General features: G+C 36.9%; 4 protein-coding genes and 1 long non-coding RNA gene across 8 annotated transcripts; 4 read left to right on the forward strand and 1 right to left on the reverse strand.

Annotated features, from left to right (window-relative positions):
* Window positions 1–14,416: 14,416 nt before the first annotated feature.
* On the forward strand, window positions 14,417–21,812 carry LOC145219796 (uncharacterized). Its single transcript, XM_080087138.1, has 8 exons — window positions 14,417–14,507; window positions 14,883–15,026; window positions 17,283–17,426; window positions 17,669–17,800; window positions 17,953–19,243; window positions 19,430–19,532; window positions 19,741–19,933; window positions 20,371–21,812. Exons 1-8 carry the CDS (start codon window positions 14,417–14,419, stop codon window positions 21,810–21,812), a joined length of 3,540 nt encoding a protein of 1,179 aa, XP_079943264.1.
* A 10,349-nt stretch (window positions 21,813–32,161) lies between these two features.
* On the reverse strand, window positions 32,162–43,975 carry LOC145209184 (kelch-like protein 12). Of its 4 annotated transcripts, none has more exons than XM_080079449.1 (15): window positions 43,852–43,975; window positions 38,295–38,383; window positions 37,810–37,930; window positions 37,423–37,576; window positions 36,297–36,514; window positions 35,950–36,099; window positions 35,720–35,831; window positions 35,444–35,523; window positions 34,704–34,899; window positions 34,428–34,568; window positions 34,205–34,258; window positions 33,833–33,958; window positions 33,503–33,659; window positions 33,364–33,437; window positions 32,162–33,098 (listed from the first exon to the last, which is right to left on the reverse strand). In XM_080079449.1, the coding sequence occupies exons 2-15, from the start codon at window positions 38,357–38,359 to the stop codon at window positions 33,040–33,042; spliced, it is 1,707 nt and encodes a 568-aa protein (XP_079935575.1). In that variant the 5' UTR covers window positions 38,360–38,383; window positions 43,852–43,975; the 3' UTR covers window positions 32,162–33,039. The 4 variants fall into 4 exon arrangements, with proteins under 4 accessions (XP_079935575.1, XP_079935574.1, XP_079935576.1 ...); XM_080079448.1 differs by lacking the exon at window positions 43,852–43,975 and adding an exon at window positions 38,840–38,906; XM_080079450.1 differs by lacking the exon at window positions 38,295–38,383.
* LOC145209187 (uncharacterized) lies at window positions 38,894–40,629 on the forward strand. The gene is made up of 4 exons (XR_013855023.1): window positions 38,894–38,966; window positions 39,541–39,605; window positions 39,686–39,752; window positions 40,520–40,629. It is a non-coding gene; the product is annotated as an uncharacterized LOC145209187 (long non-coding RNA).
* Window positions 43,976–51,462: 7,487 nt separating the features above from the next.
* Window positions 51,463–56,457, forward strand: LOC145219903 (adhesion G protein-coupled receptor L4-like). The gene is made up of 6 exons (XM_080087235.1): window positions 51,463–51,653; window positions 52,240–52,403; window positions 52,836–53,548; window positions 53,699–53,930; window positions 54,304–54,786; window positions 56,065–56,457. Exons 1-6 carry the CDS (start codon window positions 51,463–51,465, stop codon window positions 56,403–56,405), a joined length of 2,124 nt encoding a protein of 707 aa, XP_079943361.1. The 3' UTR covers window positions 56,406–56,457.
* Window positions 56,458–63,212: 6,755 nt separating this feature from the next.
* Window positions 63,213–67,621, forward strand: LOC145204641 (adhesion G protein-coupled receptor L4-like). Its single transcript, XM_080077234.1, has 6 exons — window positions 63,213–63,387; window positions 63,986–64,189; window positions 64,817–65,529; window positions 65,681–65,912; window positions 66,282–66,764; window positions 67,090–67,621. The coding sequence occupies exons 1-6, from the start codon at window positions 63,213–63,215 to the stop codon at window positions 67,428–67,430; spliced, it is 2,148 nt and encodes a 715-aa protein (XP_079933360.1). The 3' UTR covers window positions 67,431–67,621.
* Window positions 67,622–72,089: the final 4,468 nt, after the last annotated feature.

The following is a 72,089-nucleotide window of genomic DNA, read 5'->3' on the forward strand; positions in this document are numbered from 1 at the left end:
CAAGGTCGAGAGGAGGGATGGACCTTTCCAACGGTACCCCGATTGTCGCTCTGTGCGCTCTAATATTTGCGTAGTGCGATCGCGAATTCTGGTCAAGAAAGTACACTTGGTGCAAGCATAGGCCTTTTACGTTGTTAAAGTCTGGGATTACGTCACTTCGAGGTGCCCCCCTTGGGGCAGCTCTCAACGACAGACCCTTTGAGGTATCAATTCGAAATTTTGTACAAACTATCAAGAAGTATTACTCTTTCCATCGAACGCGGTCCCATAATCCGTTGTGACATCACAATAAGACGAAAACCTCCTTTGTTTAGACAATCGCTGGGTGGCGCACGTCCTTGGGAGGGCAAAGTGAGGGGGTGCAAGGTCGAGAGGAGGGGTGGGCCTTTCCATCGATTTCGGGATTGTCGCTTTGTAAAGAATTGCCTTTTCCATCGAACCTGATCCAATGTTTTGCAATATTCTTTTTGGGCGCAATTCACATCTCCACATATTATTGTTCATTTGATTTTCGGCTGTTGGTGACTTGTAATTGGGTCAGTATGATCACGCGCGGGTGAAACCATATGAACACGCATTTCCATGCACGGTTTCTTGCTTTGGATGCAATCATTCATCATCGCCATTTTGAATATTATTTCGGGAGTGTACCTAACTCCTGTTTTACGGCAGAGACGCGACTGTTGTGATTGCGTTGGTCGCGTCACAGGGTTAACTTAGTTTAAGATGTAAAAAAGTTGTGTTAATGACGAGCGATTGACGTCATTTTTTACATGACGTCATCAGAAGGTGTGATGACGTCATGTACAAAGTTTGGGCTCGCTACGATGAGTATTTCACAAAATGGCGTTTTTTAGAAGTCCTGTAAAATTTTATGATGACGTCATAGTGACGTCATTATGTGTGTGACGTATCCGGGTTATGACGTAGTTCATTATATATCAATATTGTTAGGTTACGTCATAGGGTTCGGAAGTTATTGCGTTTGGTCAAGAAAGTACACCAGACCCGATAATTTAAAGTTATTGATACTACTAATATGTATCCAAAGGCATTCATAGCAAAAAAAAAACAATAAAACATTGCCAATAATTGAAAGATTTCGTACCATTTAGTCCAAAGACAAACAAAATAATACTTGCCTGTTTAATTTGTCAAGACATTGTCCTGAATATTTTTCGATAGATACCAGCTTTCTGCGGTTCATATTTGTGTCCTAATTTACATTGAAAATCAGTCACAGCAATTTCTATTGTAATGATATTTTCTGGAAAAAATGCGGATCCAACTTAAGTGTTAGTAATAAACTACCATATGATTCAGACACATGTATGACAACAACCAATTTTCTTGTGTGATGTTTTATAAACGCACGACCTTCAACTCAGAAGAATCAGAGCTGTTTGCTGAGCAGTTTTAACAAAACTTTTACAGCATTTTTTCGAGTACGCAGCGCTTTGTTGGCAAAAAAACTGTAAAAAGCCTATTGATACTAGCACAACTAAAATTTTCCTATTTGCGAAGAAATTATTATCAACGTAACTAAGGTAAATTCCAACCAAAACTATTCCATCAAATTTTGCGACTTCGTTGTTTACTTTGTTTGTGGGAAATTCCCTACCCCGAAACAATGATTTTATCACAGACACAAAAGTTTTCAAATCTTTACGAAAATCTTTATTATTCTCGTTGGTTGGTCAATTTCCCCTTTTATTTCACGCAATTTTCAAGCAGCGCCTAGGTGAGGGCGTCACCGCAAATATGGAAAAGTACTGATTTAAAGCGCTCGTAATTGATACCAGCCCAAACACAAAAAAGGGACCTGCACAGTCTTTGCTTTTTGTGGTCGGCACGAGAAATATGATACGTATCAGCTCACGAGAAATATGATATGTGTACAGCTCTGGTTCCAGAATGTCTGGTTTTTATGGGTCTGGGAAATTAATATAATTTTGGTTAAACTGACCTAAATGTGTCGTCAAAACGCCCAAACTATAACATATTGCCAAATGATCTACATTCAAGTTCACATCTAAAAGCAATGGTCAAGGCATTATTAGACTTGCTGGTTAAAAAAAACAGTTTATCGGGGGTGATGGCGTAGTTAGGTTATACGTGATTGATTCAACAGAGTTGCGGGTCGGGCTTGTGGGATCGGGTTCGGACTTTGGTTTTAATGTAACATTTTGCCAAAATTTCACAGACAATGTTTCCCCCAGTTCGGGCCTTGTTTTTTTAATGCGTGTTTGGAAATCAATATAGCTTGTATTATGTTGAATTGTATTGTGAATTATGAAAATGGCCTATAGGCTACCCAGCTTACAAATTAATTATCGCAACGTAACAAATGAAATGCACATTGTATTGTTAAAAAGTCTGGTGCAACAATTAAGTGCATGCGTTACACGTAACAAAGTACCCAATGTTGCTCCACGATTGCGAAAACAGATTTACAGTAACCAACCTTGGGCAACCCATGCAGCACAATAGGGAAATTTGCGTTACAAATGTTTTTTTATTAAAACTATTTGCATTGCCCGCGTTTTGATCAAACTCCCACATCGGTAAGTGATGATATTGTGGCGACCTCTCTTGCATGTGTACAATCGTGTTTATCGAAGCGTGCGTTTTGCCTTTTTCTCGCATTGTCGTTGTTGCCTTATAAGCGCGTTTTTGTTGTTGCGCGTTCTTCTATCATCGAACTGCATTGAAATAAAGCATCCGCTTTACTGGTGACCCCGACGTGATCAAGCTACAGCAGCTCGCTTAATTGACCTGCTTGAACGCCAACCGGCAGAAGGTAAATATACAGCAATTAAGGAAAGACTGCTTCAATCGTTTGCCCTTTCCAGACAGGAACGTGCAGCGCGTCTTTTGAACATGCCTCCTTTGGGCGACAAAAAACCATCGGCCTTAATGGATGAGATGCTTTCTCTTCTTGGAAATCACAATTCGTGTTTACTTTTTGAACACTTGTTTCTCCAGCACATGCCCGAGGATATCCGATTGGTATTGGCGCATGAAGACACACAAGATCTGCGCCAATTAGCCCAGAAGGCCGACGTATTATGGCTTTCTCGCGATCGCAACGCGGAGTTTGCTCTAAGCAAAGCACGTCAAGGTAAACCCACCCGCAGTGACAACAAGAAGCCTTCCGGCATGTGCTACTTCCACTGGCGTTTTGGATCTGATGCAAACCAATGCCGTCCACCTTGTTCTTTCCAGGGAAACAGCAAGGCCGGTTGCCTTTAATGGCTGGGGCAACCGGCAATTCTTTCAGCCTTTTCTTTCTCTGGGACAAAGTCTCTGGGCGCAATTTCTTGGTTGACACGGGTGCTGAGGTTAGTGTAATTCCACCCACTGGTGCTGAACGACGTGCCAACCATAAGGGTTTCTTTCTTAAGGCCGCTAATGGAAGTTCCATAGCTACTTACGGCTACAAATCTGTTACACTTCATTTTTCAGCTGGAGTTTTCAAATGGAGGTTTGTGTTGGCTGATGTATCGCGTCCACTGCTTGGTGCAGATTTTCTTCGTGCTAATCGTTTGTTGGTCGACATTGACAAAAAACGTCTTGTGCACTCCGAAGCGTTCACAAGTTTTCCCATGAAAAGGTCTCTTTGTCAACCGCCACAGCTTAGCACTCTTCATTCTTTGCTTTCTCCATACGACAAGCTATTGCAGATGTTTCCCCAGGTAAAAATCCCCCGGTTTTCTGATACCTTGCCCAAACACGGTGTGCAACATCACATTGTGACCACAGGGCAACCTGTGCATTGCCGCGTCAGGCGCCTCTCGCCTGAGAAGTTGTTGTTGGCAAAGGCAGAATTTCAGAAGATGCTCGATTTGGGTATAGTTCGTCGGTCATCAAGCCCATGGTCTTCCCCTCTTCACATGGTAGAAAAATCTGCCGGTGGTTGGCGCCCATGTGGCGATTACCGTCGTCTCAATGAGGCCACGCAGGCTGATCGTTATTCTATACCGCATATCCACGACTTTACCGCCCGCCTTGCTGGCTGTACTGTCTTTTCAAAGATAGATTTAATACGCGGCTATCACCAGATTCCGGTAGCAGAGGCAGACATTGCAAAGACTGCTGTCATCACGCCGTTTGGTCTCTTTGAATTTCTTCGAACCCCGTTTGGGTTGAAGAATGCCGCACAAACATTTCAAAGACTAATGGATTCCATTTTTCAAGGTTTGCAGTTTCTATATGTATATCTTGATGACATTCTGGTTGCAAGTCCAGACCAGACAGCTCACATGGAACACTTAAAGCAAGTTTTTCAATGCCTTTCCAATCACGGACTTGTTGTTAATCCCCAGAAGTGTGAGTTTGGCAAAAGCAGCATACAGTTTCTCGGCCACTTGGTCGACCAACATGGCATTAAACCTCTTCCTGCAAAAATTGATGTTGATGCTTCTCAAACAGCTGTTGGCGCAGTACTCGAACAATTTACAGAAGGTCATTGGGCCCCTCTTGCGTTTTTCAGCCGTCAGCTGCGAAAACCTGAAACCAAGTACAGCGCCTTTGATCGCGAACTTTTAGCACTTCACCTGGCCATTAGGCACTTTCGTTATTTTCTTGAAGGGCGCAAGTTTGCAGAATTCACCGATCATAAACCCCTCACTTTCGCATTCAAGAAGGTTTCTGAACCATGGTCTGCTCGACAGCAACGTCATCTGTCGTGTATCTCGGAGTATACAACAGATGTCAGACACATCAGCGGCAAGTCAAACACTGTCGCAGATGCACTTTCCAGATCGTTTGTTAATGCTCTACACAGTTCTTTGGCCGATTTCGATCATAAGGCTCTTGCTGAAGCACAACAGACCGATGAAGTTCAGTCTTACCGCACTGCAGTGACTGGGTTGCTTCTTAGGGATGTTCCAATCGAAGGTTCGCCGACTACTATTCTATGTGATGTTTCTCTTGGACGACCACGTCCTGTTGTTCCCTGCTCTTTGCAAAGGAAAGTTTTTGACGCCATCCACGGGTTGTCACATCCTTCCATCCGTACCACGAGGAAGCTTATATCATCCAAGTTTGTTTGGCATGGGCTGAAAAAGAATGTTGCGTTGTGGGCTAAACGATGCTTTGCTTGCCAACGGGCAAAAATTCAACAGCATGTTCATTCCCCACTTCACGAGTACAGCCCTCCCACTTCTCGTTTTCAGCACGTGCACATAGACATTGTAGGTCCACTTCCACCTTGCCGCGGGTATAGGTATTTATTAACCGTCGTCGACCGTTTTACCCGCTGGCCCGAAGCCATACCCATGGAAGATGCTACAACCGCCACTTGCGCATGTGCTCTTACTTTCCATTGGCTTTCTAGATTTGGCATTCCCTGCCATGTATCCTCTGACCGTGGCCCTCAATTCACGTCAGATCTATGGACTTCTCTTGGGCAACGTTTAGGTATGCATCTTCACCGCACGACGGCTTTCCACCCTCAAGCGAATGGTCTTGTGGAACGCTTCCACCGCCACCTAAAGAGTGCATTAATGGCTCGATTAACGGGATCCAATTGGCTGGACGAGTTGCCGTGGGTGTTGCTTGGGATACGCACCGCCCCCAAAGACGATTTGAATGTTTCGTCTGCCGAATTGGTTTACGGCACTCCTTTGACGGTGCCTGGTGATTTTCTGGCCACTGAAGATACTTCCGTTGCAACTTTTTTGCCAACGTTGCGAGATACTCTGCAACGCCTTTTGCCCCAACCGATGTCACGCCACTGCAACCCACGCGTGTCCATCCCTTCAACGCTGAAGGGCAGTCCTTATGTGTTTGTCCGTCGTGACACTCACCGACCTCCTCTGACCCCACCATACGATGGTCCGTACAAGGTCCTTCATACGTCGGACAAAACGTTTACGTTAGACATGGGCGGTCGTCCGCAGACGATTTCTATTGACCGATTAAAGCCCGCCCACGTAGATTTGACCGCACCTGTACCAGTCGCGCATCCTCCGGCCAGAGGACGACCAAGACGGAACGTGCATCCCCCGCAACGCTACCAAGCGTGACGCATGCCCGCTTCTGGAGGGGGGTCCTGTGGCGACCTCTCTTGCATGTGTACAATCGTGTTTATCGAAGCGTGCGTTTTGCCTTTTTCTCGCATTGTCGTTGTTGCCTTATAAGTGCGTTTTTGTTGTTGCGCGTTCTTCTATCATCGAACTGCATTGAAATAAAGCATCCGCTTTAATATTGTATATATCAACTAATTGACTCGCAGAAGACGTAACAACAAAGTCAAAACCTGTACCTAAAAAGTTATAAGTCGCTACGTTAGGTGGTGTAAATGGTGCAACGGTCAAGTGCCCATAACCGTCTATTAGGCTTATGAATGTCAAAGTTTAAAACTCACATTAGCATATAGGATTGAGGTTTTGTCTTTTCTTTTAAACTGACACATATTGACATTGACGGTGCAAATATCGCCACCATATGCTCCACTGGCCGATCTACATCTGTCTCGGCAGTTTGTCTTTTGTTTTTCCAATTATACTCCAATGTAGGCCTATCGCTTTAAACTTGCTATGTAAATACCGTATACCAAAATCCTGTTGAATGAGCTAAAGTTTTTGGGTTGTTTGATTTTACTATTAGGTCCAATTATAATAACTTTATAAGTAGTTTGTACATGGTTTTGAAGTGGGAGAAAAATTTAACAAAACATCCAATGACTAGATGCTTTTGATTCAAACTACCCACAGAAAGAATAAACACTTGAATTACCAGTATGGACATTGCATATATTTGTAACGACGATTTGCACTTAAAACAAGTAAGCCTAGTTTCAAGTATCTTCGACATATATTGGTAAAATTTCGAAAGTCCAATGTAACTTCAATTGTCGAATGTACTAGTTTTTTTTCAGCCAAGATTGAGGCACCCTTGTAAGGTTATTGTTGCCCTAGTATACAGCAGTATGGAACCAGAGGTAAAAATGCAACAAAACTATCATAGAGAAACCGTCGTACTGCACCTATGTGAAGAAAATAGCAATAGACACAACCTAAAGAACAACGACACCACAAAGCATGTCCACAAAAATATGTTCAGACTAATGGCGGCTTGAGGTTGTATAAGACACCCCTCTGAAACTAAAAAGGGGGGGGGGGGGTAGGATGAGTCGATATATATCGGTAAAACGTTAATAGGCCTGACGTTCTATGAATAAAAGCACCATTTATACACCTCTCGGTGGATTATTTAAGCTTCGAAGGTGTGACTGTTCCCATACGGGTAAGATACTATCGCTTTTAAAACCGCCATTTTTGTGCAAATCTAAATTACCATGACGTGATTTGGCATTAACTGCTAATCTATGGAATCAAGAAGCTGTCAACTCTTAATAACCTTTCTCACATCTTATCTTACACTACATCCTGCCACAATGTAAGAAATACTGAAACTGTTCCGTTTATATTAAACTCAGTGAGCGTGAAAATATATTGTGTTGTATGGAATGATATTTAGGTGTGTGTCTTATGTGGCAACAAAGTATTCTTTGCTGTGTCTGTGCAGGTTTATTTGTGCCAGAATGTGGCACTAGTTGATGGGGAGGTTTAGTTAAAGCGTTTGTTTATGGAAAGTTGCAATTCGAGTTGTAAATGTGTAGAAAGGCGACGATGTTGTTGATTATAGGCATTATTAATTTGTAATGAGAAAACATACATGTGAAGTTAAAATTAACAACTTTAGTAGCTATCCAGTAGGTTCTAGACTTTGTTTGCATAGGGGTTATTTTTAAAACGCGGTATACTGGAAAATGATTTTTACGAAATCTAAATGTTTTATTCAATTGAGTTACTTCTTTTGTTTTAATCATTTTGTGATAAATGTTGCAACATTTATGGCTACGAAAGTAATGAGTGCTTTAAAACTTTAAAACTACTTGTGTTTCAGTATAATTCACTTACGTGAAATCAACGATGACTGTAGCAAGGACGAATCGACGTCTTTGGATTTTTGGTACAATTTTGTGGATATCCGTCATCAAACTCTCCAAATCTCAAAGTTTGTTGACACGTCTTCTTGTTGTTTTTATAGTTACTATTATAACAATCAACTATTACACTATCGTCTTAATAAAGCCACTACTTGTTGCAACATTGTGGCTATTTGTTTCTGAGGTAAGCTGGGCTATTGGATTTAGACATATGTAATACATAACTTTTTTTGCAGGGGTCCAGACATGCTTGGCTGGCAACATGACAAAAGTGAATGCATCAATTAAACCACCTCGATCCTGCGCTCATAATACTTTGAATCTTAACGATGGAGGTAAGTTATGTGCATCTACCAAACGCGTGGCGTATCCATAGTTTAGAGTTCTTTCGGGTATCATGAAACGCGAGCGTCCCGGGGTAAAAAATGATGAGGAGATTAAAGTTGAGCACCGTGTTTTACTACAATATTATTTTATGTAAATATTATTTTATTAAATAAAGTCTGACCTAAACAAATCGTCGATATCAACACAAAACTACCTTGACCTGCGACAATAGCGGGCATTTTAATTGTGTTTTTTCAGTCTGTGTGTTTTGATAAAATGTTAGATTAGGACCAAAAGAATACTATGCTAGTAGGAATGTTGGTGTCAGTGCTTAGTTTAGATTGTTGTTGAGGAACAACCACATTGCTTTGAGCTAATAAATCAACACTATAACGTTTAAAACTGATTGTTTGGTAGAATTGTAATAGATTACGATAATTAGTTACAAGATTTGATTGAAGTCAATGCTTTGTTACAAGGTGTGGATTTGTAATATTGCATGTAATAAAATTTGTTTTCCAGATCAGTCAGCCATACAGATTGGAGGTAAGAAAAATCATTTAAAATGTTCAAAATAAGTAAAATTCTGAGGGTTAAATATTTAATTTATTACCTTTCTTTGTTGAGGATTTTATAAATGTTCTCTGTTTTTTTATACGATTGTTTTTGGTGAGATAACAACCTTTGGCAAACGCTCTGGTGAATTCTACCTTACGTAACTAATTTAGTTAACGAGGTTTGTTTTGGGATTGTTAAGAAAAAAACGGCAAATGCTGCTACAGCTATAGGAAAGGATCCTGCCTCGAGGCAACAACCTACCGTTTGGTGAGTGTACAAAATTAATACAGTAGTGTTTCGATTTGATAATTATGAGCAAAATATTCTGGCGAAATACATATGTATGTTTTGATATGTTCATATGTTTTGATCAGGAATGTGGAAAACATATTAGCCTAGATAAACGTAATTGTACGGAAAATGTGTGGTGTTTTTAGCGTTTGTTTTTGGCGATTGCAATGTCAAAAACCTCGAAAATTGGAACCAAGTGAATACCCTCTATCACAGCTTTAAAGTCGAAATCATAATTAAGAACGGAAATTGTAAGTAACTTTGGTACTGTTTATGCAACATTTTTTAAAGTAAATTTTAGGTCAAAACGTTTCACGTTAAAGCTTCTCAAATAATTGTTATTAAATCAATTTGGCCCTCTGGTAAAAAAGTTTGGCCACCCCTGGTCTAATATTACACCTGATTTGGCGCAATAAGTTTTAACGGAAAACAGTAGAATTTAAAAAGTTAAAATATTCAAACATTATTAGAGATTCATATCAGCATTGGAAACTCTAAAGTTTATTGTGACAAAGACGACCGAAACGTATAATAGGACTATAAATTGAAAAAGTTCTTCGAAAATTTTACCCCACTGAACTGTGTAAACTTTCCAATTGTTTTTAGGAACCTGTTCGAAAGTGACTACTACCACGGCCATGATTTCACCCACCACAGCATCTTCGTCTGGAGCTTCCCAAACCCATATCAGTCATAACAGCGTCAACGCAACTGTCCCACCTGGGCATAACTGTACGTCGATCACCGCAACTGAAGTTACAACAAACGCTCAGCAGGAAGGTAACTGTTTTTTATTACTATGCTACAGGTACAAGTTGCTCGATAGTATTAAAACCAGAAGCAAAAGGTATGTGACATGTGTTTCAGAACTTCAAGACACAATAAACGAGGTTTTAGGTGGATTTGTCCAGCCCAATGCAACACAAACCAACGCAGAGTTGCTTAAAAGTTTGAAAAAGTTTGACGAGTTTGTAGTGAACTTGACCATTAACAACGCTGGCAACACAACAACCAAGTTATCGGTCCCTGGCATCGCTGAAATAGAATTCGGACAAATCCCTGACGTCAATCACATTTTTACCACCAATCTTGATTGATCAACTCAGCTACTGGAATTCAGTAGCATCGGGGGTCGTGGGAAGAGATCACCTTCTTTTATTGTGTTTGTTTTCACGCAGTTTATATTCGAGCTTAGCAAGCTGCGACCGTTCTACGTTTTTCGCGACACAACCAGCTCCTTCTGGCAGATTGCAAACCACACATCGATTCATCCAAGCACCGCCGCCCCTTACCTACGAATTCAAGCATACCAGTTGCTTGATGGATCCCCAATCCACGTCAATGTAAAATTCAGTGTAAACGTGATAGGTAAGTCTAACAGTTTTCATTATACACCAAAGTAGATGTCGTTAATTAGCTTCGCAGCATAGTAATCTGCTGTTGTTGTTAACGGCATGCGGGGTCATGTTACAAAATATCAGGACGCCTAGAGCGGAAATATTTGTCACAACCAGTCAGTGTTAGCTGTCTGCTATGAAAGAGACTCTTCTGATTAAAATACCGACTTGACGTTTATCCACATACACAATTTAACGCACACACATTACAATCCAACCTTACTGTTCTATAATATCGCTAATGAGCAAATTAAAAATAAATTGTTACAACATTGCTGCATATAGCCGATTTTTGTATCACCCAACAATCATAAGAAATGCATGCCCACGTCGAGTCATAGAGTTTGTTTGGCAAAACAAATGCAAAACATCTGAAATGTAGCATATTGTGTCAATAAAATGTAACTTGGTTTGCAGTTGACTCGACATTGGAGGAAGAAGCACCACGAAAGTTGTTCGACGTTTACAGATCGTGGTACAAGATATCGTGGTTTCAGTTCATCTGCTTACGTCTGGATTATAATGCAAGTCGTTTCACACGCGATGGTTGCATGGGACAGTCAGTTTACGGAATGGTGACGTGTTCGTGTGATCAACCTGGTTTCTTCACTGTGGCTCCGCAAATCGTCGCACAAGTCAGACCCGATGGAATCAGTGTAAGTCGAACCGTTCAAATGTACTTAAATTAATTTGTGTTTTTTATCCCTAGTTTTTTGGTCAATCTGTCTCAAAAAAACAACCCAGAAATTGTGTTTGTAGTTAAAAACAACAACAACATGCATTATTTTAGGTAATTTTCTTCGGTGGATTAGTAGTAGGTCTTGTCGTTCTCTTTCTCACGTGGATGGCACTTCTCAAGTTCAGTGTACAGGTGGAGTGTGACCGAATCGCAGTGCAAATAAGCTTTGTCTGTGCCCTCTTTTTTTTGCACATTGTTCTCTTGTTCGAAGGACTGTCAATAAATGGAAAAACACAGTGTGAAATGGTCACATTTTTCTGCCATTACTTTATGATGACCACCGGTAAGTTTAAAAATATCAACTATTTATTGCTCGACTAAACATAACTTGCATATCCGGTATAGTCAAACATGTACAATTTTATCAAATTACTTGGCATTTGGGACTGTAATATTTTTTGTGTCAGGACTTCTGGCTCTCGCCGATGGAGCGACGATCCTCGCCAACTTGAATCCTCGATCTCTTCGATTCAAACGTCAAAATCCGGGTCGCCTCCTTCAAATTCAGCTCGCTATATGTTTGGGAATTCCCCTTATCATAGCTGTCGTCACAATTGCCGTCGCGCTTCCACAAGTCGATTACATCTCGATGAGCGAGTACGGATACGAGCGTTGCTGGATCAATCACGGTTCCATTGCCCTTGTTGCCGGGGTAACCGTTCCCATAGCAATTATCTTTATTGCTTGTTTCTTGCTGGCAATTCTGATCGGCGCCTTTGCTTCCCGAGCAAAGCCAAACTCCCCGGACGCAGCTCACCAGGCAACCACCTATGACGCCATGACAGTTTATGACGTAGATAATGATCACGTGTTCCGGATGTTGGTGGAATACGTGATGACGTGCTTTGCTTTGCTGGTGCCGTGGATCAAGTACTTTATACCAGGTTGGTGCGTCACAAACTCAGCTTTTGCTTGGTTTATCTGTTGTAATGCAGCATTTAATGAGTAAAACATCGTTTATTTTATTTCCCAATATTACTTTAATACTGCAGTTACGTTTAGGGCATAATAAATTGTTCTTTTTCATTTCACTTGGGTGCTCCAAAATATTAAGTGTTTACACATTGTTTTTTCTTTTTAGGAATTCACAACATTGAAGTCACTCTGGCTGATATGTACGTCACTATGACGTTAATCGGCTTACAAGGAGTTTTTGTCTTCATTATCTATGTCATCGTGAGTCCAGATGTAAGACGCACGTTCTGCGGAAAAGGCACAAATTATCCTGAGCGGTACAAGCTTTACTGGTACGGACAAGAGAGAGATCCAGATCCAATTCCTCTTGAAACTTTTGAGGAAAACATTTAAACATTTCCTTGCCCATGACGTGTTCGTTACGCCATGTGGGCATAATACTGTAATGACAGTTTTATATTGATGCTTTTAATACGGATTTTGAAATGTATTTTTATCTTTGTTATCTTCTGTCAGCGATAACAGAAATTCAATACAAACGTTCGCAAAAAAATTATGATTTATTTGCATTAAACTGTTGATAAACATTGCGACAGTTCGTAATGGAAGCACAAGTTGTTAAATTTCTTTTGTTTTTTTACCTTTTGTTGTTTACAATTTGATTTACAAACGTACTTTACTGTTTTTTAAGCAACATTAGGTTATTACAACTTGACGTTAGTGTTTAATTTGTTGTTGTTTCGTTTGAACTGATTTGCATTACGATTTAAAAGTTAGTAATTTGTTCGGCGCCAAGGGCATAATTTGTCGTTTTTTATTCACGAGCTTGGTAGAGTTTATAATGTGTTTTTTACGTAATAGTAATTTCCGTTAATGTATATTATTCCCCGAATTTGAATGGCAATGTTTTTTGAGACTTTTGTTTTGACGCTATTCTTTCTCAGTCATACATATGCACCATTCTCTTTTATTTAATTGACAAGTTTTATTTTTTTTACTTTGGAATTTCTAAGCAACATTTGTCAAACAACAGGAAAATGTTTTTTACAAAAAGCATTTTTTGGCAGCTAACTTGCAAGACTTTTTGGGTTTAAGTACCTGACTAGCAAAACAGCATTTCTGGGTTAACACAACTCATGCACCTCAACAGGCAAAGGAATTGAGTGCTACAAATGTGCCACAGACGGAAATTACTCGAAAGAAAAGTACAAGACAGTGATCAATCAAAAACCAAAGTACACGAAACATAATTATAAAAAATATTGGGTCACAATGTTGTACAGTGTTCATGAGGTCACGATATAAAAAACTTATTTTTATATTTGAATATTTAAAACATCATTACAATGAGTGTAATTTTGGAATAAACCACCCTTTGCTAGAACTACCAATGGGATAAAGAAAAAGGAAGCTGTCTTGATTTTAACTGTTCCTATTGTAAAACAAGGCCAACATATAGATTATGCGGAAAAAAGCATCATGACTCAACACATTTTGTTCGAGAAATAATTAAAATGTGGTTGAAGAAATACATGTACATGTTGTATTGGGCAACACAACAAAAATATCTCTATAAACCTAATTATCTGTTACGTTGTGCATAATTATCACTTGAAGCGTATACAAAATAAATAAATACATGCATACTATTTAGAATCTGATATTTGAAAAAATTCATTGAGCTGATTGCAACTGCAATCAAAAGGATTAAATTAAAACTAATTCGGTCAAATAGAGATTGCAATGAGATGAAATACTTTCTTCAATTCACAAATTTTTATTTTACAGTGTCATAACGTTTTTACAATACTGTTCTATTAGACCAAAGTGACAACCGCATTAAAGTCTTGCCGCCATTTGGCGAGGTTTGTGAGGGCAATGACTACAATAGCTTTGGTGATCTTGATTTCAGGGATGTGCAAAAATATTTTAAGAGGACACCACTTTGTGTAAGTAATCTGTTAGTTTCAGTACACGAATTTGTTTTTGTTTTCCGGTTTTGTAGGAAACGGAACCACATATGTTTTGACTTAAGGACATACCGACATTGTATCATAGGTTGCTTTAAATTTGAACATATTTGATACTGCATGGTGTTGAACTATACCAACAATTAGGGTCCCACCAACTGGAAATTTACTAAACTTACAGATTAATTTAGAGGTTAATAGGTTACACCAATTAGCAGAATAGAACAACTTTTCTGTATAACAGATGAATAGTAAAGACGTTATGCGTTCTGCCTTGGATGACTGGATGAAACGGGATCAAGAAAAAAGTAAACGTCAGTACTTGATACAATGTGGGGAATCAACAGAAAGAGGTTAATATCGTCAATTACCAAACGAAAACAAATCGTGATTTTCACAAATCTATTATTGACCAAAATTTAATGTTGAATACAGATAGACAAATCACAGCTAACCCAATCTTCGTTAGTTAGACCAAATACCCCCAATGAGAAGCAATTATTCAATAAATGGCAGGATGTAAACAATTGTAATGTGTCAGTACCGACATTGTTATTTGTGTTTATGATGTCATGCACTGTTTTCTATTTGGTTTCCTTTCATTAGTTTATTTTTCATGACATACATATACCGTTACGACGTAAGCTTTTTTGGTCCATGTCATATACTGATTGTATTATGCAATGATCATTTGGCACAAAAACTAAGCACAACTGTGGTACTTGTAGGATCATCGAGTCGATGCGGTTATGACTGCTCATTGTGTAGCGCTGTGGAACGACAGCCGCACCATCACCTTCAAACTTTACAGGAAACATTTCCGCTTTTTCACGACCTGACTTGTGAGGACAGCGGGGTCGCAGTCCTTACTTGTAGGTTGTGTGCAGAACAACATGTGGTACGAGCCGATGAACAAACTTTCGAGGCAAGGTTTGTTGACATACGATCAAAGTTCAAAACAAAAAATAATGGAAAATTTGTGGAGCATTTTACCAGCAGTGTATGGGAACCCTTCTCCAATGCAGCCTAAACTTAGCGATTACTACTCTGTAATGTTTGTGGAACGTTCCACCGTCAAAAGGGACTGGAAAAAGAAGATCGATGCCAAAATAAATGCTAATTGACCTTTAATAGGAAAGTAAATTAAGAAAAACAACGACGTGGGTGGGATGAAAAAATCGAATATTGATGTCTTAGTAAACGTTTTTACTTGATATTTGATAATTTAGTATTTGGAAATATATTAACCATGGTCGTAAATCAGGCCAATTTTTCCGGTCAGATTCGTATTTGCTCTTGAACAAAACAGGCTTGCTTCGGGGCTGGCTTTACACTTGGCCACGCTGTGTCGCAATTTCACTTTGGTAATTCTTAGTTTTGCGCCTAAACTGGCTCATACGTTTGGATTTCGGGCCGAGTTCAAACTCTAACTTTGCGACCGTCTACTACTGTGACATAAAACTATAATAACTTGTATGTACTGTAGTAACTTGATTGTGAGATAAGCTGTACTTGTGAATATATCGTGTACATGACTTGTAGTTAAAATACAATCTGTGTAATGACATCATTATTTGGATTTCGAAGCTGTGTCTGTTCAGGTAGTACTCTTGCACTTGTGTTGTAGATTTAAGATTTTTTTGTAGATTTTTTTAGGGTGTATGATTTATTTCATACAAAAGCCTAATACGAAATTACTACTAAAAAAATCGATGGAGAAGGACAGTACTAAACTTGTCATGAATTCGGAATGGATGTAGAAACTGACTCAGCACGATTTGCAGCATGTGGTGAGCCACGAATCGCTACTATAAGTAGACATTTGGGCCACAGACCGAAAAACGATATTCTTGTTTATTTGGCTTTATCATTTGAAAGACTTTAGTTATTTTATCTCTCATCTTGTAAGTTGTAAGGCAAATAGGCGATTGTAAAGTATCCTTATTTCCGTTTACATTTTAAGATTATTTGTGGTATCATAAACAGGCACAAAGTGCTAGCTAACAATACGGTTTTACAAGTCTTTTATTGACTGTTTCAATAAGTTTAAAAACACAAATCTGTCCTCTGGCTTGCAGGTGCGCCAATTCAAGACGTGCACTGTAACCTTACTTAGAACCGGTTTGAATTGCTGACTTCGAGAAGCGTTGTGGTCAAAGGCACATGGTGGATCAAGTAAATATTTTTTCTGTTTTGCTGAACAAAAGGGACGAGAAAAACATTTTCTCAAATCGACTTAAGCTATGAAACCAAGCAAACTTCGTTGCGTCACGAATAAACATCCAACCCTTGAAGGGAAACTAAAGAAAACTGCACAAATTCTTTGTGAATCTAAAGCTTCGTGAGATTAATATTATCAAGGTCAGATCACGTTTCACGCCCCATTGTCAGATCTAAGGAAGTTTGAACTCGTCGTGTGTTTAGTTTTGTATATTTTTGTTAAAATAAGTTTAAAGAAGTTGTTTTGAGTTTCTGTTTGAGCAGTGAGCTAGTGAATCGAAGTTGATTATATTTTGATGGCTACCTCGAGAAATATAACTGTAAATTTTCAGTCTATTGCAGGTGTTAGAAATGCGTTAAACGTTAGGGATTTATATAAGCCGACGTTTCGACGTCATATACAGGTCGCTTTCATCAAGGTAAATAACACTGAATGCGCGTGGAACAAGATCAAGGATTTATTTCCTTAAAGCTGTATTTCGGATACGTTCCCTTATATAATTTAAAACGATAATCGGTTTCTATGCAAAGTTTTAAAGCAAGTCCGGTGCAATAATAAATACACTGATTTTTCATAATACTGGGTAAAATGTAAATAAGATCGATTTTCATTGATGTTTTATCGCACAATGCAAAGCCAAGTCGGTGACCAAATTATTCTCACCAACTTTGTTACCGATGTCATGTATTTAAATTTTCGCAGATTGAGTGCTGCTCGAGTATAACATAATGGCCAAAGTTGGGATCCTACTGTATCTATGCTGTATTTTTATAAAACAAGGTAAGAGCTAGAGCAGGGTTTCAAATATATTAACAGCTAACGACGGTACATTATACACGAGGGTCTGAAAACCCATTTTTGGCGAAGAACATACAAAAGTTCCACAAGCGAACATTTGTTTTTGTAGTAAGCAGCGCTCCTGGTAAGTCACTCTGCAGAGAGGAGGACGGCTACCATCGCTGCGTTGGATCCAGCTTGTGTATTCCGCGGTATATGGTTCACGATTATCACCCAGACTGCCCGGGAACTGACAAAAGCGATGAATATATGGGTTCGTGATTTGTTTTGAATGGTTGATGTGGCATATCTGCACAAGTGCATGAACATTAAATGCAAAGACATTGGGATGGTTTTGTGTCGCTTGCAGTGTTTCTTTGTGATACAAGTGCCACACAACAGCAAAACTTTATGCTGCAAAAAAATCAAATATGAAAGTTTGTAACCGGTTTTCAGAAAACTTATCAAATGAATCACTTTATAATAATTTCACTCACTATCATTATTTGTCCAAAGATTCCCTCAAATGCAATGACGATGAATTCGTCTGCCGCCTTTCAAAAAAGTGCGTACCTCGGCATCTGGTTAACACACCGGAAAGCTGCAAACTTAACGAAATCTTGGTTTTACCATGCAGGAATGATTCAGGTAAGATGAGAGCAAAACACATTAAAAGTTATTCACAGTCAACACTCGCGTCTGGAAAAATATTGTGTCAATAAATTGGGCGACTCCATTTTCCATCAGGAGCAAACCAAAACGACTGATATGACTCGATCATTGACGTTTGTTTGTTATAGAGTTCACATGCAAGCGAAGCAGGATTTGTATTCCACGTTGGCTGGTGCAAAACGGAAAGCGTGACTGTGACACGATGGTGGTACGGGACGGAAGTGACGAAGAAATGAGTCTCGCCTCGTGCGATATCTCAGAATTCTCTTGTTTCAAAAACAACACTGCTCCCCTGCAATGCATTCCAAGAGAATGGGTTCTGGACGGCGTAAATGACTGCACAAATGGACGGGATGAAGTTGACAAGTTGACAAGTTGTCACAATGACACTGAATTTCGATGCCAGACAAATGGGAGATGTGTGGCAAGATATCGAGTATTAGATGGATTTAACGATTGTCCCGATGCTTCTGATGAGAAGCAAGCTCTCAAATGCAGTCCAGACAAAGAGTTCCAATGCAGCGACAACGGTCGTTGTATTCCTCGCTCGTGGCGAGGCAACACATTCGTGAACTGCAAAGACGGAAGTGACGAAGTTCCGTTGACAATGAGCGACACTTGTGTGGAGGGAGAGTTCCGTTGCAACAACAGCAAGCGATGCATTCCCAACTACTTGTTGTGCGACGGCATGGATCACTGCGGTGACTGCAGCGATGAGATTGAGAGCTGCAACGAGCCGAGGATGATTCGCTGCTCAAATGATCCTGGCACTTGCGTTGTCCGGACTTACTCGTGTGATGAATACTCAGATTGTCCAGGAAGTACCGAGGACGTGCGACAAGTTACCGGTTTTAAATGTAACAAGCAGATCGCTGGGCTTGACAATCGCCTTGAATACTGCGTAATTCCACAATGGTCGTTAACAGACGAATATCCAAACTGCCAAGACTCATCCGACTTATGTTTTGTAAACGGAACTTTCAATTGTCACCGCTGTCTGTATTCTGACATCATCATCTCACCAAAGCAGTTGTGTGACGGAATTTTCGACTGTCCAGATGTCACAGACGAATGCCTTTGCGCACAGAGTGTCCCAGCATCGGCTTCGTCAAGATATCTGTGTGATAATGTTTGCAACGGAGTCCCTGGAAGCTCACCCTGCATTTTCTGTAGTCAAGGACAAGTTAAATGCGGTTCTGAAAACGTTTGTATTGCCAAGTCGCAAGTTTGTGACGGTAGAGTAGATTGTCCAATCACGAAGCTTGACGAGCTGAATTGTGGGAAACAGACCAAACAGAGCAGCATCATAAATATTCCTGACTTTCAATGCAACGTCATTAATTCTGAAGTACGAGCTTTTGCTACACTTGTTATAGACAAGGACCTTGTTAACTCTTTTGTTCCAGTTCAAGCTAAAAGGTAAGATCAAGTCTTCGAATTAAAAGCAAAACAGTAAATCGGAAATACAACTTCCGAAAAAAAATAAAAATTCACTGCGGTACAATTTTGGCTCTTACAAAATATATTTTGCAAAACTTTATAGTTTTAGATTCGACGACAAAACGAAAATGCAAGATAAAATCTTGTGTGCTTTGTACTTTGCAGGTGTGATGGTATTGTTGAATGTTCTGTGTTTGAAGACGAATGCAGCGAAAGAGCAAACTGCAGAAACCGACTTTCAGTGTGCGACCAAATTGCCGGTCATCACGTAAGTTTTATAATCTCAAAAAATCTCATTTGCAACATCAAATGGTTATTATTTCTATGCTGATTCCAGAAGTTCAATTATTTCGGTTTTGCGTTACAGCCTTTTCCTAGTTTGACTCAGTACTTTGTTGTCTTTTGTCACGACAAAGCACAAAGTGAAGACAAAGCACGCACAGTGATCACGGTGTGTATTTGTTTATGATTTTCAGTTCCAAGTTCCTGCAAGTATGATTGGAGGTCAGCAAGTATGGTTTGAATTGAGAAAGTGCACTCCGTTGTTGGACCTAATCTTCGGTAAATCGGTTTGCAACGGGATAGACGAATGCAGAGAAGGATACGACGAAACAAATTGCCCCAACCACTTTAAGTGCAACGCCGGCAAAGTGAGCTCTATACTTCAAGGTAATATTTAAAGTTTGTGTACCTAAGATTTATTCTGGAGAAAGTAAGAAAGTTTTTTTGTTTTTTAACTTCGTTAGCAACACTTTTCTTAACATCGTCAGCAAAACATCGTTTTAATAGTCACACATTTAGAGCAAAAAACTAAACCTCAGTTGTCAAAACATGTCTTTCAAAATTTGTAATTTTAACGTACTAACATTTCTTCACTTTAACATTGCGTCTGAAAGTGCGATAATAAATTGAAACAGTAATGAGCAAAAACGAAAAATCAATACGTATTAAACTACACTCGAGCTTTGACACTTTGCAGGGTCAGAAATCCCGATGTGGGAAGCTTTGTTATTTGGGGTACAAATCTTTTGAGCTTTGTTTTTGTTGTGCCACAAAAAATCTAAGATTAACCAAGTCCATTTGCATTAATCTGTCACCATATGCAGGTTTTCGCGATCGTATCAGCATTCCAGTAGAGAAAACCTGCGACCTCGTGTCCGACTGTGTAAACTCGACTGATGAAGTGAACTGCTCGACCACCTCACACTTCTACTGCGGCAACAAAAAACCTCTGTTTGTTCCAACGACCAAAGTCCTCGACGGTGTTTCTGACTGCAGCGATTCCTCGGACGAATGTCCTCCAAACTACTTGCAAAACGACGCACTTGCATCCAACGAGCAAATGATCAAAGTCCGCGCCCTGGAGATCCTCGTCTGGTTCATGGCTGTCTTCGCGTTGTTTGGCAACCTGGCAGTCATGATGAAGACGGCACTTTACTTTCATCGGTTGACTAGCGATAAAACACGTGTCAAGTTGGGATTAATAAATCGTGTATTGATATTTAATCTTGCGGTGTCGGATTTGCTGATGGGGATTGTTCTGCTCGTGATCGGGATTAAAGCGGTTGAGTTTTCAGGCATCTACTGTCTGTTTGATAAAGCATGGAGATCAAGCGACTTGTGCAACGCCGTTGGTGTTTTGACTGTAGTTTCGAGTGAAACATCGGTCCTTACCCTGGTTTGTATTACTTCATATCGACTCTACAGCGTCTTCAACCCCTTTAACTCCCGGAGCGTCAGAGCACGAATCGTTATGATGTGGATCTGCATCATCTGGCTCATTTCCTTTTTCACCGATTTGCTTCCACTCTCCCGCTTCCTCTCATCCGATATGATCACAAGCGCTCAAATCACACCAAGTCCTTATTTTCACACTGACAAAGTTTCACTCGCTGAAGTCAGGCAGTTCGCGTTACGCATCGGTGCCCTCGAAAACAAATCTCAACCACAAGTGACGTCATATGACTGGGTTGACCTTGCCGAGTATTTAAGGTCAAGTCACAGCTATATGGCGCCCATGTGGGACAATTATTTCGGTTATTACAGCAGCAGTAGCGTTTGCATTCCTCGCCTGTTTCGCATCAGCAAAGAGGACACAAGCGTCAACATGATGTCATCAATCGTGATTACGTTTAACTTCGTCGCACTTTTGTACATCGCCACCGCGTATGTGATGATTTATATGAAATCCCGCGAAAGAGGGTTGGTGAAAGCGAAGAACCATCAGATCAAGAGCATGCAGAAGAAGATCGCGGTTCTCATAGCAACCGACTTCTGTTGTTGGTTGCCGATTTGCATCATGACTTTCATGAGCATGTCAGATCACATTTTGACCCCAGACTCCTACGCAGTTTCAGCGATCGTCCTTCTTCCCATCAACAGCTCACTTAACCCGATAATCTACACCAACCTCCCACAAACCATCTACTCAAATGTAAAGAAATTAATAGATCGTGTCAGTTTGGCTAGAAGGATGAACTCTAATTTAGTTGCTTTTAGCGAAGGGCAACCACGCACTACGGGAAATTCAAAAAGCTCGGAGGTCTGATTTAGACAGCACGATGAACACAAAACATCACGCAGAACGTCCTCTCATCCAACTGTATGTCGATGATAGTTAAATAAACTTCTAAAATTAGTCAGCATGCAAAAAAATCCTTTCTTCTTCTCCTGTTGTGTAGTTAATTTAAAACAATGTCACCAAGTTGTCGTTTTCAAACATCAAACATAATACCATGTTCGCAATATTTTGAATGGCCGCTTGTTAATAAATGTGTGTGTGGAGTGTTCTTACAAGATGGGTTGATTTGAAACTTAAATTAATCTGAGTGTACGGTATTATTTCAAACACAGCTTAAAAAATACTAATAGATGAATGTTAAATCTTTAGTACAGAAGAAAAGTAGAGCTAATAGGAAAATCTTAAGATTAAGGTAGCACGTGACACAGATGCTGTTTTGCAAAAACTGATTACAGATTAACTTGATACATCACAAAATTACAACACAAGGAAGAGCATGGCAAATGATTTTAAACGCGAAAACTTTTTAAAAAAAAACTAAAGTACACACTGGGTTGTTTTAACATTCACAGTCACAGCATGCGGAATTAGCCAGCCAAACTAAAAGAGTTTCAAAATTGATATAAAACTTTGCATGGATATCGCATCAGCCAATAAATACTAACTTCATAATAGGTAACAGCAGATTGTACATTCATGGCAAACGTAAGTATAACGGTAAATGTTCTGTCAAATATTTTTTTTGTCACCAGTAGCGAGGAATTAAACGTGAACAAAAAGTCATTAACTGTGATATTAGGTTTAACTTCGTCGCACTTTTGCACATCACCATCGCGTAAGTCATGATTTACATAAAATCCCGCGATAGAGGGTTGGTGAACGCGAAAAACCATCAGATCAAAAGAATGCAGAAGAAAATCACAGTTCTCATAGCAACCGACTTCTATTGTTGGTTGCCGATTTGCATCATGACTTTTATGAGCATTCCAGGTCACATTTTGACCTCAGACTCTTACGCAGTTTCAGCGATCGTCCTCCTTCCCATCAACAGCTCACTTAACCTAATCTTACACAGGCCATCTACACCATGGGTTCTTAACAAGGGTATGTGTACCCCTTGGGGGTACGAAGTATCAAAGTCGCGGGTACGACATGCAGGCTGAAATTATATGCTATTTAGGCATATTTGTAAAGAATGCGTAACAAGTTGCTTTGTTATATGTCTAGAGCAGGTTAGTTTTGTCTTACTTAAAAATATTGTTTTCATGCATGCATTCAACACCCAAGTTATATTACACTTACTTTAATTCCTTTCATTACAAATTTATTTACTTCCGTCGGCTATTGTAGACAGGGTACCAGAAAATTTTATAAAATTTACGAGTGCAAAAAAGGTTAAGAAACACTGATCTACACGAATATACGAATAAATAAAGTTGGCTACTTTAAGTTACGCGTCTCGCAGTTATACCCGGCTCCTTACTTCATACGGTTATTTAATACACAAAAACCTCAAAAATTTGATCCAGTTTTGCCAGGGTGCCGCAATCTATTTATCTCTATGATAGGGTGCCACAAGGTCAAAAAGGTAGGGAATCACTTATCTTCACCAACATCCCACAGACCATCCACTAAAAGAGAAAAAAATTGAAGCATCGTGTCAGTTTGCCCACAAGTAGAATAGCGAAGAGCAACCATGTGCTACAGGGAATCTAAAAAGTTCAAAAGTCTTATTTTAACAGCCCTTCCCCTCTACTGGTTTACGACAGAAAATATTTACAAACATGTGTAGAGAATTGAAATGTCAATTTCCAACGTTGGGTACATCTGACTTACATTTGTGTTCATTTTCCATTCATGTACATTTGTAAATGCCGCTTGTAACGAGCCCACAAAAATATGACCAGTCGAAACCGCTATTGAACAGGTTTAAGTTTGTGGGTTGTGTGATTGTACCACTAGGTCCAATTATAATGAGTGCATCGATTATAATATTTGTATGAGTAAATGGAACAGCCTAAAAGTTTTAAGTAGTTAAAGGCTACAGATGATGTGAGAATTGTTGAAAATAACTATGTGTACAAATTGAGAAATTCTATGTACTTATAAACATGCGGTGTTTTATGCTTCCATAAATACAATGAAAAAAACATCACCAGTATTAATACAAAAAAATACGCTGCAATCTTAAAGGTATAGTCACTTCGTGTAGTCCACAGCAAGGGACCAGAAGTATAAGCAATTAAATATAAAAAAACGCCGCCCTAAGCTGGAGTAGCAAACACAACCTGCGTATGGACAATACAAAACTTGTGATCTTAGGACCATAGCACATATTTATTTGTCGAACACGATTTTAAGTTTTAGAAGCGTGAGTTCGTCATAACATGTAAAACGTATGTTGCTTTTGAAGCTGTTGTTTTTTGATTAGGAACGCGAATTTAATGCTCTACAAATCCACCTTGTCATTTCGCATCTCAGTAGTCTTTGGTACTCTATGGAATCAAAACGACGTAAATAATCGTCAACTGTCATGAACCTTTGCTACATCTTATCGTGCACTGCATCCTGTCATAAAGCAAGAAATACTGAGCTTGTTCCGTTCAAATTAAACTGGTTATGTGTGTTAATAGATTGAGCTGTATATAGAATGATATATAGCTGTGCCTGTCACCCGGCAAAGAATTATTCCTTGTTGTTTGTGCGAGTGTTAGTTTTAAATGTTGTCTCTGATTGATTGTATATTTAGTTGGGTTTAGTGTTTGTTTGTAGTTTTTTGTTACGCTTCAGTAAATGTTGTGACGATTGATGATGTATCAATACGAACATTCTTTGCATATAAACAAAACAGCTAGTATTTCTAAATAGTGTGCTCAAATTAAAATCAATTGTGATTGTAACAAGGATGGATCGACGACTTTTGATTTGCTGTGTTATTCTGTGTCTCTCCACTATCGAAGGCTGTTCTGGTGCTTGTTGCAACACAGTTTTGTTGTTTGCTGGATTATAAAACTATATAAACTATAGACTATACAAGCTACCCTTAATTTAGCTTGAATCTGCTTTGACAATCATTGAATAACTGAAGATAAAATAATACTTTGGTTTTTGACACGTCAGCGTAATAAAATAACTCCGATCTTTGCAATATCAAAAGCTATTTTGTTCCAAGGAAGTTATGGAATTCACTAACATTTCTACTTAAACGTATGTGCAGGGACTCAGACATGCTTATCTGGTTCCCCGTCGTCAGTGGACGCATCGATTCAATCACCCCGATCCTGTGATGATAATACTTTGAAACTTATTGATGGAAGTAAGTTATGTGTATCCGAAAATTGCGTGGCGTACCTAGATCAAATTTATTCATCCGACGTCCTCTGTAACCCTATTGTTATGGGACAGAAAATAATAAATTAAATCAACAAAGTACTATTACTATATTATTATTTAAAAGTCAAAAAAGGCTATTTGTTGTTGATACTCGACCATAAAAAATCGTGACATTAACACGGTTGTACACTGAAAACAAATTAAGCTTAAGGTAACACAAATAAAATTTGCTATAAATGCTTTGGTAACTGTTGTTCGGAATCATTCACCATTCTTGTTCGGAATCATTCACCTTTCTTAATAAATAAACATAGAACATTAAGTTAATTTTATTTTACTAATTGCACCCAATATTCTTAAAAGTCGACAATCTGCTACAAACAAGGATGGCAGTACGGTACGGTACGTATTGCGTTGACCGTACCACGTACCTCGTTACGTAGAGCGTACCGTACCACCGTACCGTACCAAATGTCAAAAATCAAAGCGTACCGTACCACCGTACCGTACTCAAGGTACGGTACGAAAATTTGCGTACCGTACCTTCAAATAAACCAATCGGGATTAAGTTGGATACATTTTATGTCAATATAACATGCACTTAAAGGAGAGTTGTCTAAACTCTATACAAGCTGTCCCATTACAACCAGCTTATTCGAAATGAAAGGTTGATCCGTTTTCTACGATGGGCTCGTGCAGTGACAGTGTGTAATTTTCAACAGCATATTTCTTTAAATCATTGGTGCGGAAGAGACTACAACACTAGCTAGCTTTTTCAACTAACTGAAGAATCAATTACAAATGCCGAGTTAATCTCTGTTCTTGTCATGTGCGCGTTTTAATAATACGGCTGTACGTGTAACCACAGGCGCCGAGTTTTGTAAAAATGCAAGGTGGCGGACGTAAATTGTGACGTCACTTTTTGTAACGTCACTAATGCGTACAAGCACACGAACCCACTTTAAAGCCCAAGAAACTTTCAATAGAATGTAACATTCGTTAAATTCTTGAAAAAACATTTCTTTAAAAAAATATTTAGTTGAAACAATTTGCTATAACGTTTTATTCGTTTAACAACGTTTAGAAAATGTTTCATCAAATTGTTGCTCCTGTATCACCTTAAGTCTAAACCAACCATTCATTACAGTACAATCGCATTGTACATAATAGTGGCCATACATTCACTGTCAACAATTTGTTTGACGTCATAAACAAAGCTCTAACCAAAACACGTTGTAGTTAACATCCGTTTTGTTGCTTTTTTGTCAGCATGCTTGTTTAGTTTCCAAATTTCTCCAGATTTTACGATGTTTCGTACTATACCGCTACAAACAAATCAAAATTTTCGCAGTGGCCGCCACCGTACTTCACAAACTCACCCCACCACCGCCCACTCGGCAGTCGTCGCCTATGCGTGTAACCCTCCTTCTGCATAGTAAGCACACATTATTAAGCAGTGACGTTCTAAACTTTTTTGAGCCCTATTTTGATACAGGGAACTGTGATGAAATCATGTTTCAAACAACTTAAATTCAAGTTTCAGACAAATTTGATATTATCTGCAAATGGTAACGATTCAAAAATGACCGTTTAATCAACGTTTAATATGCGTACCAGTACGGTGGTACGGTACGCTTTTACGCTCTAGTGATCGACCGTACCACGTACCGTACCCGTACCTCAGCTTTCTTTGCGTACCGTACCTACGTACCGTACTTTTTGATGAAATTTGCTGCGTACCGTACCGTACCGTACCATCGTACCGTACCGTACCGTACTGCCATCCTTGGCTACAAAGAGTGGTTTTGTAATCATTCATTATAATTAAATTTGCTTTTCAGATCAGAAAAGTTCAGCAATAACGGTTGGAGGTAAAATAATATTTAAAAATTCTGAACGTGGCTTTTTGAGTTTTTAATATTTAATCTATAATTGACCAAATGTTGGTTATGTTAAATTTTCGTAAATAACCGCTGTTTCAAATAAGATTGTATTTTGAATTTTATTATTTACCTATGTATAAATATTTAATTTAATGATTTCGGATTGCAGTAAAGAACGGCGAATGCTGCTACACATATTCTAAAGGAGCTTGCCACGAAGCAGGAGTCTATCGTTTGGGTAAGCGTGCAAAAAGAATATTGTATTTTTTCGTTTGATTGTAACAGCAAAATATTGTGGCATGATAATATACCTTTAATTTAACCATACAAAAAATAGCCTAAACCTAACATTATAGTTAATTATGAAATAAATTATATGCGGATGTTGTAGCACGGTGTAGCACCACAGGTGCAAATAGTTTACAAACCTCATGTGTCTCATGTGTCGTGTTTTTAGCGTATTTCGGGGGAAGCGATTGCAAAATCAAAAACATTGGAGAGTGGAACCAAGTAAACCATAACCTCTACCGCATCTTTAAAGTCGATGCCATACTTAAGAACGGAGATAGTAAGTTGGCTTGTTACTGTTTATGCAACATTTTTTTCTTATTTAGCAGCCGAACAATTTGTCAAGTCAAAACATTCAAGTTCATGTTCTTTAATTAAAAACAAAGTAACCCTCACCCAAGTCAAAGATATAAATAGTAATGGTAAAGCAGTATGAAAAATTGTGTTAGTTACATGGTTAAAAACTAATGAATTTTTTAAGTAATGAATTTTTAATAAAACTCATACTTTTTTAACGTAATTCAATAATATTATTATTTTTGGTTACAGCTGCAATAGAATTTACTGTGAAGCCGTGCATTGTATCAGGTATGTAGCAATGAGTGAAACGGCCATTGTTAATAAGCCATGTAACATAAATGATAAGCCAAGCTTATAAAAAACTTTCTCATTAGCATGTGCAAAAAAGTTTATTGTGATTATGAATATGATTTGAGACCCTTATTAGTAAAAAGCATCAAAAAAGCATTTTAAGGTATAGATAGGCTTTTCAATTAAAAAAAGTCTTTTATTTTTTTCATTTTGAAAAATGATGTAACTTAAGAGTTGCTTTGACAAAAACTTAAAAACACTATCGTAGATTGTGTGACTTATAAATAATCTTTTCAGCAACATGTTCCGAAGAAGCTTCGATCACGGCCATAACTTCACCCCCCACAGTATCCATGTCTCATCCTTCCCAAACCCAGTATTTTAACAACAGCGTCAACGCAACTGTCCCACCTGGGTATAACTGTACCCCAATTATATCTTCAACCACCCCAGCCGTCAATCCAAGCACCCCCACAATGAACCTATCTTCAAGAACCGTGATCTCAACCACCCTTAACGTTAATTTGAGTACCCCCACAATAGACGCAACTACTAAAATCCAAATTACCCAAGCCGTTAGTCCGGCGGAGTCATCTACTCAATCCGTCTTTCCAATTAACACCACCGCAACTGAAGTTAGTGCAAACGAGAAAAAACAAACCACGCAGCAGGAAGGTAAAATTTGTAGTGCTATGTTTAGGACAGGTTGCTCTACAGTTTGTCGAAACAGAAGTGAAAAGTATGTGAAATTGTTTTTCAGAACTTCAAGCCACGATAAACGAGGTTCTGGGTGGATTCGTCCTGCCCAATGTAACACAAACCAATGCAGAGTTGCTAGCAAACTTGAAACAGTTTGACGAGTTTATATTGAACTTGACCATCAACAACGTTGGCAACACAACAACCAAGTTATCGGTCCCTGGCATCGCTGAAATGGAATTCGGACAAATCCCTGACGTCAATCACATTTTTACCACCAATCTTGATGGATCAACTCAGCTACTGGAATTCAGTAGCATCGGGGGTCGTGGGAAGAGATCTCCTACTATCATTGTGTTTGTTTTCACGCAGTTTATATTCGAGCTTAGCAAGCTGCGACCGTTCTACGTTTTTCGCGACACAACCAGCTCCTTCTGGCAGATTGCAAACCACACATCGATTCATCCAAGCACCACCACCCCTTATCTGGGTATTCAAGCGTACAAGTTACTTGATGGATCCCAAATCGACGTCAATGTAAAATTCAGTGTAAACGTGACAGGTAAGTCCAACAGTTTTCATTATAAACCAAAGCAGAGGTCGTTAATTAGCTTCGCAGCATAGTAAGCTGCTGTGGTCGTTAACGGCATTTGGAGTCATGTTACAAAATATCAGGACGCCTAGAGCGGAAATATTTGTCACAACTAGTCAGTGTTAGCTGTCTGCTATGTAAGAGACTCTTCTGATTATAATACCGACTTGACGTTTATCCACATACACAATTTAACGAACACACATTATAATCCAACCTTACTGTTCTATAATATCGCTAATGAGCAAATTAAAATTAATTGTTGTAACATTGCTGCATAAAGACGATTTTTGTAACATCCAACAATCCTAAGAAATGCCGGCCCATGTCGAGTCATAAAGCTTGTTTGGCAAAACAAATACAAAACCGCCGATAATGTAGTATATTGTGTCAATAAAATGTAACTTGGTTTGCAGTTGACTCGACGTTGGAGAAAGAAGCACCACGAAAGTTGTTCGACGTTTACAGATCGTGGTACAAGATATCGTCGTTTCAGTTTATCTGCTTACGTCTGGATTATAATGCCAGTCGTTTCACACGCGATGGTTGCATGGGGCAGTCAGTTTACGGAATGGTGACGTGTTCGTGTGATCAACCTGATTTCTTCACTGTGGCTCCACAAATCGTCGCACAAGTCAGACCCGATGGAATCAGTGTAAGTCGAAGAGTTCAAATACACTTAAATTATTTTGTGCTTTTTATCCCTAGTTTTTTGGTCAATCTGCCTCAAAAAACAACCCAGAAATTGTGTTTGTAGTTAAAAACAACAACAACAACATGCATTTTTTTAGGTAATTTTCTTCGGTGGATTGGTAGTGGGGCTTGTCGTTCTCTTTCTCACGTGGATGGCACTTCTCAAGTTCAGTGTACAGGTGGAGTGTGACCGAATCGCAGTGCAAATAAGCCTTGTCTGTGCCCTCTTTCTTTTGCACATTGTTCTCTTGTTCGAAGGACTGTCAATAAATGGAAAAACACAGTGTGAAGTGGTCGCATTTTTCTGCCATTACTTTATGATGACCACCGGTAAGTTTAAAAATATCAACTATTTATTGCCCGACTAACATAACTTGCATATCCGGTAAACATAACTTGCATATCCGGTATAGTCAAACATGCACAATTTTATCAAATTACTTGGCATTTGGGACTGTAATATTTTTTGTGTCAGGCCTTCTGGTTCTGGCCGATGGAGCGACGATCCTCGCCAACTTGAATCCTCGATCTCTTCGATTCAAACGTCAAAACCCGGGTCGCCTCCTTCAAATTCAGCTCGCTATATGTTTGGGAATTCCCCTTATCATAGCTGGCGTCACAATTGCCGTCGCGCTTCCACAAGCCGGTTACATCTCGATGAGCGAGTACGGATACGAGCGTTGCTGGATCAATCACGATTCCATTGCCCTTGTTGCCGGGGTAACCGTTCCCATAGCAATTATCTTTATTGCTTGTTTCTTGCTGGCAATTCTGATCGGCGCCTTTGCTTCCCGAGCAAAGCCAAACTCCCCGGACGCAGCTCACCAGGCAACCAGCTATGACGCCATGACAGTTTATGACGTAGATAATGATCACGTGTTCCGAATATTGGTGGAATACGTGATGACGTGCTTTGCTTTGCTGGTGCCGTGGATCAAGTACTTTATACCAGGTTGGTGCTTTACAAACTTAGCTTTTGCTTGGTTTATCTGCTGTAATGCAGCATTTAATGAGTAAAACATCGTTTATTTTATTTCCCAATATTACTTTATTACTGCAGTTACGTTTAGGACATAATAAATTGTTCTTTTTCACTTCACTTGGGTGCTCCAAAATATTAAGTGTTTACACATTTTTATTTTATTTTTAGGAATTCACAACATTGAAGTCACCCTAGCTGATATCTACGTCACTATGACGTTAATCGGCTTACAAGGAGTTTTTGTCTTCATTATCTACGTCATCGTGAGTCCAGATGTAAGACGCACGTTCTGCGGAAAAGGCACAAATTATCCTGAGCGGTACAAGCTTTACTGGTACGGACCAGAGAGAGATCCAGATCCAATTCCTCTTGAAACTTTTGAGGAAAACATTTAAACATTTCCTTGCCCATGACGTGTTCGTTACGCCATGTGGGCATAATACTGTAATGACAGTTTTATATTGATGCTTTTAATACGGATTTTGAAATGTATTTTTATCTTTGTTATCGTCTGTCATAAAATTATGATTTATTTGCATTAAACTGTTGAAAACATTGCGACAGTTCGTAATGGGAGCACAAGTTGTTAAATTTCTTTTGTTGTTTAGAATTTGATTTACAAACGTACTTTACTGTTTTTTAAGCAACATTAGGTTATTAAAACCTGAAGTAAGTGTTTAATTTGTTGTTGTTTCGTTTGAACTGATTTGCATTAGATTGAAAAATCAGTAATTTGTTCGGCGTCAAGGACATAATTTGTCGTTTTTTATTCACGAGCTTGATAGAGTTTATAATGTGTTTTTTACGTAATAGTAATTTTTGTTAATGTATATTATTCCCCGAATTTGAATGGCAATGTTTTTTGAGACTTGGTTTTGTTTTGACGCTATTCTTTCTCAGTCATATCTATGCACCATTCTCTTTTATTTAATTGACAAGTTTTATTTTTTCACTTTGGAATTTCGACTTCAGCATGCTTGAGTTTAATAGTTCGGTGATGTAACAAAGTTTGGTATTTTGGCAATTAAAATCATTTAGGGAGTTCTTAAAAAACTAATGTTACCAAGGATTGTGATTTCTGTGTTTGATTTTGGGATAGAGATTTTGCATGTTGTGTTGTCGTTCGTTTTCGTGCAAAGTGCTGCTCAGATTTTATACGTTATAATCGATTATAATCGTTAGTATTACATTTGAATGAGACGAAATAAGGTAACAATAAAATAATATTTGTGATTTGGTGAACAACAAAAGTGTGGAGCGTTACATAAAAAAAATCATAAAAAGATAATGAGGTCTTTCAAAACTATACTTCAAAAACGTGTGAGATTCAATTTATTGGCGTATGTGACACACATACAGTTAATTAGGAAAGTTAAAAATCAAGCTAAACAACTACGTATGTACAAGAATAAGCAACAATTGTCAAAAACAGGGAAAGATTCTTTACAAAAGCATGTGTTTTGCCAGCTAACTTGCAAGACCTTTTGGGTTTAAGTACCTGACCAGCAAAACAGCATTTTCTGGGTTAAGGCAACTCATGCACCTCACCAGGCAAAGGATTTGAGTGCTACAAATGTGCCACAAACTAAAGTTGTATGAAAGAAAAGAAATGTATAACAGTGATACATCAGAAAACAGAGTGCACAAAACACAATTATAAAAAAAATTGGGGTCTCATTGTAGAACAGTGTATGAAGTCTTATAAAAAAACAAACCAAAAAAATCATCACAAAGGGTGTAATTATAGAATAAACCGACCTCTACCAAAAGTACTAATGAATAAATAAAGATTATATGGGAAAAAGCACCATGACTCAGCACATTTTGGTTGGGAAATAATTAAAATGTGGTTGAAGAAATACATGTACATGTTGTATTGCACAGCACAACAAACATATCTTTAAAATCTTAATTATTTATTACATTGTGCATAATTATTACTTGAGGTGTAAACAATATGAACAAATACAAGCATACTATTTAGAATCTGCTATTTGAATTAAAAAGCATTAAAGCACTTGCATAGAATGTTAAGCATCTTTGAATATCTGGGTAGGTTGAATCCATCCTGGTACTGGATTTACACAAGAGATTATTTTTTGGCAGTCAATAGACCAGCCCTGATTAATTGCAATGTCTCATTTATGTCTGTTTTTTGGTATATGATTTTTCACTTAGTATAAGGTCCAATATTTACATTATGAACCCAAATATTCTGGAACTGATCACAGCTTCTCCCAGTTTTTCTTGTTCTGTGTAAAGTAATGATTTAAATTTGGTTTTTTAAAAACAATTGGATTCTTTTTAATGGTGAAAATAACGACCCAAATAGATGTAAAAAGCGACATGCTCTATTGTTCAAACGTTTCGCCAAATGCTCATGCCATTATCAGTGATATGAAGGCCACATCAGTTACACCCATTTATATACACCTGAGTCGCATGAAGGAATGATAAAAGGGTGCAAAACAAGTGTCGCATAAAAAAAAAACACTAATTGTATTTTAAGAATTGTACCTTGCTGACAATTGGTAAATGTGTCTTTCCATGTGTGTGTTCTTGTACTAAAGCAACATAACTGGGTACTTTGACTGTGAAACATGGTTGATGTTAGGATTCAGTAAATGCTAATTGTTTACAAATCAGAAAATCATACCCTCCAAGAACAATAATTTCATCATTTGAAAGCACAAAAGATGTTGCATAGTTCAAGACATCTGGTGCATAAGGCAAAGTAGTCCAGGTGGCATTTTCAGTGCTTGTGTCAAGGAACTCACAACTATTGAAAGGTTGCTTGCTGTGAGAACATCCACCTAATTATTACACACATCATATTGTTTTTAAACAAATCCCAATTTTCACTAAATGTGTCAATCGATGACTAGCTAGTTATGAGAACACTATAGAACAGTAACTTTCAATAAAATGATTTTTGAAGAATTAAAAATTAATAACACAATAATTTCAATAAGCTGTGATGTTTTACCAAACACGTAGATCACATCACGAACTGTGGAAGCAGCAAAATTCATTCTTGCATCATTAAGGGGTGCAACTTTCTTCCATTGGTTTGTCCTGATATTTATGGCATCAACAGAATTTATTAGTCTAGCTGTACAAAAGGCAAATTGTTTTACTTCACACTTATTATAACTTATCTTAGTAAAATGCTGCACTGATATTAAAATTAGTTTTTGTAAAAACATATGCAATAAAAACATAGAGATTAATAGTTGTTAACTAGTTCCATTTTAAGTCATATAAACACTATGTAACACAGTGTATCTTTTCTTCAAATATATGTCAAACTGTAAAAGTCAGAATTGTATGTCGGAATGTAACAATTATTATTTCTTACATAGACGTGGTCGTAGAGGTCTTGTATCTCTGCCTCCGAGTAAAAAAACGTTTTCTGAAACAAACTTGGAATTGTCTGATGCCAAAACTAATATCTTGAACCAAGCAGGTCATTTTTTTAAAGAAGAAATTCTAATAAGTTTTGGTTACAGTTTAATGCAGAAAAATAATTGAATCAAAGGCTATGAAATAAATTGTTGTTCCAAATCTAAGAATATTCATACCTCCAATGATCATGGTACATGCTTCAGACCTGTTGTTTAGTTGATCCTTTTGCATGTCATGTTTCCAACAACCATCAACATACCTTTCTGTTCGATTTTCAAATCTTTGATTTGAGTAACCACCAAAAATGTAAACCGAACCTAAATGACCAGAGAATTCCCAATAGTGAAATTACTGTATTTTTATAATTAAAATCCTATAAAAACCTAATGTCAGGTCTCAACATTTTTTATACATTGAGGATTGATTGTCACTTTATATAGACCACCACATACCCTTAACTGATACTGCAGTTGCACCAGCTCGATGAAAATTTATACTACATTCTGATGTCCAAGATTTCCCATCAAATGACATAACTGATGTTGTCCCACTTTTACAATTGGTATCAAGACCTCCACAAAACATTACTTTATTTTCATGCATAACAAGTGCACTGTGGTAACTCACACGGAGAGATGGTTGAACAATCTGCAAAAACCCCAAAACAACTATAGCTAAATGTGGGTAATTGCATACAACCAAAGATGTTAATCATATGCTTGGGTTTAACTATCATTTTTGATTCATTTGGGCATAAACAATGATCTGACCAAGCAGCTCATGTTATGATATTCCCTCCTTGAGGATCACTGTTTTAGACCACCTGATCTGGGTCCTAAGTGGGCCAATAAAGCCACACATTTAAAAGTGTAGAGCCACACAATTATTTTTTGCTTCCTTTCCAACTGAAGAATCAAATACAAAGATATATATTTTACGACATACCGTACTGCATTCAAAAATATGAACTAAAATTTGTCTGAGAGCCAGATGCAATTATCAAAAGAGGATCATCTGGCTTACAAACCATAGGTTTCTGACACCTGGCCAAGGTGTAGATTGGGCAACTTTCAATTACAAACCAGATATTATCTGATGGCATGCTAGTATGTTGAAGCATTGTGGTTAAAACCATTGTGTTATAAATTAAAGTTGTATTGTTAAACAAAAATACTAAAATCTACATTAATACCTCAGTTTTTGGAGTGGTTTCTGTAAGTTGGAGAGGTTGAACACTGTTTTGTGGTGTCAAAATGTACAATCCCTTGTTGACTAAAAAAAGTAAGTAATAAATGTAAAAGAACAACTCTGGAATTTTTTACACATTTTTTTAACATATAAGGTACATTCCATTTTTTAATAAACTGTAAAAAAATGTTTTACAACCAGAAAAGACTTTACCATGAGTGTAGTGTTTTATAGTGTGGTATTGCAGATTGGTGCCAGATATGGTCAAGCAATGGTTTACCGTTTCTTGGGCCTGTTCTTGGTTGCTGCTTCTCAAAAAGTTCAGGCTCAATGTGATAATGCATTGCATCTTCCACCAAATCTCTACATGCTGTATTGTCCCTTACAAGTTTCTTATCAGCACAAAAAAAAACAAAGACGATAATAAATAGCTTTTTTTATTTTATTAGTTGATTTCTCCCATCGCATGCTCTACTTATCTTGGTCCCGACAAACTAGAATTAAACACACCTCTTTTCTCACAGTGTTTGAAAGAAATTGCTTTGTGACAGACTGAAGTCGCAGCAAACCAAAAAGTTTTGGGAAAGCTTCTTGTCTTTTGGGTAAATTGTGATTTGTCCAATTTACCAGTGCAGTGAAGAGCACATCTTCTGTTTCTACCTGACATTCAAATGGTGTTAGAAACTAGTTCAGACAAATTGAATTTTACTTAAAATATGTAACACATTATAAATACAAATTATTAAAAGTAATATTTTCTTATTCTTTATTATACAAATATTCTTTAGTTCAGTAATAATACCTGAAAGCAACAACAACATTTTTTTACAGGATCAATGTTATGACAGAGTGCATACTTTTATTTTATCAGATTTAAGAAACATCTGTATTTCATTTTCAGGGAGATCCATAAATTTCTTTGATTGACAAACTTCGCCAAAGTTTTTGTAAATACATTTATCAGTTTTTTGTTGAAGAGAGACCAAAGAAAATAGATGACTAATTTCCTTTAGATTCAATGAGTTTGAGGGTTCAACAACATCCAGCAAATACTCGTCAATCAGTTCTAACAAATCTGAATAGTTGAAAAAAAAATAAAACATTTACTAGAAATCAGTGTCCCTGTTTTCAAATGCAAGACACGGTGCAAAATGCAAAACATTACACAAAATAGAAGGTGGTTTAGCTTGCATTGCTACTTGTGCATCAGTAAGTCTGTGACTTATATGCTTTCAATTTTTTCTTTGGTCCCCAATTACCAAAAGTTTTGTAACCTCTGTTTGTTTCTGCAGGTAGAAGCTCACAGGTCGCAACACTGGCAAATTTGTGAATAATGCATTTAAAGTGATAAATGTGAATAAAATTGCTGATGTAAACCAAACTATGGAAATCAACATACTATTACTTTTGGTTGCACAAAATTGCATGAAGGCCTAAAGAAGAGAAAAAAAATGAATACTGTCAGTTTTCGTTTGAATGTTTCCACAATATACAGAAACAAAGCTGTTGAGCGCAGCCGTTAGATTGAACACATCGATAGTCATAATTGTGGACTGGGGCCAATTGGTTTCTGCTGTCCAGTGTGTATCTAGTTAACACTGTGCAGTGTGTTCCCAGTGCGAAGTGTAGAGTGATTTATTAAACGAAACACATATTTTTATATATAGCAAAAAAAACAACATGTGGTACAAAATTCAGCAAGGAACACTAAACCACATTTGCAGGTGTATGGCTGGAAACACAAGCTTTCTGACGCCATAACAAAGGGAAATTGTAACGGCCTAATCATCAACACACAAACATGAACAGCTATCAAATTTAGGACATGCAAAATCATGCTACGTTTAAATGACTTAGAGCTTGGGCAATTTAAGAATTTTATGATGTCAAATCTAATGCTTTTGTATGACAGCCACTACAAAGCCATGTTTATTTTAGGGCTAATGGTTCACAACCCAAAATATTTAAAGTGACAACATTTACTTTTCATTTGAAACATGGAAGCAGCTTGTAGAATGCCAAACACTTCTTCAACACAAAGAAAGATGCTTCCAGAGTAAACAAAATCCAATATTTGTTTAATGGCTTCCCAAGACAGCTCCTTCAGCTCAATAGTATCGGAGTATTTTTCCATCATCTTAGCAAAGAAATTGTAAGTCATTTATTATTGGCTATGGTGTTTATAGTCTTAACAAACACATAGATTGTGCTGCCAACAGTAGCTGTAGCATTTGATATGTTAATTACAATCTCAAACAATGGTGTCTGAAATAAAATTTGTGCATGCAAGCGCCGTAAATACAAAAACCTTAAATTTATTCTATGTGTTTCATGGATATAAATTAGGGTGTATGATTTCTAAATACTCACATCTGTTCGAAACATTGTTGCAAAGTAATCACAACTTGTTGCTAACACATTTCTATGAGCTGGAAATCTTTTTTCATTCACCACAAGTTCAACATCACAAAGAAACCCTTCCTTTCTCTGTCTAAAGGTGAGAGCTTGATAAGTAACAACTAGAATGGTATTACTTTAAATATTGCTTTCATACACAGTTTATGACATGATTCAAAAATTTTCATAAAAAATGTAAAGTTGTTGTTTTTAACTCAAAAGTCGCCCCTTCTAGAATTGTTTGACCTTTGCAAATTGTAGTTTTGTTTCACTTTTAAACTGGGTTTGGGAAAAAAATACAAAATTAAACATTCTCAAATGAAATTTTGAGGTACAAGTATTATAAATAAGTGTCAGTCACCACCAATGTTTAATAAATGAACAAAATGAGTTATTCGAAGCTGTTTCTTTACTATTACCGTTTATGCCGAGAAATCAACCATTAAAACAAAACTCACCTATTTAGATAATCAAGGCATTGTCCTGGATAGTTTTCAATTGATACCTGTCTTTTATTGCTCATCTTTGTGCACTACAGACTACATCTCTTTAAAACATATAATGACAAATCTCACATCACTGTGTAAGAATCTATACTCTAAAGTTCATTATCAACCATATATTTAGATAAACATCTCAGAAAAATTTGTTGTGTACAGATGTACGACCTTGCTTTATCACTGTTTGTTTGCTTACCAGTTTTAAAACTTTTACACCATTCCCTTGAGTACAATGTGTTTTATTCACAAATCCATGCAACATATTTTACGTGTGTCACCTTATATTACTGAAATTTTGCAACATCCAGAAATAATTACATAAATAAATAAAACTTTACTAAAATAGCAAAACTAAATTTCCGTCTTGATTGTTATGTTTACTTTTGTTTCTGGGGAATTCCCTCTCAGGAATAAGGAATGTTTATGACTAGATACAAAAGCCTTGAGTTTATTCTATGTGTGTCAAGGATATAAATTAAGATACAGTCTTTGGTAACACTCACATCTGTTCGAAACATTGTTGCAAAGTAATCACAACTAGTTGCTAACACAATTCTATGAGCTGGAAATCTTTATCCATCCACAACAAGTTCGACATCACACAGAAATCCTTCTTTTCGTTGTTTAATGGTGAGAGCTTGATCAGTACTTTGAATAATGCTTTGACACATGTTCAAAAACATTATTCGCAAGTTGGGTTAAAAAAATTGAAGTTGTAGTTCTTAACCACCTTTAGAAATTTAAGGTTATTGTTCTATGTCACTGCCAACCTGTGTTTGCTGTTCCTTACAGCCAAAACAGTGTAAACTAATTGCTTTGTATTTTATACAGTAGTCTGAGGTAGAATTAGAACACTGAATATTCTCAAATGCAAGTTTGCGGCTTATGTATTGTAAAAAAAGTGTCAGCCAGTAGGTATTTTTAACAAACAAAACAACATCAAATAATAGGATTTTTTTACGAAATACGTTTCGGACATTCTGAGATGGTGCTCCTAGCCTTTAAAAAACATATAAATCGGCAAGATGTAGAAAAGCCAGGCATGTAGTTAGCAACTGTTTTGTAGATAAACAAGTAATACTTGGTTTGTTGTGGCTCACATGTGTATAAGTTGTCAAATTTTTTTCCCCAAATATTTTGCTTTAAAGAGTATTGATCAATTGTCAAATATACAATTGTATAAAACAATATCTCTTATTAACAGATCCAACATTCAACATACAGGACCAGCCAAGTGACGTTTTGGTTTCAACAAAATCAGAGTTGCGGGTAAATAAAATAGGCCGATCAATAGAACTGTAACAAATATTATTACATGGATGTTCAAATGTTTGGTTTTAATTTAACAGAATACCTTCAAATATGTGGCAGAAATTGAAGAAAAAATGGTTGACAAAGAAGTAAAACTAACAGTCGGTGGGTGTATTGTTTATATTTTACCGAGGCAGTAGTGAACATCAAACTTACTGCTGTGTATGGAAATAAACACACTGCAAATGCAATTTTGTTACATCAATTGATTTTTACAGCAAACAATTAATTTTTGGCAAAATCATTAAACATCTTTTTGAAGAGTCACATAGCTATAAGAACTTTACTTCTTTAACAATTTTTGGGATTTCCCCACAAAACAATGCATTGCATCATGCTTTTTATTTACATGAGTTTTAAGCAGCAATAATTTAAATTCTGGCATTAGATTTAACAAGTTTGTATTTTGCGATTGCCATTTTGTGTAAAGTTTTGTTTATACAATTAGGCATACTACTGCCATGCATTGGAAAAGCTGAGCTGATACTGAGTCATTTTTGTAATTAGGCAATGATTACATTGCTGCGTAAATTTAGTATTTTAGAGTTTGTCATTTGTAAAAAATTTAAACAGGAAGAGGTTACACCTCTTCCAATGTGTGAACCCACAGGACAAACATTTAACAAACCTGTGACTGTCCGGCTTCAAACTTGTTGTATTACTGACCCTGATAAAAACGTTTAGGTTTCGCATACTGGTTGTTTTAAAGTAAACTATATTTTGGTTTGCAGTTATAAAAAAATGGCTTGGAAGATTTTTTGACTGGCCACAAGTTTATTGAAAATCTTGTGTACACATGACATAAAGTTAATTTTTACCAAAAAAATCTTTAAACATACACCCATAATTTATTATTGATATAAATTTTTTAGATTAAATCTGTTGAAAATGGAAAGACATGACAAATAATAATCAAAGTTGATCACAGTGAAGAGGATTACATCACTTTTGAAACACACCACTTCTCGTAGTATGTTATTTTAAAAAGCAAAATATTTAACATCATTGATTTCTTCTTTAGTTTTCAGGCATTTCTTGGCATCAAACACATTGTAAAACAAGACGTAATGCATAGAATCTACTTTACAACACCATGAGAGTCAAAATTCAGTTCAAAAAGTAAGGTTAAAAATTTCATTGTGTTCACTTTTCATATATCTTGTGTAAATCACAAGAAGATGCACATACTTCTTATTGTGGGTTATGTATAATTTAAATATTTTTCCGGGTGCAACTGCAACTCACATGTGCAAAGGGATATGTTTTGTTCGAATATACATAACTTTCCCCTATAGTTACATAACTGTTTATTTTATGGTATACAGAAGAAACTTTAAGTAAAAAAGAAATTAATCTACAAGTAATCAAATTGTAAATTTTGTTGTTTAATGTGAAAATTTTAGGACTTTAATTAAATCCCAAATTCTTCTGAAGATTTTAATGTTCTAGTTGTTTGTTTTTGTACTCAGGTCAAATTCTCCAATAAAGGTTTAGTATGGAAGGAATTGAAAACACTGCCGGATATAACATATACATATATCTCATTTCAAACCAATCACTTTACCTGGTAACAATATGCCATCAGTGGTAACTATAAGAGTATATATTGCTAAATATAAAATAGTGGTACCCCCAAAATACATAATAACCAGTGTATATGTTCATGCTAATGTATTACTTTAAACAAACTTCTCAAACAAAAAAAAGGAGAATACAAGTCACTGAAGCAGCCTTCAGTTAACGATGTTTGGAACTACTGATTATAGAAAAACAATATACTTACTATAGAAAGACAAATACTAACTTATGTCTAAATCTATATTTCATAAAACAAAGATTTATTTAGGTTTGGTACAGATGCAAATGTTATTGCAAAAAAGAAATTTGTGAAATTTGGTGCAGGGAAACCAATAAATCATACTGGAAATTCTCTTCTGCTAGTTGCTTTTATCAAAGAGAATTTAAACATAATTGGAGACAGTAATATTTTCAGTAGATGCACTCTTGCTCATGAAGATCAGTTCCAAATGGGGTAAAAGATTGTTGTCGGTCAACAGGAAAAACAATATATAAAAGTCACTTTTAATGTTTACTAGAAAAACTGATGATCCCGTCAGCATACATTTATAATGCGACAGAATGCCATCACCATTTAAATCAAAAAAGGTCCATGGCTGTGATAAAGCTATGCTGCAATACCGCATAACTACAGTGATCATGCTTAAGTTGACTACCAGATTTTGGCTGGACACTGGACCAAAAAGCAATTGGAGATATTTTTGTTCCTGGTGTGCTATTAAATGTGTTAAATCCATGAAGGTAACAAGTTCCAATGTGTTTTTGTTTGCAGATTTGACACGAGAAGCAACTAGACAAGTTTTAGATCAGTATAAATGCCATTTAAATAAGATCAACAGGTATATAAACATTGTTGTGCACACCTGTATATCACTGTGGTGCCCAGTTTAAAAACAGTTGGATATGACACAGAATATTGTGTTGTTTGTCATTGTGGTGCACAAGCGGTTTCATGAACATTTTTAAAAATGCCCACAACTCAGCATGTACATCTAATGTGGCTCACAGTGGTCATTGGCATACTCCAATATCTCATGTATATTTCCACAAACAGGAAAAAACTAAATATAGTATCGTTATAATATTACACATTTTAGGACATTTAACATATAATTTTGGACTTTAACTGCTCAGAATCAACTGTCCAAAACTTGGTACAAACCTCACTAGCCATACCAGAAGAACACTGGAACAATTTCTCAGATATTTTCTTACTGGAAGATGAGATAAGGACAAAAGATTTGATTTCAGAAAATGCACAAAACTCAGAAATGCGACGGTTTGCATTTGAAGTCTGGGGTGAAGGAGGTAAAACAATAGAAATGATTTGTAAATTTAGCTGTAACCAGTGAAATAGCAACATTCAAAAGAGGAATCATCTCAATTAAAATGCAAAATGCATTTTCACATTGTTTTTTTAGAAGGAAATGATGCAGAGAAACTTCTCATACACATTGTCCACTATCAAAAAGCATTAATTGAGAGGTTAAGAAGATGGTCTCCGAATCGTTAACTACATTTGCATTAACCTGTACATTTTAATTAGTTTTTAGAGCATGATTATATGCTACAGCTTATTAATGTCGATACCTTGAAGTAATCATGCACACTGATATGAAATTTCTAAACAAAAGTAGTGCCTTTGTCTAAAACACTTTCAATTTGTCTATAAGTTGATTGATTTGTTATACATTCATGTAAATTAATAGCTGTATAAAAACAAGTTTTAGAAACTATTTTGTGAATATTGTTTTTGTTTTTATTATAATACTTTCAATTGATGTGTTTTCAATGTTTTTTCTGTTCTGAATTTATTGTTGTGTAGGCACAACCTATTTTATGTCGGAAGTCATTTAAAGATATGCTACAGTAGAAATGGAAAGCACTTATTTTGTCATATTTTTGGTTGTAGCCTTATGTTATCTTTGCCATATATTTTTATATTACATTTGTACCTTTCGTGATAAATTGTTTCTGAAATCTTATTATTTTCATAAGATAAACATACTCATACTGGGATCAGCCCTGAAGCGTCGATGCTGATTCGGTACGCACCTTTAATAGGCCTGGTGTACTATGATTTATTATTTTCTTAGTTTAAATTTATGTAGTGCTTCAATTAAATTTTTACTAAACACTGTGCTGTTAATCAAGGGAGGTGCTTTACCTAATGCTTTTAAGCGAATATTAGGAGGTTTTATTTATTCTGTAATGATGTATTTAAATGTATACATGTTTTGTATTAATAAAATAACTTACCTTTTACTAGTATCATTGGAGACACAGTAATAATTTGATTTTTGCATCTGAATAGCAGTTGGAACACAAAAATTTTCACAGCCTATACAACCTAATCCTATCCGTTAGTACTTCCAAAAAATGTTAAAAAACTTTTGTGGCCTTGTTTGACTGTTGGCAAACCTGCAAACTAAGAAGCTGTGATGTACTTAAAAATGACTACAGACTAAATCTGCACTGACAACCACACAGGACTCCATTCCGTCTGATGTGCATAAATTAAAGATATAGAGAAACAGCATCATGTTAAAAAATACAAAGAAATTAAACATTACCGACTTGCTGCTAAGAAAGTACGTGCAAGCAAATGGCGCTATAAAAGTCTTACCGTTAAAATCATTCCAAAATTCCGTTAGTCAGATGAAGATTCAGCTGGTCTAAAAGGAGCAACATAGTAACACAATTTCTCTACCCACTACCCCTGAAAAGTAAAGCTTGGAAATTGTCAGACTTTGATATTTTGTTTGTTACGTTAATACATTTAAAAACTATTTGCTATTTACGTTTTGTCTCAAAATAAAACTCTCTGCTTCTAATCAATACCTGTACAAAAACTTGTTTTGACAATAAGTAGTTACAGGAGAAAAAATCAGATTTGGCGCTAAATAATGGAGGGAATGCTTCTAGCCTTCAACAAAACCTGCTTTTAGTGGGTTTCGTGTTTAGCGCCAAAAATGGATTCAGACTATTTCCGCTAGTTGACGCTGCGGAGTTAGTTAATGCAAAACGTACAATAACACAGCACAAATTTACATTTTTACAAAAGTATAGCTAAATTTGAAACGAAAGTAATAAGTTTCAAATGTTAAAACACTTAAGTGCTGAAGAAAACATGATAATATCATAAAGTGGAGTAAAGATTGTATTTGCTGTATTATTTTAAATACAGACGAATCCGGTTAATCGCATACCGGTTAATCGCATAATCCGTTTAATTGCATCACAATTAAAAATCCCAAACCGTCGCCCATCGTTTGTTAAGAAAATTGTCCGGTTAATCGCATACCGGTTTATCACATAAACCGGATATTCGCATCGTTTTTTAACGAAATATGCGATTAACCGGATTGATGATCTCTATGTGAAAGTCGAACAGACCGAGTTTTTCGAATAAAAAACGACGATATGATAGTAAAATCCTCCGGAGGTAATGTACACGAAGAGACGTGGATGCATGGTTGCATTCTACACCAAATAACGCATCTAATTTCAACGTTCAAAATGACACGTCTCGACTATAGAATATTTTGGAAAAGTCATTAGGAGATTAAAACAACGTTCAGTGCACCGCTGTGCGATAACAAGGAGTCGTTGTCTCAAAGCCGTGCACATTGATCCTTTTTTTTTATTGGCTTATCTAATCGCCAATAGTGATATAACAGGCGTTTAAAATTTAAATGAAGAGTTCAACGTGTCAAAATTACGAAACTGGTGTTCCGGCAAAGACGCTGATTGTAATTTCTTACTAAGTAAGAACTGCACCAAATTCGAAGTGTTAAACTATATTGACATTTGAACAATATTAAATGTAAAACAAATGTTTAAAAATGTTTTCTGTTATATTGTTCATGACCCGCCAAACACATAATGGTTGTAAAAAATATTAGATCGCAAGTAATCACACGATGTTGTTTAGATTCACGTAATTGATAACGTGCCAACGACTGACATATTTTATGTCTTCTATTCGTGACCTTGCGCAACTTATCAGGAAGAACGCCGATTAAAAAGGCATTTATTCCTCTAGTACTTGTTGCTGCTTTAAATTTTTGAAGGAACGATCACACGTTGATCACGTGACAGTCACGCTAGTCTTGCAGCTGTAGTTTTGCTGAGTAAGCTAGAAAGTAGCGCCACAATCTGAGTCTTTAAAGTATTGCTAAAATCAATTATTCTTTTTGTCAATTGTATAACGGGTTATAATAGAAACTGATGATGCAGCTCGCCTTGTGCCAAAGTTGTAAGTTTGACTAGGTTTCGGTCGTGTCCCGGTTTGGGCTTGCTTACAAATATGCACCTAGCACTTTGCCGCTTAACACGTTGGTTTGAACTAGAAAATGAAATAGGTTAGAGACAACAGGCAATTTTACGTGTATATAAAGTAAGACGCCTGGCACATTTATAAGGGAAACTACCCAAAACAAGACTAAAACGTCATAAACCGTCTTCATAGGGAAGTTCCCAAATTTAACTTTTGGGCCCCTTGGCTTCGATGCGATGTAACATATCTTTTCAAATAAACCTTACTGCAAGAGAAAGCACAATCGAGAGAACTGTGTCGTGCGCACGAACTAAGAGTGTGTGTGCGTGCGTTTTTATTGTTTCTTCAACACACTTAGGCGATTGCACCATAGCCACGACAGTTAGGAAGCATGACGTCATGCATTGCGCTAAGAGTAATAAATCTAGTTTTGACTTGAGAGTACTTTTTTCGATTCTCGGCAACAAAAGAGAGAAAATACTGTCCCGTTGCCATAGTTGAGCGTCACTGCAACTTTGTTTTAGCTGGGCAAGTGAAAATGAGCACTTTCGTTAACGGCGTGTACTGTTTACATAGCAACCGGATTATCGCATCATCCGGTTAATCGCATCAAATACCCGTGGCAAATCGATGATGCGATTAACCGGATTCGTCTGTATATTTTTAGTGCTACAATGCACATAAATTATATATCAAATATTTTGTTGTTGTCATCTATGAAATTATGGCAATAAACTGTAAAAAGAAAGTGTATGAGGTAGGGAAATAGTCAAAAAATCGCGACATCAAATTTGACAATACTTTAAACCCCATCAACCGTGTTTGTAGTAGACCAGGTTTGTGGAAATCTGGTCCAAATCCCACACTGTGCAAGTATGCAGACTTTGTTTCACGACATGAACCACAAAAAGTAAAAAAATACCATATATGCATATATGCGGTAAACTGTTTTCCCACAGAGCTGTAGTGTTCACTAAGGTGTCTCGGTACAAGCTATAAACCGAGTCACTGCAAATGTTCGCTGATGAGTCTCAAGGTTATAACCGCGTCACTACAAATTAGAAAGGTATACCACCGTCCTTAACCTCCCAAGCTTCTGGGCTTGTCAGGACCAAGTCCTGGAAACTCCACACACTTCAGTTCGTTTGTTTATTACTTCTGGAAGGCACAAGAAGTAATAGGTTTAGAAAGAGCAGAGAAGAGAGCGAAATGAACGAATGCGGTTTTATATATACCCCGGAAAAGGCGTTACATCGTACACATGTGCTCTTGCGATTGGCTCTTGCACAATTCCCACACAAAGCAATGTCCAATCACAGCACGAGACAAAACATACGGTTAAAACTCGCAAACACCAGATCACAAAGTCGAATCTACATCCTAATTAACTGCGACAGGAAATATTACAAAGTCCGAACACGATTTGTCAATACAGTGGGATTTAGTTGCTATACAATTTTAACTTCCTCGCAGCCTTTGAGAAAGCGAGTCAAAACCGAGCTATTTTGGTAAACAAATATTGCAAAGTTTGCACAAACTATGTCGCAACCGCTACAGAGCCAATCAGAAGGGCAACCTTTATGTAGTGTCAATGTTGCCTCTCAGGTTTCATAATATAAATGCTATCCCGCAAAAACTTGTTGCACATGGAACCTATCACCTAAGCAACATTTAAGTTGATTAAAGCTGCTTTTCGATTTGTTCGAAATGACACACGTGACAATTATTGTACACGACGGTTGGTGACGTTACAATTTGCGTAAAGCACTGGTGCAAAAAAATTATGCGGTGAAATAACTTTTTTTCTGAAAAATGAATGACAAAATTCAAAGGATAATTGGGTACATCGTGTTACTACGTGTGAATTCATCCCAGTTTAAAAAATAGACAATTCTTTATAATGTCAAAAATCAATTTAAAACCCGATAACTACTTTGACATTATGTTTCGTTTAAAACCATGAACATTTGCCGAAACGTTTGAACAATACAGCATATCGCTTTTTACGTTTATTCATGTAGTGTCCCTGAATCCGGTTCTGCATCACCTCCGAGTTAATCATGACATCACGAGGGGCGCATTTTCTAAATTGTATTTTCTACAAATTTATTTGGAGTCAGTATTACAAGATTACATAAACATGTAAGTAAATGGCACAGTCACAAAGGCCACAAATGCAACGTAACAATAAAGATCTACATACCTAATATATCATATAACAAAATAGGTGCTACCTGTTTCTGCGAATGATAAATTAAATTTTGAAAAACATCCACATCATTTCGATTGAAAATTAAACTGATGAAACTACGCACAAAACATTTCTAAAAGTTGCATTCATATGACTAAAAGAACTAACAATAGATCAAATAGGCGCATAGACCAAGTGATAGTGTTTTAGGCACTACTTGTGTTTGGAAATTTTGATTTCTGTGAGAACCACGCTATTTCTGGTACATCATGTAAGTTATGATTTAAAAATAGACCTTATATAAAGTTTGACTAGGGCATGATTACTTTAAGACATGAACCCAAAATAAACTGTAAAGTATAATCACAGTACATAAAAAAAATAAAAATAAAAAAAATAAATAAATCGAAGTCAATGCAAATGTAGTCAACAAGTTGGAGACCTTCCTCTTAAACTTTCGATCACTTCTTTTTTAAGGGTTGGGCAACTGTTACGAAATTATTTCGGCAGCTTTGGGAATACAGCTAAACGGTCTTTCATATGGCGACGTTAAACTTGAATCGACCCCTTTTGCCTGATCCTATATGTTAAACTAAAACTGCCTCCCTAATTCGGAAACTTCCCGAACCCTGCAATAACGGCTCACCACTAAGCCAATGAAAGACCACAAACTGGTTTCACTAATAGGCGCCTTGTTTAAGTAAAAGCGATAACATACACTGGTGTAAAACAACACGTATTTCCAACTTCGACACGTTGCGCTCAATAATCAGTAAACGCCAGTACAGCACAGAACAGAAACCAACAAGTGTAACTCACACGGCGCCCAGAGGAAGACTGACCTTCATTATTTTACTCGCAAGTGCGACGCGGCCACGCACGTGGAAGAAACAATCACGTGACGACCAAAGGCACATCCGCGTAACGATACAACAATCAACCGTAAATTAGTGGCGGGGAAAGGACGATCATACAAACAGAGAAAAGACAACTATTACAATATAAAACAAATAGGTGAATGGTGTGTGGTAAAACAAGATATATACAGTGTGTGGTAAAACAAGATATATACAGTGTGTGGTAAAACGAGATATATGCCGTGAAAATATGATTGGCAAAACAAACCAATTAAACACAACAACAATAACAGAGTTAAGTGCCAGGATATTCAATATGCAACATTTCAAAGAAAACGATTATAAGTGCACGTAGGTGTGTGAAAATAAAGGAGTTAAACAGTTTATGATTACAAAAGGCGAAAGTGCTAAAAATTCGTCACACAACCAGCAACAACCGATGGTAACGATCTATTGGTCACCGAGTGCAAGGCGAAAAGGTAGAGTCACTGAAATGCCTATTCAGCCAAGGTAATCTATTCTAAGTATCCCATATCCAATCAAACTGTCAAAAAGTAGATGTTAATAATTCGGCCTGCATAAAATGATAGCTTTATAGTCTGCATACCGTTAAACCAACCGTGTCCAATATCTATTGTCGGGGATGAAGATCTATTGCAGGATAAATCTATTGTGGGTAGTTATTTTGTGCACACTCATTACATGCAAAACCACCTTTACACAGCATTGAAACGAAGAGAATTTCGCAGACTGCTACCCATTGTATGTGATTTTCTAGTAATTTCAGCTAAAGACGTTGTGACCATTTTGTGCACCATGATGATGACATCACCTTAAATATGCAGCTCATACCTGTAACATACGGAAGAACGACAGATCGTGGAAAATATCGGAATCTACATGGTTGTAACATATTATCTGTCTGTCGTTTGGTGTTTTCAAATGACGTGTGTGTCTCGCAAAGGTGAAAACATCAATTGGAAATAAAATCGTGGAAAACGTTAGGATTTGAGTATTCCTCTGTTGCAACAACAAGTTGTTGTTGATGTGCAATGTGGTCTCATACCAGGTAAAACGTTTTTATGCGTTGTTTTGACATTTAATTGGATGGTATGTTAGGCAGATACGTTCACATGGGCGTAGTCAGATCGCTACCGTGATCCTTTAAGGTTGTGGTGCGTTAAGAAGTAATAAGAGACCTTAGCCTAAAATATGTCCGTACAACAAGCAAAAGGGATTTTCCTTGCCAATGTGTAAAATCGACAGCATAGAAGCAATAAACCTAAGAGAACGTTTTCGCGAAAATTGTCCCGAAAAAATAATCCGTTTTTAACTGGTGATTCTATTAGATGTATGTGTTTTCTCGCAGTTTACTGGACAAGTTGTTTAATGGTTACCACCGAAATGTTTTTATTTAATTGTTAAGTTTTACAAAATCTTGAAATGATTTTAATTGTGGTTTTTTTATGGCTTGTTAGAAAAACTGTACGGGTAAATGCATATTACTACTTAATACGAACACGATGTTTCATTTTTTGACAGTTCATTATTAGATTGTTCGTTTAACATTCAGGTTTTGATTCAAGATGTTGTTTGTAAAAATTATCTTGCTTTCGGTTGTAAGGACGGTTTGGTCGCTACCTGTTCCAGGTAAGGAAATGCGGCGTTATACCATTTCACGAAATAAACCCAACTTAACTCAACTCAATGCAGTGTGTCAAATCGACTTTCTACACACCACTGATTTTTCACTGAGGGTGAATTTACCATCTTAATGTATGTTTTATTTAAGGAAATATTGTGCAAAAATATCTTGGTAATATTGTCAAAACAGAATATTGCTAAAGTGATTTTATTTTCTTAAAAGTTCCAGCTTTGTATGTAAACGTATAGCTTTGCGTTTTCGTACACCTAAAATAAATTTTAAGTTTTGATCTATTCTTTATGTGTAATACCATCTTTTTGAGTGTAAATAAATTACATGTAGGCTATAGATATATGACTGCATAGATTTGAGTGGCCGAAATTCTTTTTCAAATTCGTTATGTTATCATAAACTAAAATACGAAAGGCAGTGCTATAAAGGCACAGTTGATTTAAAATTGGTGCTGCTATGTTTAAAACATTCATGTTGTTCCACATTTTTCGCCAGAAAATTTTACTTTTTCTACAAATTGTTTCTTTCGATATAGGTCAATTTTGTCCAAGATACGCTTGCGACGATTTCGTTGATTGCTTTCTCGAGGGCGAAACGCAGCTTTCAGCCAATGCTACCGGGACAATCTTGCAATTGTGGAGACAATTCCGACAAGGAACCTGTGTAGGGGCATGGCATTTCGCCGCAGCAGGCAATGGCGGAGATCTTCGCCCTGGAGAAGCATTCTATTGCCAAAAGCTTCTGCAAACTGCTGAAGTTCAGTTGGAGTTTCTCAAAGCAGGTAACATGGTTTACGCCTAAACAGTTCAGTTGCATTGCAAAACTATATAAGCACTGTACAGAACTGTATGGTCCGCACCAAAACTCATACAAATTAGCGTCACTTTCTTGAACCTTGCTCAAACGATTAGAAGTGCTGTTGTTGTTCTACGTTTTAATAAGACATTTCATTTTTGTCAAAAATAACCGCTAATGAGTTGATATTAACCCATAAATTCTCACGATCGTTTTTGTAGAATTTTCATGTATAAACGTATAACAGACAGCAGCATTAATTTGGCATATTTTGCTCAAAATCTCACCACCGACTTATGCATTCCAGCAGGAAGCTACCTAACACCATAGCCATTACAATTGCTGCAAGCTTGGTGTTTCATCAAGCAAGAAACAAAATCGACGAGTCCATCAACTGTTAAACTCACAAGCTTTTATTGGTGTTTGCAGGCGTACCAGTTTTTCCTGACTTCCTCATCATGGTCAAAAAGAATGTTACAGACTTTCTCGAAGCATCATCGCGTACTCCCCAGGGCTGTTACGCTTTACCGGATCCTTCAATCGCTCTTGGCCCGGCCGCTATTGTCAATCAGAAACAGAATGACATCGTTTCCTGCTTGGGAAGAAATGCATCGACGCCGTTTCTTGTCTTAAGTAAGTGGACACTGATGTATATTTTTACGTTTCTTTGCATATGTAGCTGATTTTGCTGCTAAAAAAAGCAATAAACAAAAGTTGCAGCATGATAAACTATGAAACAGTTGATGAGAGTTTTTTTAACTAAACCATATACCAAGAACTATATCTTCGTTGTTGTCCTGAAATAATAACAATGTTGGTAAAAACCTAATAGTAACAAAAACGTTGCAAAAAAGCAAATGTAAAATCAAGGTGGCTTCCTTTGTAAACTATACCACATACTTTTTTCCCAAAAGTTTTAGTTAATTTACAGGCGTCCATTTAATATTTTTACGCCCCGGTTAAATTTATCACTAAATGTTTTTTTAGACAAGACTTCTTAACGATTTTTTTTACTTTTTCATGGCCAGTTTATTAACAAGTAGATGTTATTTGCATTTTCACTTTTATTTGAAACTGAATACATTTTTATACGAGATTTCGAAACTTCCTTTGATTTTAACAAAAACTTTCTTCACTTTTACCCAAATTCACTTTAGATGTAACTTTAGCACTCCTTGTGCCTTTTCAACCGAGGTTTTATTTGACTATTCCACAACAACCCTATGTATTTTCAGACGTGACATTGATGGCTACACTAACAAACCTCCCACTTACGCCCCCTGGATTGGTGGTCCTCTCAGCAACACCGAGTACCACGCATGTGCAGCAGTGCGAGTTTTCGATGGACTCTGGACCAACAGAGATTGCACAAACATACATGTTGCGTGTAACTACTCGGGTTCGTGTAATAAGACATTAATAAAAACTAAATTAACACAATATGAAATACCAATGTGAATCAGATTTTGATAAACTCAAAACACTAGAACCCTTAGATTAAAACATAACAACCACACAAAGGATATGACACATCTGTTTTATGACACAACGGCTGTAACGTACCACCGCTTTTCCGAAACAGTCAAACAATAAGCATTTTACCTAACCTTATGATTTGTTGGCGCATACCTGTCAGCTTGAATTTCGTGTAACAGTTTTAGCAAAACTATGTATATAAAAACACGTGTTCGGCAGGAATCCATCAAACACATGTCGCAATACGAGCTCAATACGTTTTAGTCAAAATGCATCTAAGCATGCGCAGTGTTATAGTGATAGATATATATTGATTTTATTTTATTTTTTGATTTTACTTTCACGTATTTTGCAGTGTTGCGTTCTCCGGTGGTTGCGTTGATGCAAGACGCAGTAATAGGTACATCAGGTGATCCAAATATCCTCATCGGAATTGAACAACAGCTCCGCATAGTGGCAATAAACGACCCCGACTTCGTGAATCCAGGAGAGATTCTTACCCTCGGAAGCGTGCAGCTTTCCATTAACACCACGAATGTCGACCCCGAAGATAAAGATAAAGTATTGGAGGCGAGTCTCAACCTCACTAGCGCCTTCGTCACATACCGATTGTCCTTGGAACCGATCAAAGAAGAAGAAGACGAAAAAGTGGATACCCCAGTCATGGCTTTTCCCCGCAATGTCACCGATTCAATCAAAAGCGATGCCTCAAGTGGGGACGGAGAAAGGCTCGTCTCGCCAGGAACCGTCTCCTTCATAACAGTCTCAGGCTACTACGGTAAAAACGGGACTTTGCCAGGGTTCGTCGACATCCGAACGAAGCGCCCAGAATCGGCTGGGGCTTGCGAAGATCTCATCTTTGCCACAACGAGAACCGAAGGCAAAAGCTCGCTCAAGCTTCGTCCCGTTTGCGCCTTTATCAACCAAACCACCAAGCTGTACAGCACTTCCGGCTGCTTGACGTCATACGACATCGAGACGAATGACGTCAACTGTACGTGTAACCACCTGACCATGTTTGCGGTTCTATTGGCAGTGAGGAACGTGGTTATCCCAACCGGAGTAACTGTGAGTGTGATTTCTATGAAATAATTTATGATCTCTGTAGCTTAGCATTTTTGGTAAAAAAGCATTTGTCACTTCTTAAGTTTTGCAGTTTTAAAACAACATAAACATCAGGGTTGAAACATCATCTCTTAATGCAATTTCTCGTTACAGATGGTGTCTTACACTACTGAATCGTCATCCATAGCTTTTCTTGGCATCACCATTGCTATTCTACTGTGGTTTAAGGACAGTGTAAAGGGCGACCGAACTCCTGTTCAGATCAACCTGGCTTTTGCACTCCTAATTTTCCACGCGGTCAACTTGTCACATGACCTCGCCATCCTGCATGATGAGTTTTGTGTAGCTCACTGTGCAATCAACCATTACTTCTTGCTTGCCACAGGTTAGTTTGAGTTACAAATTATCGTTGTTAAAATATCGTATACATTGAAACACGAAACATAAACGGAAAAGATTGATGTTTGGTTATAGAAATTCAAACGGCTTCTGCGATTTTTTACAAGCAGTTACGAGTATTTACTTGGCTGCAAATGTTTTTTCAACAAATACATTAACACACAATTACATTTGTATAAACTCAATTAAATCATCCGTTTTTTACCTGCATCCAGCATGAAGTTGAAAAAAGCTTGTTATTGATCATTTTATCACAAATTGGCACACAAATCTAAGAAGTACAAAATACGTAAAGTTTCTTGTGATAAGTTACAACCCCACATATTTTTGCCCGATTAAATAGATTCTATCTGTTCAAGGATGTTGGCTGTGTGTCGAGGGAGTTCGCATCTTCATGGCAACCTCTGATCCGGTGGGTTTCAAGGTGCAGAACAAACAGAAGAGATACAGAGTCTTCCTTGTTGTAGGATGGGCCATCCCTCTCGTCATTGTGGGGTCATCACTTGGTGTAGGAATTCCCCTGGGACTACACATGGAGCCCCAACCTTTTTTTACCCAGTGCCAACAATATCGCAATGAAACCGTTCTCATACCCAAGTATGAGAAATGCTGGTTGGCTCCTGGTACTCCAATCTTCTACTCCACGGTAATCGCTCCTCTTGCTGTCATCCTCCTCATCAATCTCTTCATCGTGGTGAAGACTTTAGTGGTGATGCTCAACTCGAAGAGGATGCAGAATCGTAATCAGGGACACAGCATGAAGGACATCTCGAGAGCTGGAAAGTCCCTCTTCTTCCTCTTCGTAATGTTGGGAGGAACCTGGGCAATCGCTTTCTTTACAGGTAAGACTATCAGCAGTTTATGTTAATATCTTTTCCAGTCCATTAGGCATGAAATTTTAAATGTCGTCAAACGTTTGTACAGAATCGATTAGCTTTAAACAACGACACTGTAGCGTTGCTTTGTTGCCACATAAGTAAATATAGGTCTGTATTAACATTAATGAACAAAAGAGAGAACAACTATTGCGTTTTGGGATAAACCTATTGCACTTTACCGACTGTTTGTAATCCTCAAAAGTACAATCAGCCAACGCTACGAACAACTGCCATAAAAAACAATTTAATCTAGGGTTGGCAAGCCGGTCAATTGACCGGCCAAATACGGTCAATTGACCGGTCAATTGACAGCACTTTATTTAACCGGTCAAATACTATTTTTAATTTTAAAAATCAAATGTGGTAAATTTTCTTGTACTTGCTTTTTGGTTGGTGAAAAGGGTAATTTATTTCTAATAACCCTCAGGTAGAACAGTTTAGGGCATACTGTTGTATTAATAAGTGCTTTTTAAGCTAATGTAGATGTGTTTTGTTCATTTGAAATAAATCCCATAACAATTAGGGGATACTTTTCATTTGAAATTAAGATCTGATTTACGTTACGGCAAAGGTTTGCAATGCAATTAGAAAACATGCATCACTTCTAGCACCATTTTATCTTAATAAAAATCGGGTGTGATAGGTCGATGAGGGGAAGTTAGTTCATTAGAATTTACTTGGGCATTTTCGCAAATGTTGCACATTTTGACTGACAGATAAAAAATCTAAGTAATTTAAAGCATCTGTGTAAACTTGTAGGTCTACAGCCCTTTTTCTATAGTTGATCCAAAAATTATTTGTAGCTATATATTTAGCTTATAATTTCCCAGAATAGATTTTTGTGGATAAGTTACAGGTCAGTACTTATTGGGATAAAGTACGTACATATCGAGCTATGAATCCAGTTTACAAATGTGATTACTGAATGAAAATTACAGACAAACAGATGGGGCCATTGATGAAATAAAGCATGCAATGCAGTCGGAAAAGTCTGTAATAAAATATAAACTGAACATTTCCTATTTCACAAACAAATTTACATGAGTTGAAACCTTCATTTCCATTACTTATGGTTTAGCAGACGATTAAACTTCCAACTTTTAACTAAAATTGCAATTTAATACTGGGAATAGTATTTGACCGATATTTGACCTATTTGACAAGTATTTGACCGGTCAATTGACCAGATTTTATTTGACCGGTCAAATGCCCAACCCTAATTTAATCAAACTCTTTTCGCAGGAATCGGAAACGAAATCACCTCCCAGGTCTTCCTATACATCAATGCGATTGTTAACGGGGCTCAAGGCGTCATCGTCTTCCTTCTCTATTGCGTCATGAATGACGTCATACGCGAGAAGCTCCTTCTATTGTTGAACATAAAGAAAAAGAAGAAGAATTCCTCAAAGGGAAAGATCACCGAGTCTAAACCAATCAAAAGCGTCCCACGACCGAAAAAGACGAGTGAGGCGAAGGCTAAAGCGAAGGTGCAGGCCAATGTGAAAGCAGCCAACCGCAAAACCTGTTTGATCAGGGAAAACCCATCTTCCGGAATAATTCCACTAACAACAGACGAGCAGTGACGTTAGTAACAATCGTGCAAAACTAGACAAAACACAACATGTACAGAATAAAACAAACACACGTTAGAAATTTAAATATCTTATATTTTAGACATTAGAATTTAAATATATTGTCTTTAAAATGGCGTCGATATCAGTTTTGTGCATTTTATCACTTTTTTTGTGTTTTTTTGCACGCGTGATGCACACAAATACGGTTAATTTCATGTTTGACATTATAAACAAAATGTATCTATTCTGTAAATCAACACCATTCAACGAGTACTCACTTTATGGCACATTTTGTCATTGTATATTGAAAAATGTTATGATATCAGTTTGTTTTATTTTAAAACAGCGCATTTTTACTAGTGTTATCACCAACAGCTGTTGTGTTTATTTTGACATTTAAATTCCCCCAAAAAATCCAAAAACACTCTCACCTTTGCAAATTTTTGCACATGTCAATTCTTTATTCGTTTTCCAAAGCTTTGTAGTGTTGATTTTTAACACAAATATCTTACTGTCTTTGGTCGTTTTTTTTTGTTTTGTTTTTTGAACTACGTTGCTTGACGTTAAAACAATTTTAACATACGTGATTAGGGTAAGATTTGAACCGGTTTTCTACAAACTTGGTATATTACTGTTGAACTGTCGCACAAATCATTGCCAATGTTTTGTAGCTTGACATATCAATTGATTATTCATATATATTAAAATCTTATATAGCAAATTTAACTTCACTTTATAGCTCAACATGTTTTCTTTCTCCAAGCAGTTTTTGTTGTTTTTGCAGCTTTGTATTTGACACATATCACTTTTTACTTTGGTTCTGAATTTAGCTACGTAGTTGCATGTATAAATAATTGTACATTAACGTACTCCATAGCGCCGACTAGCAGAAAAATGATGATCAATTTTTGACCAGTTTTGTTCGTAGCGTTTAGCCTTTTATTTTTACACAACCCCTGTTTTCTTCTGTAACTTACTTTTGTCAATAAAAAACTTGTACAGCTATTGATTTGAAAGCAAAGATACAAAACAGCAGGGGCGGCTCGTGCGAGGGGTCTGCGGAGCTGCAGCACCCCCTATATTTTTACATGACATTCCTATTCCAAATTGTTATGCAAAACAATCCATATATATATATAGTTTTTATGTGTGATCAGTGTATATTAAGAATAATTCTTACGGCATTAATCGGCATTTTATTAAAATAAAAATAAAAAAGTAATAATAATAAGTTATCTATGGTGGAGCTGCAACTCGCATTTCATGACGTTTCGTGACGTTTTGCAGTCGTGCGCATGCGCACTTGGAAAAGCTACATGCCGGGCGAAATAGGCGAGAGGGGACTGTGGCTCGCGCAGCACCTCCCGTGACGTAGCGCTAGTTGTGTTGCCTGCTTCGCGTCAGTGAGCACCAAAGTCAAACCCGTGTACTGTATTTTTAAGTTTGACAGTGAGTACAGTTAAATAATTATTTGGCCATCTTTAAATTTTTTGTTTGACTGTTAGTCGTGACTTTTTAAGATGACTGTAAGTGGGCTTCAGTTTTTGCAGTTTTCATTGAATTAAATAAGTGCATCTAACACCTTGAAAAAGAAAAAAAAGGTCATCTAACACATTGCAAAGTCACGATTAACCTTTGTAATAAATAACTGAATAAAAAAGTTTTGAGAAAATATGGGATAGAACATCTGCTACTCCAATGTCATGCAGGATTAAGCAACAACAAGAAATACTCAGTTTTAGTTCTTAATGCTACTAAAGAAAAAAATAATTTGTGACTGTGAAGTGAAATGCCTCACTGAAATTCAGGCAATAAAAAATGCAGAACAAACAATTGCACAAGCAACAGGAATTTTGAAATACGTGAGTGAAGACAGTTTAAAGTTTTGGTTTCTTAACACACCATGTGGACAGTATTTGCAATCATGTGCAAAACAAGACAAACATACACACATTAGAAATTTAAATATCTTGTTCTTTTAGACATTAGAATTTAAAAAATAATCTTTTAAATAGTATACCAGTTTTGTGCATTTTATCACGTTTTAATGTTTTTTCGTTGCACGCAAGATGCGCACAACTACGTTCATTTTTTGTTTGACATTATGATAAACAAAATTATAGCAGTTAAGAAACTAAAAGACAATTAATAGTCTATACACAAAAATTCAAACAAAAGATGTTTAAATAAACAAGTTCGGACACAAATGTAATGTGGTTGTTAAATTTGTCTGTTATGATACCAATAAAACGCTGTATGGCTAGTTTTTTTTGTGGCAATAATCTGTGAAGTGTCATGGAATATGTTGAAAACGCTGTGACTATAAGTTACTTAAATGAAACATGACCATTTTTTAATGTTGTCTACCTTATAACTATTTTTTCTATTACCTTTTTTCTATTTGTTTTTCTATATTCTTCTTGTGTTTTACCGTATTTACAACCGCTTCGTTTCGAGTCTGTATCACGTGTGTTTTTGTTCCACATTATTACTGCATGTTATGGTGTTTAGCCTGTGCAAGTAAACAAAATACACAAATGATACCGTCTGCTATTTACACTCGTGTACATTGTTGCGTAACAAAAATTACGTCACAATGGAGTTGCTAATTAAGATTTGTATTACTTGTTTTTCCACCCAAAACAATTGTTAGAAAACTGAAAATGTAGCTTTTCTATATATTGCCAACTTATATATGTTCAATAAAGGCTAAATTTGGAGCAGCACCCCCACAAATTTTAGGCACGAGCCGCCACTGCAAAACAGCTAAGAAATTAAAAAAAAAAGAATTGTAAAATAATTGCAATTCTAAAAACAATTCTACTGCATATAATTTATACCTATATGTACAAATTACTTAATGTTGCAATCCATCCATATAAGTTACAAGTATGTATGTCAAAATTTGACACCCCTTGCAAAATTTTCTAACGGCGCCCATGGTTCTGTCCAGTGTTTTTTTAAGGTGTTTTCAAATTTCTCCAGCAGTTTCCCGAAATTTGGACTTACAACTACAGTAGAAAAGTAATGGTTGTTTCTCGCTATGTCTTGTCGATAATACGAATATAGCCTACGATCAATAGTTCACGTCCGGAAAAAAGAAAAGTGGAGGTACAGCTAACAGCTGAATCAAAGAGTTATTCACAAAAAGAAGTGCACCTTCGATACTCGTCAATGTTTATTTCTGATTTAGGGCGCATAATGATCAGTTTTTACGTGTGGAAACATAACAAGCAGAAGCCAACAAGCACACTTTGTTTGATTGTGCAGCAAAGCTGGCGGCTGGCGGATGGGAACGGGATTGCGAATCTGTTTTGTTGCCTGAGATAGAACCTGAAAAATTTGTTCTGTGATTGTGCACTGCCAGTAGCCTAACGAATAATTCGTTTAAGCAAATATGGCTATTTTTTGGTATTTAAATGAAACACTTCCGGTCTTTTAAAACTACTTAGCGGTCACCCAAACCAAACCTTAAAAAAAACTGGTATTGCCTACCATAAATGCTAGCTTTATTGTCTACATATCATTAAAACAAACGTGTCCAAGATCAATTGTCGGGGATTGCAAGCTCATTTTTCGACATCGTAATTATTTTGTGCACACTCATCGCATACAAAACCACCTTTGTAAAGCATTTAAATGAAGAGGGATTTGCAGACTGATATACATTGTAGGTAATTTTCCATTAATTTCAGCTAAAGACATCTTGACAATTTTGTGAACATTGTGGACACCACCTTAAATATGCACCTTATACCTGTAACATACGGAAAATTCACAGATCGTGGAAAATATCGGGATCTACATGTAAAATATTTTCTACCTGGTGTTTTCAAATGACAGATTATGTCCCGCAAAGGTGAAAACATCGATTGGAAACAAAAATCGTGGAAAACGACAGGAATTGAGTATTCCTCTGTTGTTGTTGTTGTGCAATGTGGTCTCATAAGAGGTTAAACGTTTTTTGCGCATTTTGATAGGGTGGTATAGTAGGCAGATACGTTCACATGGTCGTGGTCAGATCGCTACCGTGATTCTTCAATGCTGTGGCGCGTTAAGAAGTAATAAGAGACCTTAGCCCAAAATATGTCCGTACAACAAGCAGAAAGCGGTTTTCTTGCCAATGTATAAAATCGACAGCATAGAAGCGACAAACTTAAGAGAACGTTTTCCCGAAAATTGTCCCGAAACAATATTTCGTTCTTAACAGGGGACTAATCGCAATATGCTGGGACTTATAACAGATTGTGGTCATGCGTAGACAACATCTGAGTATGCAATTCAATTAGTTTTAAGAAGTTGTAACTTTAACATAATTAAGTGTTTTGTGGGGCTATACACAAGTCAAGATTGCATTAGATCAGCGGTTCTCAAACTGGAGTCCGCGGTCCGTTAGGTGTGGACACAGAGGCAATTTTGGGGAGACCGCTAGAAGGTTGAAGTAATTCTATAATCTTATTTGGCGTCAGTTTGTGTCACTGAATTAAGTTTAAATCAAAGTAGAATTGAGAATCGACTGTCTCCATTGCCTTTATTGCATGACAACTAACAAAAATGCAATTGTTCGCGCACAATCGTATTATTTTTGTATTGTTTGTGATGTCAGATGCTGTCTTTGGATCATTGTTAATGCTAATTTTGCATAACTAGCTAAAATCCTGCAAACAACTTTCGTTTTTCTGAAATACACATTCAGGTAAAACCGACCGCGAGCCCTCGAAATAATGGCAAAGGGACCGTTTTGAAAAAATAATGAAAATGTTTGAGAACCACTGGCCCATACCATAAATGATAGCTTTAATGTCTGCATATCATTAAAACAAACTTGTCCAAGATCAATTGTCGGGATTTCAAGCTCATTTTTCGACATGGTAATTATTTTGTGCACACTCATCGCATACGAAACCACCTTTGTAAAGCATTTAAATAAAGAGGGATTTGCAGACTGATATATATTGTAGGTAATTTTCCATTAATTTTAGCTAAAGACATCTTTACAATTTTGTGAACATTGTGGACACCACCATAAATATGCAGCTTATACCTGTAACATACGGAAAATTCACAGATCGTGGAAAATATCGGGATCTACATGTAAAATATTATCTACCTGGTGTTTTCAAATGACAGATTGTGTCTCGCAAAGGTGAAAACATCGATTTGAAACAAAAATCGTGGAAAACGACAGGAATTGATTATTCCTCTGTTGTTGTTGTGCAATGTGGTCTCATAACAGTTTAAACGTTTTTTTTTGCGTTGTTTTGGCATTTTAATTGGTTGGTATAGTAGGCAGATACGTTCACATGGGCGTGGTCAGATCGCTCCCGTGATTCTTTGAGGCTGTCGCGCGTTCAGAAGTAATAAGAGATCTTATCCCAAAATATATCTATACAAAAAGCAGAAAGCAGTTTTCTTGCCAATGTGTAAATTCGACAGCACAGAAGAACATGTTTTCTTTTTCTTTACCATGCAATTGAGTTTTACCAAAACCTAAAGTTTTTATTTGTGGTTGTTCTAGTGCTAGTCAGAAAAAAATGTACGGGTAAATTTTAATTATTACTTAAAATGATGTTTCATTTTTCGTTAGTTCATGATTGTTCGTTTAACATTCAGGTTTTGATCTGGTATTGATTCAAGATGTTGTTTGTAAATATCATCTTGCTTTCGGTTGTACTTTCGGTTTGGTCCCAGGTACCTGTTCCAGGTGAGAAAATGCGGCGTTATGCTATTTGACGGAATAAACTCAACTAAACTCAACTCAATGCAGTGTTTCAAATCTACTTTCTATACACCACCGGTTTTTAACTGAGGGTGAATCTACAATTTCAATATATGTTTTTTTTCAGTCATTATTGTGCAAATAAATCTTGGTAATGTCGTCAAAAAAGGATTTTAATTTCCTAAAAGTTCCAGCTTTGTACGTAAACGCTATCGTAATAAAGATTAATTTTTGATCTTTTCTTTATGTGTAATACCACATCTTTTTCCGTGTAAATACATCACACGAACTTATAGATTTTTGACTTTATTGGCCAGATTCATTTTCAAATTGGATATGTTAACCATACAACAAAACTCGTAAGTAGTGCTACAAATTGCGCGGTTGATTTAAATCGGTGCTGCTATATTATTACATTTATGTCGTCTCATAGTTTACGATTTTTTTTCTCCAAAAGTTGTTTCTTTCGACTTAGGTCGATTCTGTCCAAGATACGCTTGCGACGATTTCGTGGACTGCTTTCTTGAGGGCGAAACGCAGCTTTCAGCCAATGCTTCCGGGACAATCTTGCAGATGTGGAGACAATTCCGACAAGAAACCTGTGTAGGAGCATGGGATTTCCACGCAAATGCGTTGCATAATACCGACCTTCGTCCTGGAGAAGCTTACTACTGCCAACAACTTCTGCAAACTGCCGAAGTTCAGTTGGAGTTTCTCAAAGCAGGTAACTTGCTTTATGGTTGTTGACCATATTGTAATAACTTCATGCCTAAACTATTAGGTTGTAAATTAAAAAGCTAAATGCACTGTACAGAGCTGTTTATCCTAAACAAGAACAGAGAAATATTTGCTTTATTTTCATGATCCAAATGATTACATTATTTTTTCTTTTGTTTTGGTCATAATTGATTATTGTTTATCAATGCCCGTATCGGTTTCATTGATTGTGTATGTGCTTGCGTACAGCAGTCAGCAGTATTTCTTTGTGCTTGGTGTTTCATCAAGTAGGAAACGAAATCGACGATTCCATCAACTGTTAAACTCACAAGCTTTTATTTGTGTTTGCAGGCGTACCAGTTTTTCCTGAATTCCTCATCATGGTCAAAAAGAACGTTCCTAACTTTGCCACAGCATCGTCGCGTAGCAGGCAGAGCTGTTATGCTTTACAGAATCCTTCACTCATTCTTGGTCCGGCTGCTATTGCCAATAAGAAACAGAATGACATCGTTTCATGTTTGGGAAGAAATGCATCGAGTCCGTTTCTGGTCTTAAGTAAGTAGACGCGGATACACATTAATGCCTTTTTTGCATATCCATCTGACTTATACTACTAATACAATATATGAGGGTTACAGCATGACTGAAAAAGTATGAAACAGTTAACAATTTTTTTTAACCTAAACCACATACCTACAACTATACCTTTATTGTTGTCCTGAATTATTAACCATTTCGGTAAAAACATAATAGTACCAAAAACGTTACAAAAAAATATAAAATCAAGGTGGCTTCCTCTGTAATTACACCAGATACTTTTTTCCAAAAGTTGGTTTAAGTTTATCATAGGCGTCCATTTAATATTTTTACGCCCGGTTAAATTTATCACTAAATGTATTTCTAGACAAGATTTCTTCACACTTTTTTTTTACTTTTACACTTTATTAACCTTTAGATGTTTTTTGCATTTTTACTTTTAGTCAAAACAATACATATTTAGTCGAGACTTCGAAACTTATTTGTTTTTTACGTAAACTTTCTTTACTTTACACAAAAACCTCCATTTATTTTGGACCCAACTTTAATAGTTCTTGTGTTTTTTTTCAATCGAAATTGTATTTGACTTTTCAACCATAACCCTATTTATTTTCAGACGTGACTTCTAAAAACAAAACGCACCCAAGTGACAAAAATTCGTACATTGATGGCTACACTAACAAACCTCCCACTTACACCAACTGGATTACTGGTCCTCTCAACAACACAAAAGGCCACACATGTGCAGCAGTGCGGGATGTTGATGGACTCTGGACCAACAGAGATTGCTCAAACATAGATGTTGCGTGTAACTACTCGGGTTCGTTTAATAAGAGATCAATTGAAAACGAACTAACTTAAATCGACAGCGATTAGTACAGGAGTTTTCGCATTTTTTTTTACTCAGTATAACAGTTTGAAACACTGAGATGAATGAGGTTTTGCAAAAGTTAATAACATTCGCGTGTTCATAAGAAACACCGTTTGGGACTGTCTATAACTTGTTTCGAAGTAAATTGTATTGCGACTATCTTGAAATATGTAAACGACCTACGCATTGGAAAGCGTGAGATTAAAACGTAACAACTTCATAAAAACAAGATAAGTACGTTTTATTACACAACGGCTGTAACACAATGCCGCTTTTCCGAAATAGCCTGACAATGAGTTTGCACATACCTGTCAGCTTGTCTGCACATACCTTTCAACTTGAGTTTGTGTAGTTATTTAAAACAAAAATTAGCGTTTTTTTACCTTTTACCTCTGACATGTGCACTTGTTCTTGATTCATTACAGAAATGCAGTTGGATTTAAACACGTTTTCCTCAAACATCAATACCATAAATGTCGCAACACGAGTTCAACATGTTTAAGTCAAAATGCCCATAAACATCTATGTGTTACAATGATGTAGTGTATGATGATTTTGTTACAATGCTTTTTGCAGTGTTGCTCTCTCCGGTAGTTGCGTTGATGCAAGACGCAGTGCTCGGTACATCGGGAGATCCAAATGTTCTCATCGGAATCGAACAACAGCTTCGTACAGTGGCAATAAACGACCCCGACTTCGTGAATCCAGGAGAGATTCTTACCCTCGGAAGCGTGCAGCTTTCCATTAATACAACGAATGTCGACCCCGAAGATAAAGATAAAGTATTGGAGGCGAGCTTAAATCTCACTAGCGCCTTCGTCACTTACCGATTTTCCTTGAAACCGATCAGAACAAAAAAAGACGAAAAAGTGGATACCCCAGTCATGGCTTTTCCCCGCAATGTCACCGATTCAATCAAAAGCGATGCCTCAAGTGGGGACGGAGAAAGGCTCGTCTCGCCAGGAACCGTCTCCTTCATAACAGTCTCAGGCTACTACGGTAAAAACGGCACTTTGCCTGGGTTCGTTGACATCCGAACGAAGCGCCCAGAGTCGGCTGGGGCTTGCGAAGATCTTATCTTTGCCACAACGAGAACCGAAGGCAAAAGCTCGCTCAAGCTTCGTCCGGTTTGCGCCTTCATCAACCAAACCACCAAGCTGTACAGCACTTCCGGATGCGTGACGTCATACGACATCGAGACGAATGACGTCAATTGTACGTGCAACCACCTGACCATGTTTGCGGTTCTGTTGGCGGTGAGGAACGTGGTTATCCCAACCGGAGTATCTGTGAGTGAGATTTCTATAAAAATAATTTATGAGCTCTGTAGCTTAGCAGTTTTGGTGAAAAAGCATTTGTCACCTCCTAACTTTTGCAGTTTTAAAACAACATAAACATCAGGGTTGAAATAACATGTCTTAATGCAATTTCTCGTTACAGATGGTGTCTTACACCACTGAATCGTCATCCATAGCTTTCCTCGGCATCACCATTGCTATTCTACTCTGGTTTAAGGACAGTATAAAGGGCGACCGTACTCCTGTTCAAATCAATCTGGCTGTTTCACTCCTAATTTTCCATGCGGTCAACTTGTCACATGACCTCGCCATCCTGCATGATGAGTTTTGTGTAGCTCACTGTGCATTCAACCACTACTTCTTGCTTGCAACAGGTTAGTATAGAGATACAAACTTTCAAGTGCTGTTAAATATCAGATTCAATTAAACACGGAACATAAACGAAAAAGATTGATGTTTGGTTGTGAAAATTCAATCGACGTCAGGATTTTTTTACAATCATTTTTGACTATTTACTTGCCTGCGAATATTTTTTCTACGCACAACTACATTTTAATTAAACTCGTTTAAATCTTGCATTTGTTTACATTGCATGACGTATGAAGTTGAAAAAAGCTTGTTTTTATGAATTTGTACAAACATTTTATCATAAATTCTAAGAAGTACAAAATACCTAAAGTTTTCTGTGAAAAGTTAAAACTCTGCGTATTTTTGCACGAATAAATAGATTCTATCTGTTTAAGGATGTTGGCTGTGTGTCGAGGGAGTTCGCATCTTCATGGCTACCTCTGATCCGGTGGGTTTCAAGGTGCAGAACGAACAGAAGAGATACAGAGTCTTCCTCGTTATAGGATGGGCCATCCCTCTCGTCATTGTGGGGTCATCACTCGCTGTGGGGATTCCCCTGGGATTTCACATGGAGCCCCAACCCCTTTTCACCCAGTGCCAGCAATATCGCAATGAAACCGTTCTCATTCCCAAGTATGAGAGATGCTGGTTGGCTCCTGGTACTCCAATCTTCTACTCCACGGTCGTCGCTCCTCTTGTTGTCATCCTTCTCATTAATCTCATCATCGTGGTGAAGACTTCAGTGGTGATGCTCAACTCGAAGAGGATGCAGAATAGGAATCAGGGACACAGCATGAAGGACATCTCGAGAGCTGGAAAGTCCCTTTTCTTTCTTTTCGTGATGTTGGGAGGAACTTGGGCAATCGCTTTCTTCACAGGTAAATCTATCTGCCGTTTATTTTAGTGTCTTTTTCAGTCAATTAGGGTTCGAGTTAATATTAGGCATGGATTTTCAAATGCCGTTAAACGTTTGTACGGAATCGATTATTTTTGCACAACTACGCTTTAGCGTTGCTTGGTTGCCACAAATTTCTGAATTAAAAGGTCTGAATTAACATTACAAAACATCGGGAAAAATAACTGTGGTGCGTTTTCGTATAAGCATATTGCACGTGACTGACTGTTTGTGATTTCTCCTAAAAACGCCAGCCAACGCTGCGAAAAACTGCTATAAAAAATTGTTTACTCAAGCTGTTTGCACAGGAATTGGGAACGAAGTCACCTCCCAGGTTTTCCTATACATCAATGCGATTGTGAACGGCGCTCAAGGCGTCATCGTCTTCCTGCTGTATTGTGTCATGAATGACGTCATACGCGAGAAGCTCCTTCTATTGTTGAACATAAAGAAAAACAAAAAGAATACCTCCAAGGGAAAGAGCGCCGAGTCCAAACCAATCAAAAACATCCCACGCTCCAAAAAGACGAGTGAGGCAAAAGCCAAAGCAAAGGTGCAGGCCAATGTGAAAGCTGCCAACCGCAAAACCTGTTTGATCAGGGAAAACCCATCTTCCGGAATAATTCCATTAACAACTGGCGAGCAGTGACGTCAGAAACAATCGTGCAAAACAGGACAAAACATAACATACAGAATAACACTCACACGTTATAGTTTTAAATATCTTATATTTTACACAATTGAATTTTAATATTTTGTCTTTAAAATGGCGTCAATAGCAATTTTGTGCATTTTATCACTGTTTGTTGTTCTTTTTGCACGCAAGGTGCGCACAGATACGGTTCGTTTCATGTCTGTCGTAATGAAAAAATGTACATATTCTTCAAATCGACACCATTCAACCATTTGTACCCAATGCTTCAAACGTTTAGTCATTTGTTTATAGATTGGAAAAACGTTATGATATTAGTTCAATTATTTTAAAAACAGGACAGTTTTAACACCAATGCTTAGTTTATTTTGACATGTGTTAGTTTAATTCTTTTCAAAAATATCCAAAAAAAAAACTCTTTAACCTTTGTATATTTTTGCACATGTCAATTCTTTACTCGTTTTCCCAAGCTTTGTATTGTTGTATTGTAACACAAATATGCTACTGCATTTGGTCGTTTTTTAGCTACGTTGCTTGACGGTAAAACAATGTTGATATACGTGGTTTGGGTGAAATTTGAAGCCGTTTTCTACAAACTTGGTATATTATTATGAACTGTTGCACAAATCCTCGTCAATTTTTAATGTATCTTGTTTCTTTGAGTATTTTCTCCACTTTAAATACTGTCTTTTTACAATTTTTTGGAATAACTTTATAAATGACAATAATGAAACATATTGCTATGTAATTTAATTATACAGTAGCACAAAGTTGTACACCAAATAGAAATTTAATTTTTTAAAAGCTCTGTATTTGACACATAAAACTTTTTACCTTGGTTCCGAATTTAGGTACGTAGTTGCATGGATAAATAATTGTGAATTAACTTACTCCACAGCGCAAACTAGCGAAAACATAATAATCAATTATTAATAAACCTGCTAAAACGTGTTTCTTCGTAGCGTTTTGTTTTTCTTCTAACACCGCATGTGTTTTCTTCTGTAACCCACTACACGGTGAGCGCCTAATTTTGCTGACTCAGCAAAAAAATTGTTTCGAATTTTTTATTTTTTTTGAAAAAACGTTTCCGAATTTTAAATTTGTTTTAAGGAAAAATCGTTTCGACAAAAATGTTTCAACATAAATAAAAGCAAAATAATGTTTGAACGTGGATCAAAAATGACTATGTCTCCCTAATTGCTTTTTTTATAATTATTGCAGGGCTTTAAAATAATTATTTAAAAAATTCCACTGCGGTGGCGATAGAGGACCATTTTGTATTCAGTTTGCGGCGAAGATTATTGTGTATCAAACACAAGTTGTTGCACGCGAATTCAAGGATTGTGAAACGGGGCTACTTTTAACGCAAAAGATATGGATTTTGGTGTGTTTTTCAATAACTTGTTTTAACGACCACCTATTTTTTTTGTAAATTGTCTTGCTAACAATAAAATTAAATGTTACGTAAAAATGACGTCATTGGTTGCTGGGCAACGCGTATTCTTTGCTGAAAAGCAGTTTTATTGGCACTAGTTTGACGAAAAATGTTTTTCTGCATCGTTTGCTGGCAAATTTGAGAAAATAGTCTTTGAGAAAACTATTGTGATGATAAAATGTAATAGATATAAATGACCCCGACTGTTTTAGATAATAAAAAAATGTTAAAAAATGATTTAATCAGTTCGATTTATCAAAGTTACACTGTTTAAAGTCTTTATCAAAAGTAAACTTATTTTTGGCTACTGGAAATAGGAAAGTGCAAACCAATGGAAAGTCACAATACATTTACCAGTTCTATGATAAGATGAGCGAAATGTGCACAGAAACTTGCTGCTTAAATTAGTGAAAAATTTATTCGGTGGCCAGTTATGTTTGCCAATATATTGAAGAAACTGTTGGATGGTTAGGCTTTCAAATGAATCAGTCATTGATATTTAAGTATCCTAACTAAACAAGAATTATCTACAAAATTGTCTACATGACAGATAAACAAGCAAAAATCATTTATTTATTTAATTGCCTAATGTAACTTTCTGACATTTAGTATTCTGGCACCACATGCATTGGACTTCATGTAACTACTGTGTTTCAGTTTATGAAGCTATACAAACAGCAATGTCATGCCTAATGCAAGAAATAGAAAACTAATTAATGCAAGAAATATATTTTAGACTTAAAGAATCAGATTCAACTAAACTAGTCCCTTTAAATGCAGTCATATCAGGAAAGCCATGCCGTTTGTTAAGGGCAGGAAAGCAAATTTTCCAAATATATGTACTGCAACCTTCCCATTTTGTGTATAAATATTAGATCACAGTGGGTTTAGTGTAAATTTTTGGTAAATGAATATTTTTCTGTGGAAATAATCGCAGGTTATTAAGATTAAACATTGAAATAACAATAGTATGTGAAATGGAAAATCAGTCTACATGGTGAAATTTGCAACAGCTTGTCCAATTTTGTACCTCAAAGATTAGAACCTGACAAAACAGTGAAGCAATGCAAAGTGACTGTCGACGGTGGGAATTGGGGAAGCATTTAGGGTCACTTTAGGACAATACCTCCAAGAAGGCTAACAAGCACAAAAAGAATCAACAGGAACATGCAGAGGTTGGCTGAGATTGTCATCCAGTAGACTATTTGTAAAAAAAGATCCCCTGTCAAGTCATTGTTTGTGAAAGAAATTTGCTTATATGAGCTCACTGAAGGTTCTAAAAGTGTCCACAAAACCATTAATGCAAACAGCATGTTACTTTTCTTAAAGTAATGTTGTTGTTTGGCCATTCTTTCCACCTGTACACAAGTTACACTTAATACCTATTTGAAAACCTTCATTAATGTTAATGCCATTTAACCTTCATGCTGTTTATGGTCTTTATGTCTTGGATCTTGGATAAACGCAAAAAAGCTTTGTTCTCTAATGTTGAATTATTGGCAAAAGTGATCTATGAGATGATGAATTAAAAATCTGTTTTTAATTTAAGCATTCTGTTTGATGGCATGTTGTAATAACCTCATTATTTATTGATGTAGCTTAAACCATGACAGCTGGTTTATATATGTTAGTTTGAATGTAGCAAAGCATTGTAATGGCACCTATGCACAGCTGTTTCACCTTACTGTTTTTCAGTCTATATGCCTGATGACAAAAAATATTTGTGTAATTTTAAAGATGTAGGTAAAAGGATTACTGTCATGTATAATCATTTGATTAAATCTTCTATCTACAGGCTAGATCCCTTGTATATAAGCAGATTTTCATTTCTTGAACCAAATTATTGTGGTATATCAACTTACCATGTCTCATTCACATTTATTTCTGCCTTTATATAACTGTGTGAACCAATGTCGAACTGTTGGTAAAGTGCTTTGTTTTACCTAATTTATTATGTTTACTATGATACTAATTACTAATAAGCACAATACTGTATACTTTGTTCATATCATCAGGTTTTTGTGGCCACACAATGATTTATTTGGTGGTCAATTAGAGTCATTTTGCATGAGAAGCGCAATCCTCGTATTATGCTTGGGTAACTGAGTGACTTTATCTTTTTAAATCAATAAAATGTCGTTCTTACCATGTGCATTTGGTGTTTATCGTTGTAATTATTAACTAGTTCTAACAGGCTTTAGATCACAAACGACTTAACGTAAATGCAAAAGATTTTCTCAGGTCAACTAACCTATACCATGTAAGTAGTAAACACAAGCAAAATACCGTTTCAATGTGATCAAAACTTGGAAAATGAGAGGCACACATCATCAGCGAATGCCAGGCATGACCGCTTAAAAGTGGTTTCATGTGCATTTCCTTAAAAATGATTTTATGGGCACACGCCCCCTCTTGCACTCCGCTGCGGACGCCCATGCAGGGATATGCAACATTTTTCGTTGGTGGGTCATATAACCAATTTCGAACATCAAGCGAGGGCCATACAATTTTTGTCATGTACACAATAAATTTAAAATTCTTCTAAAGCAGGGGTGTCCAACACGTGGCACGCAGAGCATTTGAAAATGGCACACAAGTTTTGCACATTTACATGGTAAACATAAGGATTTGTCACGCAATTAAATTTGTTTCTATTGATTTTTCATGGCCTTTATTCTAACTTCAGTAAAGATTATCAGTAGTAAAATTACACAACCCACTAATTTGTTCGTGAAATTGTTCGTTTTTTGACAAAACTTATGCCCCGTTGCAAACCATTTGTATTTTGTGTTGCATAAACAGAATAAAAGGTTTCTGGAGTACCATAAACAAGTTTACTCGCATTTGACGACATAATTTTTTTCTAATCATTTAATAGGGTTCTACATATTGGCCAAATATTCGGATTGAGCCCGTACCGTTAAGACGTTTAAGACATGGTTTGGAAAAAGTACCAAACGTTGATACGCGAGTATATTTTAAAGCCAAAATTGGCACGGCGGTGTGTACGAGTTGGACACCCTTGTTCTAAAGCATCAATACATTTGTTTTCTCAAAAATACGGTTTCGCCACCACACTGGCTTTCACAACAAAGTAATTGTTTACAAGACGAAGGGAATTGTTACGTCACAGTCGGAAGTACCTTCAAGCTGCTGTATGGCCCACCTGATAGTAAACGCTGGTTTAACTTATATTTGCTACGTATAGTATAGCAACTTAA

This window comes from Phallusia mammillata, chromosome 1 (genome assembly GCF_965637545.1).
Source record: "Phallusia mammillata chromosome 1, kaPhaMamm4.hap1.1, whole genome shotgun sequence".
NCBI lineage: Eukaryota > Metazoa > Chordata > Ascidiacea > Phlebobranchia > Ascidiidae > Phallusia > Phallusia mammillata.

Coding starts and splice junctions, on each gene's coding strand:
- LOC145209184 (XM_080079449.1), bottom strand. CDS start 38,359: ATGAGCAATAAAAGACAGGTATCAATTGAAAACTATCCAGGACAATGC. Junction 37,577..37,809: donor CAACAATGTTTCGAACAGAT/GTGAGTATTTAG, acceptor TTCTTTGCTAAG/ATGATGGAAAAATACTCCGA. Junction 34,900..35,443: donor AAACCACTCCAAAAACTGAG/GTATTAATGTAG, acceptor GGGTTTTTGCAG/ATTGTTCAACCATCTCTCCG.
- LOC145219796 (XM_080087138.1), top strand. CDS start 14,417: ATGCGTTCTGCCTTGGATGACTGGATGAAACGGGATCAAGAAAAAAGT. Junction 14,508..14,882: donor TGGGGAATCAACAGAAAGAG/GTTAATATCGTC, acceptor TGGTACTTGTAG/GATCATCGAGTCGATGCGGT. Junction 19,934..20,370: donor AGTGAGCTCTATACTTCAAG/GTAATATTTAAA, acceptor CACCATATGCAG/GTTTTCGCGATCGTATCAGC.
- LOC145219903 (XM_080087235.1), top strand. CDS start 51,463: ATGGTCAAAAAGAATGTTACAGACTTTCTCGAAGCATCATCGCGTACT. Junction 51,654..52,239: donor TTAAGTAAGTGGACACTGAT/GTATATTTTTAC, acceptor ATGTATTTTCAG/ACGTGACATTGATGGCTACA. Junction 54,787..56,064: donor GGCAATCGCTTTCTTTACAG/GTAAGACTATCA, acceptor CTCTTTTCGCAG/GAATCGGAAACGAAATCACC.
- LOC145204641 (XM_080077234.1), top strand. CDS start 63,213: ATGGTCAAAAAGAACGTTCCTAACTTTGCCACAGCATCGTCGCGTAGC. Junction 63,388..63,985: donor GAGTCCGTTTCTGGTCTTAA/GTAAGTAGACGC, acceptor ATTTATTTTCAG/ACGTGACTTCTAAAAACAAA. Junction 64,190..64,816: donor TGTTGCGTGTAACTACTCGG/GTTCGTTTAATA, acceptor TGCTTTTTGCAG/TGTTGCTCTCTCCGGTAGTT.